Source organism: Lepisosteus oculatus, chromosome 14, assembly GCF_040954835.1.
Source record: "Lepisosteus oculatus isolate fLepOcu1 chromosome 14, fLepOcu1.hap2, whole genome shotgun sequence".
NCBI lineage: Eukaryota > Metazoa > Chordata > Actinopteri > Semionotiformes > Lepisosteidae > Lepisosteus > Lepisosteus oculatus.
The window spans coordinates 51,717,362-51,787,216 of NC_090709.1; the positions used below are offsets into that span (position 1 = coordinate 51,717,362).

At 45.8% G+C, this 69,855-nt stretch overlaps 1 protein-coding gene, 1 long non-coding RNA gene and 16 other non-coding genes across 18 annotated transcripts; 7 read left to right on the forward strand and 11 right to left on the reverse strand.

The window, feature by feature from the left end:
* Positions 1 to 7,090: 7,090 nt before the first annotated feature.
* Positions 7,091 to 7,162, forward strand: trnah-gug (transfer RNA histidin (anticodon GUG)). Its single transcript has one exon. It is a non-coding gene; the product is annotated as a tRNA-His (tRNA).
* Positions 7,163 to 7,737: 575 nt separating this feature from the next.
* trnav-aac (transfer RNA valine (anticodon AAC)) lies at positions 7,738 to 7,810 on the reverse strand. The gene has a single exon. It is a non-coding gene; the product is annotated as a tRNA-Val (tRNA).
* A 1,194-nt stretch (positions 7,811 to 9,004) lies between these two features.
* On the forward strand, positions 9,005 to 9,076 carry trnad-guc (transfer RNA aspartic acid (anticodon GUC)). The gene has a single exon. It is a non-coding gene; the product is annotated as a tRNA-Asp (tRNA).
* Positions 9,077 to 9,697: 621 nt separating this feature from the next.
* trnav-cac (transfer RNA valine (anticodon CAC)) lies at positions 9,698 to 9,770 on the reverse strand. Its single transcript has one exon. It is a non-coding gene; the product is annotated as a tRNA-Val (tRNA).
* Positions 9,771 to 10,464: 694 nt separating this feature from the next.
* On the forward strand, positions 10,465 to 10,536 carry trnah-gug (transfer RNA histidin (anticodon GUG)). Its single transcript has one exon. It is a non-coding gene; the product is annotated as a tRNA-His (tRNA).
* A 757-nt stretch (positions 10,537 to 11,293) lies between these two features.
* trnaf-gaa (transfer RNA phenylalanine (anticodon GAA)) lies at positions 11,294 to 11,366 on the reverse strand. The gene has a single exon. It is a non-coding gene; the product is annotated as a tRNA-Phe (tRNA).
* A 1,009-nt stretch (positions 11,367 to 12,375) lies between these two features.
* trnad-guc (transfer RNA aspartic acid (anticodon GUC)) lies at positions 12,376 to 12,447 on the forward strand. The gene has a single exon. It is a non-coding gene; the product is annotated as a tRNA-Asp (tRNA).
* A 621-nt stretch (positions 12,448 to 13,068) lies between these two features.
* trnav-cac (transfer RNA valine (anticodon CAC)) lies at positions 13,069 to 13,141 on the reverse strand. Its single transcript has one exon. It is a non-coding gene; the product is annotated as a tRNA-Val (tRNA).
* Positions 13,142 to 13,835: 694 nt separating this feature from the next.
* On the forward strand, positions 13,836 to 13,907 carry trnah-gug (transfer RNA histidin (anticodon GUG)). The gene has a single exon. It is a non-coding gene; the product is annotated as a tRNA-His (tRNA).
* A 563-nt stretch (positions 13,908 to 14,470) lies between these two features.
* trnav-aac (transfer RNA valine (anticodon AAC)) lies at positions 14,471 to 14,543 on the reverse strand. Its single transcript has one exon. It is a non-coding gene; the product is annotated as a tRNA-Val (tRNA).
* A 9,236-nt stretch (positions 14,544 to 23,779) lies between these two features.
* On the forward strand, positions 23,780 to 23,853 carry trnat-agu (transfer RNA threonine (anticodon AGU)). Its single transcript has one exon. It is a non-coding gene; the product is annotated as a tRNA-Thr (tRNA).
* A 1,007-nt stretch (positions 23,854 to 24,860) lies between these two features.
* On the reverse strand, positions 24,861 to 24,942 carry trnal-aag (transfer RNA leucine (anticodon AAG)). Its single transcript has one exon. It is a non-coding gene; the product is annotated as a tRNA-Leu (tRNA).
* Positions 24,943 to 46,010: 21,068 nt separating this feature from the next.
* Positions 46,011 to 46,083, reverse strand: trnak-uuu (transfer RNA lysine (anticodon UUU)). Its single transcript has one exon. It is a non-coding gene; the product is annotated as a tRNA-Lys (tRNA).
* A 1,551-nt stretch (positions 46,084 to 47,634) lies between these two features.
* Positions 47,635 to 47,706, forward strand: trnaa-cgc (transfer RNA alanine (anticodon CGC)). The gene has a single exon. It is a non-coding gene; the product is annotated as a tRNA-Ala (tRNA).
* An 8,696-nt stretch (positions 47,707 to 56,402) lies between these two features.
* Positions 56,403 to 56,484, reverse strand: trnas-gcu (transfer RNA serine (anticodon GCU)). Its single transcript has one exon. It is a non-coding gene; the product is annotated as a tRNA-Ser (tRNA).
* A 2,492-nt stretch (positions 56,485 to 58,976) lies between these two features.
* On the reverse strand, positions 58,977 to 59,087 carry trnal-caa (transfer RNA leucine (anticodon CAA)). Its single transcript has 2 exons — positions 59,050 to 59,087; positions 58,977 to 59,022 (listed from the first exon to the last, which is right to left on the reverse strand). It is a non-coding gene; the product is annotated as a tRNA-Leu (tRNA).
* Positions 59,088 to 66,291: 7,204 nt separating this feature from the next.
* Positions 66,292 to 66,632, reverse strand: LOC138242396 (uncharacterized). Its single transcript, XR_011191551.1, has 2 exons — positions 66,459 to 66,632; positions 66,292 to 66,383 (listed from the first exon to the last, which is right to left on the reverse strand). It is a non-coding gene; the product is annotated as an uncharacterized lncRNA (long non-coding RNA).
* A 108-nt stretch (positions 66,633 to 66,740) lies between these two features.
* Positions 66,741 to 68,731, reverse strand: LOC138242654 (zona pellucida sperm-binding protein 3-like). The gene is made up of 7 exons (XM_069198207.1): positions 68,102 to 68,731; positions 67,885 to 68,000; positions 67,706 to 67,812; positions 67,454 to 67,628; positions 67,259 to 67,376; positions 66,960 to 67,060; positions 66,741 to 66,882 (listed from the first exon to the last, which is right to left on the reverse strand). Exons 1-7 carry the CDS (start codon positions 68,657 to 68,659, stop codon positions 66,741 to 66,743), a joined length of 1,317 nt encoding a protein of 438 aa, XP_069054308.1. The 5' UTR covers positions 68,660 to 68,731.
* Between the last annotated feature and the right edge of the window lie 1,124 nt (positions 68,732 to 69,855).

The window sequence follows — 69,855 nt, forward strand, 5'->3', positions numbered from 1 at the left end:
CAGAACTCGCATCTGGCCGAATATGAAAAAGTGAAATTGTACATCCAGGTGTTGCAACGGTATTTGACATTAGTACGCCAGGAGACTTCCGAAAAGGGGACATTAACCGTTGTACTACCGGAAAATGCACCCACCGAACTATCACGTACGTTCGCGCAACCGCCGTCATCGAGCGAGGCTGACTTTGAGTATATTTTGGACAGCGTGTCTCAGAGGTTCCGGAGAAATGCCGAGATATTGTTAAAGACCATGGCCCGCAATGAACCACTAATAGCCTGGAATGAAAAGGGGGAATTTGTGTACAAGGGGGCACCCGTTGAGGGCTCTCACATGATTGATCTTGTCAGGGCTCTCACGCAGCAGCAAGCAGTTGCTGGCGGTAAGAAGCCAAAAGGTTGGGATGTGTTCATGGAGGCTATGGCTGAAATCAACGTGCCGGGCACCAAGGCTGCCCCGCCGGGGTGTGCCGCGTCGGCCAAAACTTTAAAACAACCGGTAGAGTTGTCGACGGTCGACCCGGTCTCTAAGATAACCGCTGAAAGGAGACGATCATTAATACCTAGACCCACATGGCTGTCTTTGTAACATTTTTTTCTCTGGGTCTGTGTGTTTGTGTTAAATGACTTGAAATGTATATTAAAAAGCGTGCGCAATATGTTTAAAAATGGTTTGTCTGTAACATGTATTAAAAAAAGCTTGAGCGCTGTAACAGCGAATGTATAATAAAAATATTGTGTTGATTTTCATCCATGTTTTGTGTTCTTTTTAAATAATAACCACACAGACGTCGAAATGGTTCGATTTCATTTTTATTTTAGACGACCGATTAACATTTATGACATGTTTTAAATTGTCGTAAACACCCGCATAATTGAACATTCGTATTTTCAAAGGGCTTGAAAGGGTACAGGGGTCTCCGTCTCACGACACGACGTCGGTTTTTCAGAAACATTTCCACCATGCGGTCATTCTGGATTGCATCCGTAGAATAAAGTTCTAAAATGTTTCTAAAAGATAAACCTTTACATCTATGGTATAGAAAAAAGACGCAGTGTAGACCGCAGGTCACTGCAAAAGAATCTTGCAATTATCTGTTATTGTAAAATATGGAGTTAGCATTTCTGTTTAAGAAATCATTAATGTTCTTGGGAAAGAAAAAGGCTTGGGGTGAAAATCCGTAGGAGTCGAAAAATTCTGCGCCCTCGTCGTCGGGTAAGTAAATAGCCAGCCAGTGTTCACCGGGGCGGTCGTGTGGGTGAGTATTAACTATTAAACTCAGAGGGCGCCGCGCCAGTCTCTCGCTCGGTAGGGCATCACTGGGGAACACGCCTAGAAAACTGTCTCGGGTATAGCGGTCTCGGGTTAGAATGTCTTCCAGCTGTTTGGTGTTCATCTTTATGTGCAGGTTGTGTGGTCTCCAAGTGCTTTTTAGCTGAAGTCGTAAATGACTTGACGTCTCATATCCAGCTCTATCACGTTGTCGAACAGCGCGTACACAACCATGTTAACTGTAGTGGGTAGCGGGAGCGCGAAGCGTATTTCAGCTCTCAGATTACCCGTTTTGATAAGTGAATAATGTCCTGTGCACTCGTCGTCGGGGCTGAGGTTGAAAGCGAACAATGTGTAACCGCGCGCGTACTCCTCGCGGTCCACCAGAACTGGTTTGTCTTTCAGACGCTTCCCGGCTGTTTCCACCAGATTAAAATATTCACGGACGCAATGTCCATTTTGGAAGTCTGGTTGAAGCGGTTTAGTGGGGATTTGTTCCCCGTCCGCGTAGAGAGCCAGAAAGTTAACGTTGTAGTGTTTAAAATTGAAGGGGTTTTGGGTAAAACTGCCGCTGAATGCCGCGTTGTCCACAAACCCCAAAATGACCACTTTGGGTAACTGCCCGAGAAAGAGGTTTTCTTGGTTACACACACGGCTCCCTGCTGGCAGGCTGAAGACTTTCATCTGTACGCGGTCTATGGGGTATTTAGCGTTGGCCGTCAGGAGTGCTTCGGCGTGTCCCAGTCTGACCCCGGGTGACACTCTGACTCTTTTCACAAACAAAGATGCAGAGAGTACGCTCAGTTTGTGTTCTCCGGCGTTGTTCATTAAGCAGAAAGCATCTCTGTTTCGCGTGAGTTTTATTTTCAGGTCTACGCCATTCAGAAGTAGTTTGTCCTGAAAAAACAGGTCAGCGTGAATGTGACCCAGGAGCTCCAGTTTTCGGCTTTGCGCCGTGTATGATGCTCTTTTTCGGAACCCCTGATTGGGACCATCCAAAATTGTGGACTCGTGTTCCCCGGCTGTGTCTTTGTAAAAGAGACCTGTTGAATACTGCGTCTTCAGCGTCTCTTCACTGTAGTTCAGGACCGACTCTATAAAGGCTCTGTAAGGATAGCAGTTGTTGCTCTGGCTGATCAATCGGTCTCCTACGGTGATGTCAACCTGGCTGAAGATGGCAGCGATGGGGTAGTTCACCAGGCTCACACGGGCTGCCGCATCAATGTCCCGACCGTCTGCTTCCGTTATTTTACAGGTCAAATAGAGCAGCGTGTTGTTTAAATCTAAATAATCTTCACCGTTGCCTGCGACGTAGAACTCCAGAGGTGCGTTTTCCGTGAGGGCCGTGAGGGGTGGAACTTCTATGTAAAAGCTTTTCTCGACGCTTGTTTGGGTAGGTGCTAATTGAAATATGTCCAGCTCCGACTTGGCGCATTCTGCAGACCCGCCGTGAACAAAAGCCATGTTTAAAATATGTCTCGTTTCGTGTCGCGTTGATTGCGGTGTGTCACGCTCTTCTTGGTCGACCTGAAGCTTCTATGAGTTGCCTGTCTGCGCTTAGCCGTTCTTTTATCAGGTTTCGGCGGCCCCCGACGGTGGGATGATGACGTCTGTCTTTTTCTACTGACACCCCTGCGGATGTATGCTAGACCCGAACCTTCCTGCTGATGTGCAGCCACCTTAGACATGACCGCGCTTGTAACGTTGCCGACCACGTCTTTGGCGATGTTTTTAGCTGCCGATGCCATGTGCGGCTTACAGTGCCTTGCGAAAGTATTCGGCCCCCTTGAACTTTTCAACCTTTTGCCACATTTCAGGCTTCAAACATAAAGATATAATTTTTTTTATTTTATGTGAAGAATCACCAACAAGTGGGACACAATTGTGAAGTGGAACGAAATCTATTGGATTTTTGAAACTTTTTTAACTAATAAAAAAATGAAAAGTGGGGCGTGCAAAATTATTCGGCCCCCTTGCGTTAATACTTTGTAGAGCCACCTTTTGCTGCGATTACAGCTGCAAGTCGCTTGGGGTATGTCTCTATCAGTTTTGCACATCGAGAGACTGAAATTCTTGCCCATTCTTCCTTGCAAAACAGCTCGAGCTCAGTGAGGTTGGATGGAGAGCGTTTGTGAACAGCAGTTTTCAGCTCTTTCCACAGATTCTCGATTGGATTCAGGTCTGGACTTTGACTTGGCCATTCAAACACCTGGATACGTTTATTTGTGAACCATTGCTTTGTAGATTTTGCTGTATGTTTGGGATCATTGTCTTGTTGGAAGATAAATCTCCGTCCCAGTTTCAGGTCTTTTGCAGACTCCAACAGGTTTTCATCCAGAATGGTCCTGTATTTGGCTGCATCCATCTTCCCCTCAATTTTAACCATCTTCCCTGTCCCTGCTGAAGAAAAGCAGGCCCAAACCATGATGCTGCCACCACCATGTTTGACAGTGGGGATGGTGTGTTGAGGGTGATGAGCTGTGTTGCTTTTACGCCAAACATATCGTTTTGCATTGTGGCCAAAAAGTTCGATTTTGGTTTCATCTGACCAGAGCACCTTCTTCCACATGTTTGGGGTGTCTCCCAGGTGGCTTGTGGCAAACTTTAGACGAGACTTTTTATGGATATCTTTGAGAAATGGCTTTCTTCTTGCCACTCTTCCATAAAGGCCAGATTTGTGCAGTGTAAGACTGATTGTTGTCCTATGGACAGACTCTCCCACCTCAGCTGTAGTTCTCTGCAGTTCATCCAGAGTGATCATGGGCCTCTTGGCTGCATCTCTGATCAGTCTTCTTCTTGTCTGAGCTGAAAGTTTAGAGGGACGGCCAGGTCTTGGTAGATTTGCAGTGGTCTGATACTCCTTCCATTTCAAGATGATCGCTTGCACAGTGCTCCTTGGGATGTTTGAAGCTTGGGAAATCTTTTTGTATCCAAATCCGGCTTTAAACTTCTCCACAACAGTATTACGGACCTGCCTGGTGTGTTCCTTGGTCTTAATGATGCTCTCTGAGCTTTCAACAGAACCTTGAGACTATCACAGAGCAGGTGCATTTATACAGAGACTTGATTATACACAGGTGGATTCTATTTATCACCATCAGTCATTTAGGACAACATTGGATCATTCAGAAATCCTCGCTGAACTTCTGGAGTGAGTTTGCTGCACTGAAAGTAAAGGGGCCGAATAATTTTGCACGCCCCACTTTTCATTTTTTTATTAGTTAAAAAAGTTTCAAAAATCCAATAGATTTCGTTCCACTTCACAATTGTGTCCCACTTGTTGGTGATTCTTCACATAAAATAAAAAATTTATATCTTTATGTTTGAAGCCTGAAATGAGGCAAAAGGTTGAAAAGTTCAAGGGGGCCGAATACTTTCGCAAGGCACTGTAGCTATTTCAAACCCGCGTTTCAGAAAAGGCACGGCTTTTCTAAATAGCGCTCTGAAAATACCCCCGATACCAGCGCCGTACTGAACCGGTAGCCCTGAAAATCCTGGTAATCCATAACCAGCCTGTTGTTTGTAGTAGTGCGTATACAGAGAAGGATCCCCTAGCTCTTGATGACCGTCATCCTTTTAGATGTTTGACGCTTTCACAGGTCTGAAATGCAGCTTGACGATGACCTTTCCAAATGCAAATGACACGTGTTCGTTTTGATCCGTCTTTATTTCAATAGTGATGTTGTTAAAATGGTCGATGCTCACCGGCACGTAATGGGGTTTGTCGTACAATACTGTGACGAATTCACCATCCACGCCTCTGAAGGGCACACAACGCAAAAGCGGTGCGTAGACGTCGCCTACTAACTGGTGTTCTATGATATCGGTGTATATATACATGGTGTTAAATCCGCCAGTCATATCGACGGGGTGCGGTGATTTTACACCCGCTACACCCGAATTGAAACCCAACATCCGCGCTAGGCGATTACGCAGCTGCATAACAAACCGTTTATCACTAACAATCCTTACCGACCGGCTAATGGGGTTGTATTTAAGACTTACAGCCGATAACTTGGATTTTTCAGCAGCCCGTTTCATTTCATGCAAGAGCTGCTCGATGTTGCCGTAGTACCCTCTCGGTAAGGTACAGGTCCAGATAGTCTTGAGCTCCTCGCTGATGAACAGAAAAACTTCGTCTTCATCAAAAGTGTTTAGTGTATTCGGATAGTGTAGTTCGACCAGGCCCACTTCCCAGCCCCCGTCCAGGTCAATCGCCTTTGCCAGATGCTCTGTGAAGCAGGCGTTAGTGTTCTTTGGAAACATCTTTGAGGATGAATTACTGGCCAGCGTCACATAGAAACCATTGGGGTTCATTTTTCACCACCTCTATATGTCTCGGACCTCAGAAGCCTTCACCCAACTATTGAATTTATCGCTCCAGCCACGCCACTTTACCAAAAGCTGTTTGTTTTTGCCACGACCCCTGGTTGCTAAAATCGTTTGGATGCGGTAGACGTTCTCAACATCCGGGTTTATCTTCTGTAGCTCTTCGGCATAGAAGGAACCCTTAATATTGTCGCCTGCGTAGTCCTGCAGTTTGTAATAGGGTCTCAGAGCCGCGGACCGCTCTTTGACAATGAAAATTTCATCTGTGAAGGTCTGTTCATATCCCTTCTCAAACACTCCCTTTATTTTGGACACCCGCACGCGATCACCCACATTAAATGAAAACTTTGACGGTTTTCTCTTAAAGTGCGCGTCATAGACCGTTCTCCACACCTCAAGGGAGTTGTCCGGCGTAACAGAAGCCGGGGTTCGTTTAATAGTCGTGTGGTAACTATGGTTATAAGCGTAAATAAGATCTGAAAGGACGTCGATATAACGAAAGGTGTTTTTGTGTGTCGGGTACCTCCACATTTTTGTTTTAATAGTTCTGTTAAACCTCTCGACCACACTAGCCTTCACATCGCTGGCCGTATTGAAATGTTCAATATTCTCACGTTTGAGAAAATTTTGGAAGGTCCTGTTAAGAAATTCTTTACCCTAGTCCGTTTGTAGCTTTTAAGGAGCACGCCCCTCTTGCAGTATATTTCGGAAAGCGCCTGTCACGGCCCCACCAGTCTTGGTTTTCAGCGGCACGGCCCAAGCGTATTTAGACAGCATGTCTATACACATTAAGATGTAACAGAAACCGTCGTTGAACGCGTGGTGTTCTCTCATGTCCACCAAGTCGGCCTGCCACTGCCAGTCCATTTCGGACACCAGCGTCCTGTTTCTCTTAAAACGTACGCGCGCCGGCTTGTGCAGCGTATAAGCAGCCTGGCCGGACAGCCACTCGACCACCCGGCCACAGCTGGCACCGCGCACACCCCGGGATCTCGCGGCCCGCAACAGACCCCCTGCGCCGCCGTAACTGCCCAATTTCCTAGGGTTATAATAGAGCGCACTCAACCCCGCGGCAGACATGCTCCCCATTCCGAACCAATACACACTCGCACACACCCAGGGATGCGCCGGCTGGGGGCTTTGGGACCCCGAGGTGCCGGGGTGACCGGCCGGTGGGGGTTCCGAACCACACCATTGGCTCCTGAGGGGGCGGGACATGCACAAATAACAACACGCCATTGGATGGCTGGGGGGCGGGACAACCAAACACCGCGGACGACCATTGGATGGAAAAGGGGGCGTGGTACCTGTCAAAAGTTTGACGAAAGGTGTCGCTTTATACTACTAACACGCAAGAGAGTTGTCACTCAGAGTGTCGAAGGGTCGATGTATACTGGGGCTCAGTTGAAATGCAACGTCAGGACTTTTCCGAATTATGTCACACGAAGAGAGCACAGCCCTTTCCGCCCTGCTGCGTGTGTCTCGGTAACTCGCTGTGATCGTATAGTGGTCAGTACTTTGCGTTGTGGCCGCAACAACCCCGGTTCGAATCCGGGTCACGGCAGAATAGGGGCGTCTGCTTTTACTACTCGCACGAATGAAGGCAAAAAAAAAGCCAATCGATGTGAACGAACGGCGCTTTACAGAGGAGTACTGCCTGACTGGATCGTTGATGAACGACAGAGGCCACTCCGACCTCTTCTCGGTTTTCTTCAATGACTTACTAAGGATCTTCTTCACATTCGCCCATGCAGGGGAAGCCAGTTACACCAAAGCAAACGCAGGAAAGTGCATTTCAAGCAGAGACCAGGAGGGACTTGTTTACACCGAGAGTGGGCGGAGAATGGAACAATGCGCCCAGCCCTGTTGCTGGAGCCGATTCTTGATGAGCTCTTGGGCTCACTAAGAGGCCCCCGCTGGATCCTAATCTTTCTGTTGTTCTTGCAGGTCCTGCGCTGCTTTTGAGCTGACAGAGCTCGTCCTGGTCTGTCGACACAGCCCAATTGCAAATGATCGGCTCCGCGTACAAAAGGAACGTGCGTTTGGTACAAGAGTGCACGAAGGCACCGGAAATACATTGGGAACAAATGAGCTGTCGCTCAAGACCTCTGTGAAGTACAGGAGCGTGCAAAACGAGGCTGTTTCCGCCCGGTCTCGGACCGGGGACCTTTCGCGTGTTAGGCGAACGTGATAGCCGCTACACTACGGAAACCTGCAGGGACCGCTGCTGGTGTCTCGCTTGCGTTTCGGGCTGAGAAAGGGACGCGTCACTTTAGGTAGGGGGCGCTGGAGAGAGGAACAAAGGGCACGATGAAACAAAATACCGAAACCCGGGATCTTTAGATCTTCAGTCTAACGCTCTCCCAGCTGAGCTATTTCAGCAGTGCGCAAAGCCCACAGCCACCTGCTCCAGCCTTCCTGTGTTGTGGCATGAGCGCACCAAGAGTAGCGGGAGAGTGTTGCAGGAACGTCACTCAGAAGGAAAGCCACCCAGCTGCGCCTTCTGAGCTCTGTCCAGCGCATCTTCCTCGCATGGACTCCTGCCTGCGACGGGCAGGAAACAATTAGCAAGAACAGAACGACACCCCATGGGTGTCTCATGACCGCACCTTAGGTTGTGACAAGTGCAGGTGTGAGGGGTTGCAGGGCTACTTTGGAGCAGAGTTTGGGCGGAGGGGGGGCGGGAAAGCAGACAAAGAGGTGACACCTCAAGGTCTGCACGATCACAGCTCTCCGCCGCCCCAGGCTTCCGCTCGATAAGCTACTGGACACACCCGCCCCTCCTCACACAGACCGTGGAAAAGCCCCCGAGTGGGAGGGCTCTCTCTTCCTCCCAGGAGCTCTTGGACAGGACGCACAGACAGGGCGCGGGGAGCTGCCGCCTGCAAACACGGCTCCAGGCGGGACTCCACTCCGCAGGAGCCGCAGAGCAGAGGAGATGAGGGCAGCTTAGCTCCTGTGCAGAGACCTGAGCTGTTGTTGCTGTGGATGCTGTCTTTTCTGCACTCGGGGTAGGAGTGAATTGAGTTGCCCTTAGAAATGAAGCAGAGCACTTCAACGGCACGGGTGTGTGTGTGTGTGTGCGCCCTGGTGATTCTGGGAGACAGATCGAACCTGGGCTAAAAGAGAGGGGGCTTAGCCCTCTTCCATTTGCTAGTTCAAAGTTGTACAACCCATTTGTATCTGCTAGGCGGCGCAGTCGTCGTGCACAAAGAACACTTTGAAAAGCGTCAAAGGCAAGTAATTCCGAGTTGGTCGTTTGTGTTTTCCGTTCAGACGCGAAATGCTGAAATGATCTCTCGGCTCCTCGGTTGTCATTTCTGCTCCGTAAAGGGATCACAGCACGCGTCGGCTTCCAGCATGCTGGGTCGGGACACGATGCCGGGGGTTGGAGAGAGTGATGTCTTCCTCGTTAGTATAGTGGCAAGTATCCCCGCCTGTCACGCGGGAGACCGGGGTTCGATTCCCCGACGGGGAGTAGCTTTTCTTTCACCTCCTTAGAGAAATGACTGCCTTTCACTTCTCTGTTTTCTTTCACAGCGTCGTGCACCTTTTCATTGCTCCCCCTTTCAGAGCCTCCGCACGGCACACGACTCGACATCAGGAAGCACATTGAAGTGAAAGCAGGAAGCGCTGCGAAATGCACTGTGCAGATCCCGCCACACTAAGAGGTGAGTGGGTCTGTTCGATGCACAAAGAACGCTTTGAGAAGCGTCAAAAGCAAGTCATTCCGAGTTGGTCGTTTGTGTTTTCCGTTCAGACGCGAAATGCTGAAATGATCTCTCGGCTCCTCGGTTGTCATTTCTGCTCCGTAAAGGAATCACAGCACGCGTCGGCTTCCAGCACGGTGGGTCGGGACACGATGCCGGGGGTCGGAGAGAGCGATGTCTTCCTCGTTAGTATAGGACCTGTCACCTGTCCCCACCTGTCACGCGGGAGACTGGGGTACATCAGGACGCGCCTTGAAGTGAAAGCAGGATGCGCTGTGACATGCACTGTGCAGATCCCGCCACACTAAGAGGTGGGTCCAGTGGGTCTGTTCGATCACAGCGCTAGGCGAATCCCCAATCCCCTTTTCTGCCTGGCGACAAAAGATGTCTGTTTCCGCCCGGTTTCGAACCGGGGACCTTTCGCGTGTGAGGCGAACGTGATAACCACTACACTACGGAAAAGGTGGTAAGACGTGCCCAGCGGCCCAGCGCTGAGCTTCGCCAATGCGATTCAGCTGCTTCCAGTGCCTTTATTGGAGTGCGCTGATGGACCGTGCTCTCTCTCCAGAGACCAGCACGCCTGTCATGGACGGAGCAGGAAAGGCGGCGCCACATTCTACAGCCCTCTCCACGCAATCGACGAAATCGGGCTACTGAAGTGGAGAAAATCGCCTCTCCAGAAAGTGCAAATATCATCTTGGAGACTATAAATCCTATTGCCGAAGGTCAGCCCTGTCTACCAGAGTAACCCTCCCACAGCGATGATCAGCTCGTCTCACACGCGAGAAGTTTCAGTTGGAAACAAGCGCCCCCTCTTCTCGCACGTTTTGCACGTTCGAGTAGTTTTAATGCGGCTCTTTCGTACACGGTGCTGATCTTTTGGAAAGCAGGAGGCAAAACCGAGTCGAACCGCCTGGGTGAAAACCAGGAACCCTAACAGCTAGACTATATGGCAGCGAACAACCATGCTGTTCCCGGCATCATGCAAGCAAACTACATAAATATGAGAAAACACGCAAGAGAGTTGTCACTCAGAGTGTCGAAAGGTCGATGTATACTGGGCCTCAGTTGAAATGCAACGTCAGGACTTTTCCGAATTATGTCACACGAAGAGAGCACAGCCCTTTCCGCCCTGCCGCGTGTGTCTCGGTAACTCGCTGTGATCGTATAGTGGTCAGTACTTTGCGTTGTGGCCGCAACAACCCCGGTTCGAATCCGGGTCACGGCAGAATAGGGGCGTCTGCTTTTACTACTCGCACGAATGAAGGCAAAAAAAAAGCCAATCGATGTGAACGAACGGCGCTTTACAGAGGAGTACTGCCTGACTGGATCGTTGATGAACGACAGAGGCCACTCCGACCTCTTCTCGGTTTTCTTTAATGACTTACTAAGGATCTTCTTCACATTCGCCCATGCAGGGGAAGCCAGTTACACCAAAGCAAATGCAGGAAAGTGCATTTCAAGCAGAGACCAGGAGGGACTTGTTTACACCGAGAGTGGGCGGAGAATGGAACAATGCGCCCAGCCCTGTTGCTGGAGCCGATTCTTGATGAGCTCTTGGGCTCACTAAGAGGCCCCCGCTGGATGCTAATCTTTCTGTTGTTCTTGCAGGTCCTGCGCTGCTTTTGAGCCGACAGAGCTCGTCCTGGTCTGTCGGCACAGCCCAATTGCAAATGATCGGCTCCGCGTACAGAAGGAACGTGCGTTTGGTACAAGAGTGCACGAAGGCACCGGAAATACATTGGGAACAAATGAGCGGTCGCTCAAGACCTCTGTGAAGTACAGGAGCGTGCAAAACGAGGCTGTTTCCACCCGGTCTCGAACCGGGGACCTTGCCCGTGTTAGGCGCACGTGATAGCCGCTACACTACGGAAACCTGCAGGGATCACTGCTGGTGTCTCGCTTGCGTTTCGGGCTGAGAAAGGGACGCGTCACTTTAGGCAGGTGGCGCCGGAGAGAGGAACAAAGGGCGCGATGAAACAAAATGCCGAAACCCGGGATCGAACCAGGAACCTTTAGATCTTCAGTCTAACGCTCTCCCAACTGAGCTATTTCGGCAGTGCGCAAACCCCACAGCCACCTGCTCCAGCCTTCCTGTGTTGTGACATGAGCGCACCAAGAGTAGCGGGAGAGTGTTGCAGGAACGTCACTCAGAAGGAAAGCCACCCAGCTGCGCCCTCTGAGCTCTGTCCAGCGCATCTTCCTCGCATGGACTCCTGCCTGCGACGGGCAGGAAACAATTAGCAAGAACAGAACGACACCCCATGGGTGTCTCATGACCGCACCTTAGGTTGTGACACGTGCAGGTGTGAGGGGTTGCCGGGCTACTTTGGAGCAGAGCTTGGGGGGAGGGGGGCAGACAAAGAGGTGACACCTCAAGGTCTGCACGATCACAGCTCTCCGCCGCCCCAGGCTTCCGCTCGATAAGCTACTGGACACACCCGCCCCTCCTCACACAGACCGTGGAAAAGCCCCCGAGTGGGAGGGCTCTCTCTTCCTCCCAGGAGCTCTTGGACAGGACGCACAGACAGGGCGCGGGGAGCCGCCGCCTGCAAACACGGCTCCAGGCGGGACTCCACTCCGCAGGAGCCGCAGAGCAGAGGAGATGAGGGCAGCTTAGCTCCTGTGCAGAGACCTGAGCTGTTGTTGCTGTGGATGCTGTCTTTTCTGCACTCGGGGTAGGAGTGAATGTTGAGTTGCCCTTAGAAATGAAGCAGAGCACTTCAACGGCACGGGTGTCTGTGCGCGCCCTGGTGATTCTGGGAGACAGATCGAACCTGGGCTAAAAGAGAGGGGGCTTAGCCCTCTTCCATTTGCAAGTTCAAAGTTGTACAACCCATTTGTATCTGCTAGGCGGCGCAGTCGTCGTGCACAAAACGCTTTGAAAAGCGTCAAAGGCAAGTCATTCCGAGTTGGTCGTTTGTGTTTTCCGTTCAGACGCGAAATGCTGAAATGATCTCTCGGCTCCTCGGTTGTCATTTCTGCTCCGTAAAGGGATCACAGCACGCGTCGGCTTCCAGCATGCTGGTTGGGGACACGATGCCGGGGGTTGGAGAGCGTGATATCTTCCTCGTTAGTATAGTGGCAAGTATCCCCGCCTGTCACGCGGGAGACCGGGGTTCGATTCCCCGACGGGGAGTAGCTTTTCTTTCACCTCCTTAGAGAAATGACTGCCTTTCACTTCTCTGTTTTCTTTCACAGCGTCGTGCACCTTTTCATTGCTCTACCTTTCAGAGCCTCCGCACGGCACACGACTCGACATCAGGAAGCACATTGAAGTGAAAGCAGGAAGCGCTGTGACATGCACTGTGCAGATCCCGCCACACTAAGAGGTGAGTGGGTCTGTTCGATGCACAAAGAACGCTTTGAGAAGCGTCAAAGGCAAGTCATTCCGAGTTGGTCGTTTGTGTTTTCCGTTCAGACGCGAAATGCTGAAATGATCTCTCGGCTCCTCGGTTGTCATTTCTGCTCCGTAAAGGAATCACAGCACGCGTCGGCTTCCAGCACGGTGGGTCGGGACACGATGCCGGGGGTCGGAGAGAGCGATGTCTTCCTCGTTAGTATAGGACCTGTCACCTGTCCCCACCTGTCACGCGGGAGACTGGGGTACATCAGGACGCGCCTTGAAGTGAAAGCAGGATGCGCTGTGACATGCACTGTGCAGATCCCGCCACACTAAGAGGTGGGTCCAGTTGGTCTGTTCGATCACAGCGCTAGGCGAATCCCCAATCCCCTTTTGTGCCTGGCGACAAAAGATATCTGTTTCTGCCCGGTTTCGAACCGGGGACCTTTCGCGTGTGAGGCGAACGTGATAACCACTACACTACGGAAACGGTGGTAAGACGTGCCCAGCGGCCCAGTGCTGAGCTTCGCCAATGCGATTCAGCTGCTTCCAGTGCCTTTATTGGAGTGCGCTGATGGACCGTGCTCTCTCTCCAGAGACCAGCACGCCTGTCATGGACGGAGCAGGAAAGGTGGCGCCACATTCTACAGCCCTCTCCACGCAATCGACGAAATCGGGCTACTGAAGTGGAGAAAATCGCCTCTCCAGAAAGTGCAAATATCATCTAGGAGACTATAAATCCTATTGCCGAAGGTCAGCCCTGTCTACCAGAGTAACCCTCCCACAGCGATGATCAGCTCGTCTCACACGCGAGAAGTTTCGGTTTGAAACAAGCGCCCCCTCTTCTCGCACGTTTTGCACGTTCGAGTAGTTTTAATGCGGCTCTTTCATACACGGTGCTGATCTTTTGGAAAGCAGGAGGCAAAACCTAGTGGAACCGCCTGGGTGAAAACCAGGAACCCTAACAGCTAGACTATATGGCAGCGAACAACCATGCTGTTCCCGGCATCATGCAAGCAAACTACATAAATATGAGAAAACACGCAAGAGAGTTGTCACTCAGAGTGTCGAAGGGTCGATGTATACTGGGGCTCAGTTGAAATGCAACGTCAGGACTTTTCCGAATTATGTCACACGAAGAGAGCACAGCCCTTTCCACCCTGCCACGTGTGTCTCGGTAACTCGCTGTGATCGTATAGTGGTCAGTACTTTGCGTTGTGGCCGCAACAACCCCGGTTCGAATCCGGGTCACGGCAGAATAGGGGCGTCTGCTTTTACTACTCGCACGAATGAAGGCAAAAAAAAAGCCAATCGATGTGAACGAACGGCGCTTTACAGAGGAGTACTGCCCGACTGGATCGTCGATGAACGACAGAGGCCACTCCGACCTCTTCTCGGTTTTCTTTAATGACTTACTAAGGATCTTCTTCACATTCGCCCATGCAGGGGAAGCCAGTTACACCAAAGCAAACGCAGGAAAGTGCATTTCAAGCAGAGACCAGGAGGGACTTGTTTACACCGAGAGTGGGCGGAGAATGGAACAATGCGCCCAGCCCTGTTGCTGGAGCCGATTCTTGATGAGCTCTTGGGCTCACTAAGAGGCCCCCGCTGGATGCTAATCTTTCTGTTGTTCTTGCAGGTCCTGCGCTGCTTTTGAGCCGACAGAGCTCGTCCTGGTCTGTCGGCACAGCCCAATTGCAAATGATCGGCTCCGCGTACAGAAGGAACGTGCGTTTGGTAGAAGAGTGCACGAAGGCACCGGAACAAATGACCGGTCGCTCAAGACCTCTGTGAAGTACAGGAGCGTGCAAAACGAGGCTGTTTCCACCCGGTCTCGAACCGGGGACTTTTCGCGTGTTAGGCGAACGTGATAGCCGCTACACTACGGAAACCTGAACGGACCGCTGCTGGTGTCTCGCTTGCGTTTCGGGCTGAGAAAGGGACGCGTCACTTTAGGCAGGGGGCGCTGGAGAGAGGAACAAAGGGCGCGATGAAACAAAATACCGAAACCCGGGATCTTTAGATCTTCAGTCTAACGCTCTCCCAACTGAGCTATTTCAGCGGTGCGCAAAGCCCACAGCCACCTGCTCCAGCCTTCCTGTGTTGTGGCATGAGCGCACCAAGAGTAGCGGGAGAGTGTTGCAGGAACGTCACTCAGAAGGAAAGCCACCCAGCTGCGCCCTCTGAGCTCTGTCCAGCGCATCTTCCTCGCATGGACTCCTGCCTGCGACGGGCAGGAAACAATTAGCAAGAACAGAACGACACCCCATGGGTGTCTCATGACCGCACCTTAGGTTGTGACAAGTGCAGGTGTGAGGGGTTGCCGGGCTACTTTGGAGCAGAGTTTGGGCGGAGGGGGGGCGGGAAAGCAGACAAAGAGGTGACACCTCAAGGTCTGCACGATCACAGCTCTCCGCCGCCCCAGGCTTCCGCTCGATAAGCTACTGGACACACCCGCCCCTCCTCACACAGACCGTGGAAAAGCCCCCGAGTGGGAGGGCTCTCTCTTCCTCCCAGGAGCTCTTGGACACGACGCACAGACAGGGCGCGGGGAGCCGCAGCCTGCAAACACGGCTCCAGGCAGGACTCCACTCCGCAGGAGCCGCAGAGCAGAGGAGATGAGGGCAGCTTAGCTCCTGTGCAGAGACCTGAGCTGTTGTTGCTGTGGATGCTGTCTTTTCTGCACTCGGGGTAGGACATCAGGAAGCACATTGAAGCGCTGCGACATGCACTGTACAGATCCCGCCACTACTGGGCCCGATTTCCCCGGATCGAAACCGGGCGGAAACAGGCCCGTTTCGTTTGTTGCCACGCACACTGTTTAGGGATTCGCCTAGCGCTGTGATCGAACAGACCCACTCACCTCTTAGTGTGGCGGGTCTGCACAGTGGATGTCGCAGCGCATCCTGCTTTCACTTCAATGCATGTCCTGATGAACCCTGGTCTCCCGGGTGACAGGTGGGGATACTTGCCACTATACTAACGAGGAAGACATCGCTCTCTGCTTAGTGTGCAAAACACTTACTTGCAGCATTGTGGGTGCTGTGGTTTAAATGCTATTGGTTTGTGAACAGAATACCCACCCCTATCCCAGTACATTGTGCCACATTAAATAAACACACGAGAAAAAGAGATTCAGAACGCAAAGCTGTGTCAGTGTTCTGTGTAAAAAATCGGTTTGAACATCATGGGAGCTGTGTTTAATAAGCTGCTGAGTAAAGAATATTTTAATCTTCTTGCTCTCAGTAGTATTTTGCATATAGTTGACTCTTACCTGAATGAAAACAGGACGTAAAGGAAGGGTTTCAGAATTCAGACAAAGCTTTATTCCCGTGCTTACAGTCTGGGTAATTGGAGACTGCACAGTTATGCTTCCTATGGTCATATACGGGTTTTTCGCATGAAGCCGTATTGAACAGTATTTCTCGCGTTGTGAACTTGTGTATACAGCGGTCCCCCGGGTTCCAGTTAGTGCGTAATTACTCATCGATGAAAAACCGGAGGTTTAAAAAAAGATAATTAGCTCACTGATACTTTGATGTAGAGGCTGTGGAAATATCCACGTCGTGGTCTTTAAAATGCATTTGGTTTGAAGGCGTTCTGTGCTTCCGTTGCGAAGATATGGACAAAAGAATATTCGTGCTTGGTCCAAAAAAATGTAATATAAACGAAAAAGTAAAGGCTGAGAAAGCATTCACAATGTATTTTATGCACAAAGCAAGTATTCTCGCGATTCTAAGAGGTTTCGTGTAAACGCTACAGGCGTGCCAAAATCGTTTTCGAACTTCAAGCTAACTTTACCCCGGTCTGGTACCATAGGTCACGTACAGTAGCTTAAAATCCCAATCATGTTTTTTTTCCTATCTTGTGGTACATAACGTACCATTTCGGACTATCACAAAGGGCTTGATTTCATTAAATGCATGTATTCATTTCCTTTCTGGAAAACTTGTATTTCAAGAAATTCACACAGCTTGCGAGAAATTAAATTCAATTCTTGATTATTAGTGCAGAAGAAATATTGCCAGCTGGCAAAAAAATATTTTTTTTAACCGGAAAGTTGTGATGTGAGACACGAATCCACCATTCCGTCTGTGTGGCGCATTCGGTTGTTAACTGAAAAGTCGGTGGTTTGAGTCCACCAAAGGACGGGTTTCTGTTGCGATGTAAACATTGTCTTCGCAAAGGTCGATTGGATTTCTCAGCGAAACCTTTACCATTTTAATATTTGCAGGAAATGCGAGTGCTTAACATGTGTCAGAATCACCGGGAAATGTCCAGTTACTGTATGCCCAACATCGCAACTCCCCAGAAAACCATATTCACCCAAGAAAAGAGTTGAAGGATCTGATGAGGTTAGTTATGAAAGTTATGAAAGGAAGTTGATGTGGAGCTGTTAGCCGTAAAAACTCCTTAATGTCCTTAATGTCTTTGATGTCATCAGCGATAAACTGCATTCAGCAAAGATAAAAAGAAAATTATCTTTGCTTACTGCCCTGTCTTTCGGACACCTGAAGAAGGCTCCACAGCCGAAACATTGTGATTCTTTTCTTCTCTTTTCAGCTGGAATAGTCCTTTACTTGTTCCTTTGCAGCCTACGCATGCTGACGCAGCTACCCACCCGATATCTAACATTCTATAATCACAACTATGAATGTCCACTTTGGGTATTTTTTCCATGATTATTTATTATTATTATTTATTCTGTCATTGAAGCATATTTTATGTCATACTGAAGTGTCATAATCACTGAAAAATATTTTTTTTTCATTTAGAAAGTAAGAAAATGATAAATCACTAGGAATTGCATTTAGCCTGTTCTGATCTAGATTTTCTATATACTTTAACATGCCATGTTCACAATGTCACAACTCATAAATGAAACAGTGAAGTGTTGTAATTACAAATGTACATAGTGCCGGGACATTGAGATGTTTTGGTAATGAGTAAGGAGGGACATGCAATGTTCACAGGGTCAAATTTATAAAACGCTACAGTAAAATTTCTTGTATTTCGGGATTATGAGAGCCTGTTACATTGTGTCTCACACCTCAGTGTCAGAATTTTGAGATATTTTTATAACCAGGGGTAGGTTCATAGCAATAAGCAGAAAGTGCGATCATCCTTTGCTCATCCTCGGTTAACCATATATTCTCATATGCCATGTTCTGAATGTCCCATTTAAAACTGCTATATTAAAATTAAGACTTTTTATGATCAGAAGGCAAGGTTGTGGTAAATATGCATAAAGTGAAAGTGAACTTATGTTTTGCCTTTGTCTTGTTATTGTGAGTTTTGAAAATTGGTTTTCGATTTTCTGAAATGTGTTTCACACAAAAATGCAATTTGGATAGTCACTACTTATATATTCCCCTTTACTGAGGATATGTACAGTAATCCATCCCGATTAGTACTTTTAAAAATTACTTTAGAGAGCCATCAGAAAGGGAATGAAAACTTGCATTAAACAAAATCAAGCTGCATGTAATCATCCATAGTGATACATTTTGTAAGACAAGACAGGAAGAAAGACACTGCTGGGATTTGAGCGCAGAATCTCCTGTTTAATAGGAAAACACTTTAACCAAATCAGCCAAGATGCTGTCAGAGTATTAACATCATGTCTGCATCAGTGATTACAGCTGACTATCGCTGGAGGACAGTGAAGTCAGCCTGCATAATGAGGGGGAAGAGACTGACCTCTGTGATGCACTATAGAGTTACACTAACCTTCTATCCAACTGTTCTATGCTGCATTCTATCCTAGTGGTAAATATTGGTTTCCGTGCGTGTAATATTGTGAGAATGTGTAGAATGTTGTGATCCTTTTCCCCCAGTGTCACCCAAATTGATACACTGTGCTTTGGCAATTCTTCAGGCGATATTGTTTAGAGGAGCTCAGTTGAATTAGTTTGCGTATATAAAGTATTTATTTTCCCTTTAATCCTTTAAAACATATTACATTTTCAAAACATTGTATCTTTCTTTCTACTAATTGTAGCGGCAATGCTTGTTAATAAGACAGAATTAAGTGTTGCTGTGCTTTCCCAAATGAGGCCCCATCTCTCTCTTCATCTCTGTGGTGCAGCCACAGAGAAGCTATTCAGGCAGGCTGATTTAAAGATGTTTTCTTTTGATAAGGGACAGCTCCCAAATGGGGATGCATTTAGCTTAGCCTGGCTATCATGATCAATGGGCATCCATTGGCGCCTATCTGTCTAGGGAGTGCCAGATGGACATCTGGACTGCATTCCTAAGTGTCAGGAGTAAGTGACTCATATCTCACCTTGATCAACCAATCAGGGACTGGTAGGGCAGAGTAACCCACGTGGGTCTCTGATGCCCATGAAACTTTCATCCAATGAACGAGCTGAAGTTCCTCCAGGTAAAAACAGGCAACACAGAGCTCCAAGACTATTCTAAAGGGAATTCAAAGGAGAATTCCAGGGCTGTGAGATAATTCCAGGGCGGGACGGCCCAGGAGCAGAAAGGCTCCCAAGGGCAGAACATTCTCGCAGCGCGCCTCCTGACCATCCTGAGACTCAGCCTGGACCACCACGGAACGGCCAGTGTGTCCAAGTGCCAGAACTTTCCTTTGTTCTAAGAGTCGAGAGCGGAGGTTGCCAGAGAGTAACCAGAGGATCCACCCGAGGTTAGCACCAGCAGCAGGCCTGGTGAAAAGGTCAGAACTGTGGACAGCTGAATTACTATTCAGAACTAGCGCTTCATCAGGAACGAACTGGTCTTCTTCCTGACCTGCTGGGACTCACAGTCATCTTTTCTCCTGTGCACAAACTTCGCTAGTTTCAGCCAAAACTAACTAGCCAGTATTCAGAGAGCATCAGCAGCGCACCGTCACAAGCCGCACAGCAAAGCCTGGCACGGAGCCAGAGAGTGTGGATTGGACAGCAACAAGCCTGCAACTGTTTCTTTGTGCCCGCAGGAGATCTGAATCCCCAGAGATCGGAAGAGTATTCAACTTCACTGCATTACTGCTCCAGAATTCTATTGTTATCCCAACCAGTTGATATCAATGTAATTCCTAAGAGTTATGTACTTGTTTTGAGTATCTAATGCAGAAGTTGTAACCAAGTTAAATTACGAAACGGTCTAAATGAATGATATACCGAACGTATGTCCTCTTGATATGTGTAACTCTTTGTAACTGAATGAATATATATCTTTTGTATTCTGATAACCCTTACGATAAGATCTGTTTGGTTTACATGCATATTATATATATTAATGAATGTATCCTCGTGTATTAGTACCTGTGTGTGCGTTGTTTGAGTTATCTCGCATGGTTGGATTCTGAGACCATTAAAAGAATCAATTTTGTGATTAACTGCCACAATTAATAATTGTCCCAGTAAATGCACAAACCCCTACAGAACTGGTGCCTCGTGAGAGCACACTACAACAGTGTGTGATCTCCTGTCCCAGCCTGAGGAGCAGACACCGAACCTGTCTCTCAATAATAATAATACAGTGTGTGATCTCCTCTCCCAGCATGAGGGACAGACACCGAGCCTGTCACTCAATTATAATAATACAGTGCGTGATCTCCTATCCCAGCCTGAAGAACAGACAGTGACCCTGTCTCTCAATAATAATAATACAGTGTGTGATCTCCTGTCCCAGCCTGAGGAGCAAACAGCGAGCCTGTTTCTCAATAATAATAGAACAGTGTGTGATCTCCAGTCCCAGCCTGAGGAACAAACAGTGAGCCTGTCTCTCAATAATAATAATAAAGTGTGTGATCTCCTGTCCCAGCCTGGGGAACACTGAGCCTGTCTCTCAATAATAATAGTACAGTGTGTGATCTCCTGTCCCAGCCTGAGGAACAGACAGCGAGCCTGTCTCTCAATAATAATAATAATACAGTGTGTGACCTCCTGTCCCAGCCTGAGGAACAGTGAGCTTGTCTCTCAATAATAATAATACAGTGTGTGATCTCCTGTCCCAGCCTGAGGAACAGACAGTGAACCTGTCTCTCAATAATAATAATACAGTGTGTGATCTCCTGTCCCAGCCTGGGGAACAGACAGTAAACCTATCTCTCAATAATAATAATCCAGTGTGGAATGTCCTGTCCCAGTCTGGGGAACAAACAGTGAGCATGTCTCTCACTAATAATAGAACAGTGTGTGATCTCCAGTCCCAGCCTGAGGAAAAGTGAGCTTGTCTCTCAATAATAAAAATACAGTGTGTGATCTCGTGTCCCAGTCTGAGGAACAGACAGTGAGCCTGTATCTCAGTAATAATAATAATAATACAGTGTGTTACCTCCTGTCCCAGCCTGAGGAAGAGACAGTGAGCCTGCCTCTCAATATTAATAATACAGTGTGTGATCTCCTGTCCCAGCCTGGGGAACAGAGAGTAAACCTATCTCTCAATAATAATAATCCAGTGCGTGAGCTCCTTTCTTAGCCTGAGGAACAGACAGTGATCCTGTCTCTCAATAATAATAATCCAGTGTGGGATGTCCTGTCCCAGTCTGAGGAACAAAAAGTGTGCTTGTCTCTCAATAATAATAGATCAGTGTGTGATCTCCTGACCCAGCCTGGGGGGCACTGAGGCTGTCTCTCAATAATAATAATACAGTGTGTCATCTCCTGTTCCAGCCTGAGGAACAGTGAGCTTGTCTCTCAAAAATAATAATACAATGAGATTTCCTGCCCCAGCCTGAAGAACAGACAGTGAGCCTGTCTCTCAGAAATAATAATACAGTGTGTGATCTCCTGTCCCAGCCTGAGGAACAGACGGTGAACCTGTCTCTCAATAATAATAATAATACAGCGTGAGACCTCCTTTCCCAGCCTTAGGAAGAGACAGTGAGCCTGTCTCTCAATAATAATGATACAGTGTGGGATCTCCTGCCCCAGCCTGGGGAACAGACAGTGATCCTGTCTCTCAATAATAATACTCCAGTGTGGAATGTCCTATCCCAGTGTAGCGGCAATGCTTGTTAATAAGACAGAATTAAGTGTTTCAGTGCTTTCCCAAATGAGGCCTCATCTCTCTGTTCATCTCTGTGGTGCAGCCACAGAGAAACTATTCATGCAGGCTGATTTAAAGATGTTTTCTTTTGATAAGGGACAGCTCCCAAAGGGGGGTGCACTTAGCTAAGCCTGGCTATCATGATCAATAGGCATCCATTGGCGCCTATCTGTCTAGGGAGTGCCAGATGGACATCTGGATTGCATTCCTAAGTGTCAGGAGTAAGTGACTCATATCTCACCTTGATCAACCAATCAGGGACTGGTAGGGCCGAGTAACCCACGTGGGACTCTGATGCCCATGGAACTTTCAGCCAATCAACGAGCTGAAGTTCTTCCAGGTAAAAACAGGCAACACAGAGAGCCTTAAGTGTAGAATTCTGTGGACTTTTCTAAAGGGAATTCAAAGGAGAATTCCAGGGCAGGACGGCCCAGGAGCAGAAGGCTCCCAAGGGCAGGACATTCTCGCAGCGCGCCTCCTGACCATCCTGAGACTCAGCCCGGACAACCACGGAACGGCCAGTGTGTCCGAGTGCCAGAACTTTCCTTTGTTCTAAGAGTCGAGAGCGGAGGTTGCCAGAGAGTAACCAGAGGATCCACCCGAGGTTAGCACCAGCAGCAGGCCTGGTGAAAAGGTCAGAACTGTGGACAGCTGAATTACTATTCAGAACTAGCGCTTCATCAGGAACGAACTGGTCTTCTTCCTGACCTGCTGGGACTCACAGTCATCTTTTCTCCTGTGCACAAACTTCGCTAGTTTCAGCCAAAACTAACTAGCCAGTATTCAGAGAGCATCAGCAGCGCACCGTCACAAGCCGCACAGCACAGCCTGGCACCGAGCCAGAGAGCGCAGATTGGACAGCAACAGCCTGCAACTGTTTCTTTGTGCCCACAGGAGATCTGAATCCCCAGAGATTGGATGAGTATTCAACTTCACTGCATTACTGCTCGAGAATTCAATTGTTATCCCAAGAAGAGTTATGTACTTGTTTTGAGTATCTAATGTAGAAGTTATAACCAAGTTCAATTACGAAACGGTCTAAATGAATGATATACTGAATGTATGTCCTCTTGATATATGTAACTCTTTGTAACTCACTGAATATATATCTTTTGTATTCTGATAACCCTCTCGATAAGATCTGTTTATATGCATATTCTATGTATTAATAAATGTATCCTCGTGTATTAGTACCTGTGTGTGTGCGTTGTTTGAGTTATATTGCATGGTTGGATTCTAAAGCCATCAAAAGAATCAATTTTGTGATTTACTGCTACAATTAATAATTGTCCAAGTAAATGCCCAAACCCTACAGAAGCATGCAAGAAAATGTGATCATTACCTATGGAATTTCCCGCCAGCGTGGAGCTTGAATTCACAACCTTGAGACTCAGTGTTCAAGAGTCACAGAAGAGGTCAGCCTGGTCTTCAGTTTGCCAACGATAAGCTCCGGCAGTGCTCCTCTGTAAAGCAGATTGTTCGGATCGGTTATGTGGGACGGCACTTCGATACTAAGATCGTTTGCAGCACACGCATGGTTTCCCCCTTCACGCAAAAAACATAGACGAAGGAAACTCTCTTGTCTTGGGCTGCTGACTCCCGGATTTAAAGCGCTCTGGGTGCCAGCTATGTCTCTAACAAGCACACTATAAAGACAGGAATTACACTTTGCTCACGTCACGCATGGAATGGCGAGGCTACTTGTTCCAATATTATCTAGTCTCACCTCATATGGTGCCGATTCCTGGTTTTCATTTAAGAAAGAGCACTGCAAACACCGTAAACAGTGCAAAACGTGTGATGAAAGAAGTCTTTTCCCCCCTTTGTCTAAAGCAGAACACAGCGGAGTCATGCCGAGGGTTGTGAGATCAAGATTTCAGTGGAGCACTGTCGTCTACGTCTTTAGCTACATGAGTTGGACATCCTCTTGTACAGGGAAAGCAGATTGAGATCCTCTGACATGAAAAGTGACAGATAAAAGCCATTTCTCATCCTTTCTCTTAGTGGTGGAACTATCGCATGTAAATGAGGCAACTTGCAAGGCGAGCAGGCTCGGTGCACACCGAACGCAGATGTCTCAGAGCAGTTGAGACGTGTCCAAGTGGCTGTCAAAGGACAGCACTTTGCCGGCGCCGTGGCTTAGTTGGCTAAAGCGCCTGTCTAGTAAACAGGAGATCCTGGGTCCGATTCCCAGCGGTGCCTTTCTTCCTGTCTTACTGTACAGAATTTATCCTTATGGGCAAATCCCATGCCTTTTAATTCAGGTGAATGCAAGTGTTCGTTTCCTTTCTGGAACAACTTGTTTTGAAAGAAATCTATACAGCTTGCGAAAGATGAAACACAAATCTTGCTTATCAGTGAAGAAGAGGTACTCCCAGCAGGCCAACTAATACCACCAAAGTTTTTTTTCACCCTAACCCAGAGAATGGAGAAAAGCGAGGCGCCTGTGGCTCTGCAGTGTAATCAGTTCGCGAGTTCGGCGGTTAGCTGAAAGAGTGGTAAATGGAGCTCGCCCCAACCCGTCCTTATTCTTTTAAAGAGGATAAAAAATTAACTTCGCCGCCATTACTACCAGCTTTAAAAGACTGCCATGGGCACGGAAAAAAACACACTACAGATGACTTTTCTGGAACCGAAGCAGAGATTCCTTTACGAACCAACTGATAAAGCTCAGCCAGTGAATACTGTTAACAGAATGTGAAAGCACGATCAACTTTGTAACTGCAACCACAGGAAAAACAGCAAGAAGCAGGCTCCATTCCCCATTTAAATCTGTCGTGCGAGGCATGCTTTTTGCACGCATGAAGTAAATCCCACGATTGCTTTTGAACTTGGACAAAGTACTTCCAAAGGAGCGCTATGCTCAAAGATTTAACAAGCTCAATCCCCGCCGACGATTTGGTGTGAAGAAGCAGAACATTCAAGTTTCACAGACAGAAGCAGCACGCCAGCACAGCCAAAATTAAAACGCAGGGCACACTACGATTTGCATTGACACAAAAGTGATCTGGGCAGACATCGTTCCCTGCATAACGCAAAAAGTGGCAAAGCGCTTTTGGGTTGAGAGGACGCAAGAAGGTTTTTGTTTTGTGCCTTGATGTCAAGCTGAGAAAGTATCTTTAAACACTTTGCTTAGTTTCTCGAGAGACTGCCAAAAAGCAGCTCCCTTCGTCTGAAGCCAGCTGAAAGGGGGTCTCGACAGAAGCACCTGGCAGCGGTGGGATTTGAACCCACGCCCCCGAAGAGATTGGAGCCTTAATCCAGCGCCTTAGACCGCTCGGCCACGCTACCCACTGTGCGCTGTCTCTTTGTCTCATTACTTGCCCGGAGGAAGCCGGGTGGGTTTTGCTCTTGTCGCCCGACTTAGTGGCGTTATGACCGTGGAACCGACTGCACCTGCTTTTTCTGAGATGCTTCCCCTCTCATGGCGAGATCTCGACTTCTTTAACACCTCTGGATAAAGATCTTCTGTGGAGCAGGTTTCAGACCTCTGCGGACAGCACCCTTGATGTCATTTTATTTTTACAGCAGCCTCATCCGGAAAGTTGTGTCTTTTACGTTTTATTTGAACAACAAAACTACATACAATACAAACAAGAGCACATATAACGTATCAAGAAAATCATTAAGGGCACATGCTATAATACAATTACACTTTATGAAAAACGATTACACAAAGGTATTCGGGTTTGCTTGAACCTTTAAAAAAAAGTGATCTGAAACTACCCAGCTTACAATCTCTGAGGTTGTTGTCACTAAACTCGGATGTGATGTGCCACACATGTGCCATGTGCCTTTACTTTTGTAAAAAACTGGTATCGGGAAAATTAAAGTCGAAACCCAAAACAGTAACATATTTAAGAGTAAATGCCTCCTAATAGCTAGCAAGCGCTCCTAGTTAGTAAAGTTGTTTGTGTCCCAGCCTGTCACGCGGGAAACCGGGGTTTGATTACCGACGGGGAGACAGCTAGTTTTTTTATGATCAGATTCCAGTCTTTAATGCTCTGTGTGAGAGTTTACGTAACTTTTCTTTTTCTCACATTTTCTGACGACTATTCCGAAGGAGCGCCCTATCAACTCCTAATACTTTTCAAAAATCTGCCTGCATGTTTGATTAGTTTTGTTTTACTTAGAAAAAGTTCAATATTGATCATAACTAAAGAAAATTATGATCAGAAACAAAAACAAAATGTTGAAGATGCAACTCGATCTTGAATCAGAGCTGGGTGACATGGGCTTCTGTTCTGATATGGTTGTACGAGAAACAGGAGGAATCTCTTCTCTCCTATGGAACATGAGCTGAATCAGGAATGAGACATGTCATATATCAACGCATGACCTACATCGTAAAACTAAAATAAAAACTAACATTAAGTTATCAGAGACATCCATTTATATACAAACAAGAGACAGACAAAGCAATAATTCTACATTAACTTGTCCTGCACTGACCAGACTAATTGAAATGGTCTGATTCAGAGCCTGTGCAGCTCGTGGTAATACAACAACGACAGTATTGAACCCTCAGCACCATACTGACTACTGAGCACAAGTTCAGCTGCTCTCCAGCTTTGTTACGCACGTTTTTTTATTGCAAATGGAGCTGATCTCCAGACAGTACAGTGTTAGTCAGCAGCCTCTACTAGTAATACATCGCCCCTGTCCAAAATCTGTAGGTAAAAAAAAACACATTTTATACATTTGTCTGTTTAAAGATATAATCTCTTTAAAAAAGACAAAGGGTTTGTGTGTCAATTGTTTCGAATTAATTTCGAACGCAAAGAAAAGTAGTTTTCTTCCAAGAAATCACACATTTGTCGCATCCTCCATACTATACTTCTCTCTTGTAGTAATTAAGCATTTTGATTTAAACTGAACAATATATTAAATGTTTCATCTATACACTTACGATTAACATAGGCAGCCTTGAACGGATTGCGGAAATCAAATATACAGATGGATTCAGAGTGTGCTTTCCAACTTTTGTGTAACATTTTCCTTTGATAGGTCGGAGTTGTTTTTAAAATCTGGATTAAATAAAAAGGAGTGACGTCAGTGTAAAACAGCTTTCCTTCATGGGGAACAACGGTTGTGTTCCATATTTCTAATTATTTTGGTTTCAAGATAGCAATTTAGTATGAAACATAAAAGCCAGCTGGATAAATCTGTTACACGTCATTTACAATGGTCTTTCAACTAATAGCCCGTGCAGGGATCAAACCCCAACTGTTGGTATGAGTTGCGTAAGGCTCTGCAACATGCAGATGAGAAACTAACCTCCGCTTCTTCATTATATACACAGTGAGCTATATATGCGGGCTTACTGCCCCCTACGGGCTCTGTATTTGATTGCGGTACAAGACCGGCCATGGAGAAATGAAGTGAAGAGGGTGTGTTCATTAAAAGGCTCATAGCGTCCCAGGGAGGTCTCAAACCACCACCCTTTTGGTTAACAACCGAGCCACAAAGACTCATGTACTGCTAACACTTCTCGGTCTCAGTGAAAGTGATACACTCCATCTTAAAGGAAAATCGCCAACAGTGGCCGATATCTATTGGAGTTTTTTTCATTCTATACTGCAAAGGGCTGGACATATAAGGTCAGCAGGCTTGGGGAATTGGACCTTATGGTGAAGGCTGCGGGCTCAGCATCAGCAGAACCTGATCAGTATCGGTTGACTCCGATATACTTTGACAACTTAACTTCTGGATTTAGAGACATTTACCTTAGTGTCGGTATACTAAGATGTTTTGGTAACGAGGAAGGAGGGACAAAGCAAATTCGCAGAATGTGTGCTATTTTTAGTCCTCACATGCCAGAGGGTCAATATTAAAAAAAATGTAACAGTATAATCTCTTGTACTTCACAATTTAATAGTGTCTGTTACATTGTGTCTCACACCTCAGTGTCAGAATTGTGAGACGAGTTTGTAATCAGGAGGGAGGGCCATAGCAATTCAGCAGAAATTGCATTCATCTTTTCCCAATGCATTCTCACATGCCATTTTCTCACATGCCATGCTCAGAGGGTCATATTTTTAAAATGGTATCATAAAATGTCCTGAAGTTCAGGATTTTGACAGTCTGTTATATTGTGTCTCACACCTTGATGTCAGAAATATGAGACGATTTTAAAATCAGGAGGGAGGGCCCTAGAAATATAGCAAACATTGCATTTACCATTTGACAATGTATTCTCTCATGCCATGTTCAGAGGGTTGTATTTAAAAAACGGTACAGTACAATGTCCTGAAGTTCAGGATTTTGATAGTCTTTTCCATTGTCTCTCACACATCTGTGTCAGAATTTTTAGACATTTTTATAACCAGGAGGTAGGTTCGATCACCCTCTGCTCATCCTCAGTTAACCATATAGTCTCATATACCATGTTCTAAATGTCCCATTTAAAACTGCTATATTAAAATTTCTTGTAAAATGCAAGAGTTTGAGTCTTTTTATGATCAGAAGGCAAGGCCGTGGAAAATATGCAGAAAGTGCAAGTGAATTTACGTTTTGCCTTTGTCTTATTTACTCGTGGTATAACATGCCAGTTTGTTTTATTGTGAGTTGTGTTTCTGAAATGTGTTTCATACAAAAATGCAATTTGGACAGTCTCTCCTTACATATTCCCCTTTAATGAGGAAATATACAGTAATACATCCGGATAAGTATTTTTAAAAATGACTGTAGAGAGCCATCTACAGGCGAAAGACGACATAACATCACAGCAGCAGCATTTAATATGGAACGAAAAAAGCAAAGCAGCAGCTGGCGAATAAGAAGCCAACTTCAGCCTCGTTAATGCAATAGCATTAGGTGAGGTGGAAAAATATTTCTTGCTCTGAATCTTAACATTTTTATAGGAGGTGTTCTAGGACTTCTTGCCTCAGAAAAAAAAAACTGCCAGATATTTCTACTCCATCAATAGCAGCAGAGTTATCAGTACTGAGCCCTAAATGTAGGTCCTATCATCATATAAAAAGTCGAAAGTATCGACTGCATTCAACTGATAAAATGTATCTTCTATGAGAGTTATATCTTTATCCAAAATACATCGGAAACAAATTTGCACGTTTTTTGGGGGATCCTGAAGACTGAGAATCAAAACCTTTTTTTTCCTTCTTTCCAGGAGGAAGGATTATTCAGATGCAAACATTGTCCCAAAATCAATGTACTCTCCATTGATATTCAAATCCTCAAAATCTTCATCTGAACGTCGATATTGAAATATGATATCGTAAAAATTGTGGTTTTCTTTTTAAAGCAAATTTTATGCTTTAAATTAAATTTTATTTATTATGAAAGTGCCGGAAATTTTTCAGTACTTTAGAGGGTTTTGCCATTTTAGATGTTATGCAGTTCCTGTCTGATTTATCAAATGTGTCATTTAAATCTCCAGTCATTTCTATATCAGTCTGAAGGCCTTGCAGTAAAGATTGCAATTCATCCAAAAATGCCAAGTTTCCCACTGGTGATACATACAAGGAAATGAATGTATATTTTCCCCCCAAATCAACAAATTTGAAATCAAATACCTCCCTCATCTGCAGGTGGAGAGAATAATGTCAGAATAAATACAGGTTTAAAAGTCAGGAGCATTGATCGTCCTATTTTAAAATGACACTAAAATGCTCACAATATATTAAAAAGCATGCAAAAATAATAAAAAAATATTAAAACAAGGTAAAAAGAAATAATACACAGTTATAAAGCTCAGGAATTATCAATGTGAAGTTACAATGGGTTGATTGTGTTTCATGTGATTTAAAAAATAAAATGTTTGCAAAAAATCCACTTACAATATGCTAAAAATGGCAAGAATACTTAACCTTTTACTACCAGTGACATATTTAGCCAATGTCTGCCTGCCCCCTTAAACATTTGTTATATCTCTGCAGCAGAACATAGCAGGAGCCTGGTTCAGGTCTTAAATTGAAGCTAACCCCCATGGCTTTGAGTGGCTTTGAGTGTGAATAGTCAAATGTCTTGTATTTCTTAATGTGTCCACTCAGCAGACAAACATATGAAAAAAAAAAAGCTGGCGAACATTTTTTTTTTTGGTCTTCAGATGTCAGATTTTTCAACGATATGCATGTCAAGGGCCTGGGAATGATTTGAAAACCTTGTTCTAGGTGGCTACTAGCTTGGATAAAATTTGGGACAAATTGATCAATTAGAAAAAATTCTACATCATGTTTTGTGAAGACTGGACCTGGAATGAAATTTCACGCCTATAATAAAAAATCATAAAAATATAGAAAATAATAAGAATAAAAACCATTGCAATTGCTATAAAAACCTTAAGACACTGCTAGAGAGCCTTTATCTGCTGTTATGCAATGAAAAAAAACCTCAGAGTTGCCTTCTGGTGTGAAAAAAAGGAGCACTGATAAGAAACTGATAAAAAACTGATTGATTATCCCTTCTGAGTCAATGATTGACAGCTAAAAATGCAGCCTGAAGCTTCTAGAGGAAGTCTCACCCCCTAAGGGCTCTGAATGGCTGAAAATACAAAGAATGACAGCGGTTTTTACCAATCAAATCGCCTTATTTCTGGCGCTCGTTCTTCAAACATTTACTACGTAATCAGTAACGTTTACTAGTCTCTAGCTCTTGAGATAAACTAGTCTGGGTTATTTTGGATATATATCATGCTCCAGAATAAGGTAAAAACATGGGATATATATATATATATTGTAGCGTTTGCAGGTTCTTTTCAGAACTAAAGAACAGTGGAGACGCGATTAACCAACCAAGCACTAGCTTTATTTAACAACCACACAAAACCAAACACAGGGTCTACACACACATGAGGAGATTGACGGAACACGTACACATAATTAGGGTGGTAATTACCTAACAACACACGGTAATTACTGCGGAGCGGTGGCTCTGTGTCTAAGGATCTGCGCCTGTGACCTGAAGGTTGCCGGTTCAAATCCCGCGGCCGGCAGAGGAATCCTACTCCGTTGGGCCCCTGAGCAAGGCCCTTAACCCCAACTGCTCCAGGGGCGCCGTACAATGGCAGACCCTGCGCTCTGACCCCAAGCTTCTCTCCCTGTCTCTGTCTCTGTGTCTGTGCAAAAGCTGGGGTATGCGAAAAGACGCATTCCTAATGCAAGAAATTGAATAGGGCTAATAAAGAAACATTATTATACTTTTACAGGACTACACAGGGCACTAGAATTACTAGGACATTATTTACACAGGTAGGGTCAGCCGCTGGTCATCGTGCTGACCCTCAGACTCTCCCCGGCTACCACTCCCAGCATGCCCAGCGGTACTACGAGCGCCTAGGGGCGCTTCCTCCTCACCACCAGGCGAGGGCGTTACACTGCCCCCCCCTGAAGCGTCTGGCGTCTCGCCGACGTCGAACACCCCCCTCAGGCTGTACTCATATTCGGCCAACTGCTGCGGAACCCTGCGTGAGCGGCCGCTGCGCCGCGGTGATGGCTGGCGACTCACGGACGCCCCACTATCGGTCGGCTCCAGTCCCGGCTGCTCCTCTAGAGCCTCCCCACACGGCTCCTCCTCCCGGGGCCAGGCGGTCTCGGTGCAGGACCACCACTCTCCCCCGCGTTCGCAACCGGACACGGTAGCAGACCTCGCCCACCACCCTAGTACCTCAGCGGGCCCCTCCCATGACGGCGCGAGCTTAGGGCTGAGGCCTTTGCGGCGGCGCGGGTTGTACACCCAAACCCAGTCCCCGGGCTGGAAGGCAGGCCCCCTGCAGCGCAGGTCGTAGTACCGCTTCTGCCGGACCCCCGCCTGTGTCAGGTGGGTCCGTGCAAAGCTGTGCACCCGCTGCATCCGCTGCCGCAGGTCCCATTCGTACTCCAGTCCAGCCGGCGGTGCCGACCCGTCTCCGGGCGGCGGGCCGAAGACCAGGTCCACCGGGGTTCGCATTTCCCGGCCCACCATGAGCGAGGCCGGGGTGCACCCGGTGGATTCCTGGACCGCGGTCCTGTACGCCCAGAGCGCAAGGGGGAGGTGGCGGTCCCAGTCCATAGGAGCCCCCACCTGGTGTTGTTGGAGGGGGGCCCGGGAGCGCTCGGGGGGACCCTTCTGCGGCACGCACACCGCACACGTTCGGTAGTACCGCTGCACGTCCCGGTGGCAAAGACCCCAATAAAAACGGCCTCGGAGACGCTGCAGGGTTTTTTTACCACCGAAGTGCCCCACGCCCGGCTGGCCGTGCACCGCTCGGAGCACCGCCCCCCGGAGCGACCGAGGCACCACCAGCTGCCACCGTACCTCGCCACTGGAGGGTACCCGCCACCCCCGGCGCAGCACCCCGTCCTTTACCTCCAAGGCCTCCCACAGGGCGCAGAGGGCCTTGACGGACTTCGGGTGCGGGGCGAGCTCCTCTCGCGTAGGCCGCACTCCTGCTGCCCTCCAGCGGAGCACCGGCCCCACGTCAGGATCAGCTGCCTGACGCTGCGCCCTCCCGGGCCGTGGCCGCGGTGCTCACCCCTGCCGCGGTGCGGACAGCCTCCTCACGCTGCTCCCGCCGGGCGCAGTGGTGGCAGTCCGCGGCCTCGCAGGGGCGCCACGAGAGAGCGTCGGCATTGAGATGGCGAGACCCCGCACGGTGCACGACAGTTAAGTCGTACTCCTGCAGGATCTCTATCCATCGCGCCATCTGCCCCTCTGGCTCCTTAAAGTGGAGCAGCCAGGTGAGGGACGCATGGTCGGTCCTCAACCGGAACCGGGTCCCGAACAGGTACGGCCTGAAGTGGTGGACCGCCGCCATCACCGCCAGCAGCTCGCGACGGGTCACGCAGTAGTTCCGTTCAGCCCTAGTCAAAGCCCGACTATAGTAGGCCACTACGCGCTCCCAATCCAGCCCCTCCTGCGTCAACACCGCACCCACCCCCGAGTCACTCGCGTCGGTGTCGAGAACATACGGCAACCGCGGGTGGGGGTAGGCCAGCACGGGGGCCCCCACCAGAGCTTCACGCAACCGGCCGAAGGCAGTCTCACAGCCCGAGTCCCAGTCAAAACGGCGGCCCTTGTCGGTGAGGCGGTGCAGCGGGGCAGCGATGCTGGCAAAGTCCCAGACGAACCTCCGGTAGTACGAGGCCAACCCCAGAAAGCTGCGGAGCTCCGCGACGGTGTGTGGAGTCGGCCAGTCCCTCACTGCGGCGACCTTACCTGGGTCCGTAGCCACCCCTCGCGGTCCAACAACATGTCCCAGGAAGCTCACCTCCCGCCGCAGGAGCTCGCACTTGCGGGGGTTGAGCCTCAGGCCAGCACAGCGGATGCAGGCCAGCACCGCCTGGAGGTTCGTCAAGGCCTGGTCGAAGCCCCGGGCATGAACCAGCAGATCGTCCAGATACAGCACACACTGGTTCTGCGGGACAGATGCCAGCACCCTCTCCATCAGCCTCTCGAACGTCGCCGGGGCATTGCACAGGCCAAAAGGCATGACAGTAAACTGCCAGAGGCCCTGGCCGATAGAAAAGGCCGTCTTCGGGCGAGCATCGGGAGCAAGCGGTACCTGCCAGTAGCCGCAGCGGAGGTCCAGGGAGCTGAACCAGGTCGACCCGGTGATGTAGTCTAGGGCGTCATCTATCCTTGGCAGGGGGTACGAATCTTTCCGGGTGACCTCGTTCAGCTTGCGGTAGTTGCCGCAGAACCTCCACGAGCCGTCTTTTTTTTTACCAGTACAGCTGGCGCCGACCACGGGCTCGCGGAGGGCTCAATCACCCCTGCTGCGGCCATCTCCCGGATCTTTTCCTCGGCGGCGGTCCGCTTGGCGTGAACCATGCGTCCCGGTGGGATGCGGATGGGCCGAGCGTCGCCAGTGTTGATCTCGTGTTGGACCAGGGCAGTGCGGGTGCAGTCCTCATCTATTGCCGCAAAGAGATCCTCGTTCTGGGCGAGTAGCGCCTGGAGCCGCTGCCGCTGGTCCTGATCGAGGCCCTCGCAGCTCCGCTGGTAGAGATCCTCAACGGCGTGCCTCGCTTCCACGCAACGCTCGGCTCCCGCCGCCGCCGCCTTGTCTGGCCCCCCGGCTGACTCGGGAGCAGGATCCAGCACGCTCGCTCCCCGGCTCACAGGCCTGGTCTGCCCCGGCGACTGCCGCCACCGCCGCCGCCACTGCCTCTTTTTCTCCCGGCTCCGGCAAGCCCGCGTCCCTCGGCCTTCGCCGGGCCTGCCCTCCACCAGGTGAAGTCACTCCCCCTGCCACACCAACTCCTGCCGGCTCAAGTCCAAACTGGCCCCCACTCGCTGCAGTACGTCCAGCCCCAGAATGCAGTCCTCCTGGATGGGTGCGAGGTAGCAGGGGTGGCACACCATCGCTGCACCTAGACGGAAGGCAAGCACCTGTTTCCCCCGGACTGCAGCGAGCTGGCCCGTCACGGTCCTTAGCCGCAGGCTGGAGGCCTCCCATCCTGGGGGGTTGGTGCCCTTGGTGTCAGGGAGGACGCCCGGCCGGAGTAGGGTTACCGATGAACCGGTGTCGAGCAGGGCCAGGCAGGGTTGGTCCTCGATTTTGCAGTGGAGGTACAGGCCCCGGCTACAGCCGACTCGCCCCACGGTGGCGTGAGGGGCGCCGGTCTTAACAGCGCTCTCCGGAGCGGGGGTTGAGGTGTTCGAGGGGCGGCCTTCCCCACGCGGTGTCGCCCCATTCCCGTTTCCCTACGCCGATCGAGGAGTGCGAGGTTCGGGTGCCCGGCAGAACCGGGCTCGGTGTCCTCTCTTCCCGCAGCGGTTGCAAATCAGCGTGCGGGGCTGTTCCGCGGGGGTCGCTGCCCGGGCTGGCTCCTCTTCCCCCTCGCTGGATTCCTCCGTCGCCGTCTCGGTCAGCCGGCAGGGCGCACTGCGTCTGCTGGCACTTCCAGTCACCCCGAACACGGCCTCAGCCCATGTAGCAAGGGCCAAGGCCTGCTCCAGCGATGTTGGCGCGGCCAGCTGCACGTGGCGCCGCAGCTCCTCGGGTGAGAGGGCCTTGAGAAAAGCCTGGAGAGCCATCTCCCGCTGCGCCTCCCGGGGGAAAGTTGGGTATCCTCAGCGGGCAAGGAACGCGACATCAGCGGCAACCGGGCCCAGTCGCTCTCCTGGTCGGCGCCGCCGCAGGGCCAGCCTCTCCCGTATCAAGTCCGGCGCCTCCTCTACACCGAAACGCAGCTGGAGAGCCGCCGCCAGCGCCGTGTATTCGCCTCTGTCCTCCTCCGGGACGTCCAGGAGCACCTGGCAGGCCACTCCTTCCATCTCCGCCCGGCTCCAGCCATTCGTCCAGGCCGCGAGCTGGAACTGCGCCTCGTAGATTTCCCACGGCGCTTCCCCATTGTAGCGACCTGGTCACACCCGCGCTGATGGGTATGGGAATCGCTGATCGGCTCCGGCAGGGAGAGTATCCTCTATCTGGGGTGCTCGCTGACCAGGAGTAGCGGCCAGTCGCCCCAATTCTACCGGCAGAACCACTATTGAATAGCCATGGTAAGGGCTGTGGCCACCTGTCGCACCCAGGAGTTGCTCAGGCTCCCTATGTGCGCTGCCGATGGGTTCTGTTTCTTCCAGCGTCAGCCGGCGCTTAACAGAATCGGGTAGTGTCTGCCATGAGTTGTCCATTCTGCCCAATGTAGCGTTTGCAGGTTCTTTTCAGAACAAGGACGAGTGGAGACGCGATTAACAAACAAACATTAGCTTTATTCATTTACAACCACACAAAACCAAACACAGGATCTACACACACATGAGGAGACTGACGGAACACGTACACATATTTAGGGTGGTAATTACCTAACAACACACTATACTTTTACAGGACTACACAGGGCACTAGAATTACTAGGACATTATTTACACAGGTAGGGTCAGCCGCTGGTCATCGTGCTGACCCTCAGACTCTCCCCGGCTACCACTCCCAGCATGCCCAGCGGTACTACGAGCGCCTAGGGGCGCTTCCTCCTCACCACCAGGCGAGGGCGTTACAATATGGACTCCCAGGGGGCTCCCATACTTCGGATTCTTGCGTTCTTATCAGAACATACTGATACGCAAACATATTCATTACCATATTTCAAAGCATTGGAATAATATGTCGTACAGCAACACAAAAACAGGAAGACAAGTATCACAGCTACTATAATTGGTGTTAGTAACTTAAAGAAAAACATTCCCCCTGGCCCAAACAGTGATTCTAACCAGGAGAGAAATGGGTGAAGCTGTAGAATGAGGCATTAAAGCACATACATAACAAGATGCATTAAATTTCTTTAACTTTACAGTATGATTTATAAGTTTATACCACAAATTACTCATATCCCCCTCATTATCAGTTTCATTCAGCCAGTTTGTATACAAAGAGGCTTCGCATTTAGATTCTTCCTCTTTCTGGGTGGTGACAGGCTTCCACATAAAAAGGAAAAAGGCTGGGCACATCAGTCCCAAGCATGTGATCCCCATCTATCCCTGTGGAGACATCACTCCTGCGCTTTGCTCAGTTCGTTTGTGACCCTTTTACAGTGGGAGGCATGAATTCAGGGCACCCTTTCCGTGACTTTCACAGCAGTCGCAGTGGTCAGCAGCCTTGGTACGGCCCCCTCCACCTGAGTGAACACCACTTCTTTTTCCTGAAGTCTTTCACCAGAAGAGTAATAACTCTTAGAAAAATCTACACATTGTTCCACTGCCTCAGCTGTGCCATTTTGCAGAACAATTGTAGCTGAAGTTGTAAAATTTCTCATTGGCCCGTTCCTGCAAAACATCTTATTATGAACAAACAAATCATAATAATAATGTGCATCTAGGGGAATCACTCCCAAGGGTAACCCCCCCTTAAAACTATATTGTTCTACCCATCAGGTTCTGCCACTAGATAAGAGAACCTTTCCCATGAAATCATTTTTTGACCTTCATGATCCCTTCAGGGCGTACAATTAGCACAGAAGCAGCAGCTTTAGTCCACATGTTTTTCCAGCAGGATATTAACAGTATGATTATAACGAATAATACCAGACACACAAATATGTATTGAACCAGAGACCCTCTCCAGGATCCTAGCACAGACTGTAGCCATGCACCAATGCCCCAATCATCTGGATTATAATTATGATATATATTTTTCTTCATCATAGATGTGCTTTGCTAAGTCATTAATTTGCTAATAATTGTCTAGAATACAAGTACTGTTTAGTCTTTGCTCACCTAAACTGTGATTATAGCGAGGAGCATACAGTTATTTCCATTCTAATACATCTGAGTTACACTCAGACTAAAAGCAGGGCTATTTACCCATGCCAATTAACCTAAATAATCACCTCTACCAAAGGGGATTACTCCCATGAGCATCTTTTATAGCAATACAATCCCAACATGAGCTCTGATTATTATTTGTGGCTGACTGATAAAGTATTGGAACACAACGTTTCGGCCGTGGAGCCTTCTTCAGGTGTGAGAGAGACAGGGCAGTAGGCAAAGGTAAAGTAGCGGGAGAACAAAGGTTGGGAGGGAGGAGGAGTGAGAGGCGGGAGCAGGGGACAGAAAGAGAGGCCAATCAAGAGGTGTGAAGTCAGAATGGGTGCAGAGAGGTGTGAAATGAAACTTCCAATGAATGGAGAAAATTTAAAAGAACAGTAATCTGTCGTTAAGGGAAGGGAGAATGTGTGATCCTAACTGCAGAATAATTTTAGTTTCGGTGGTCTTTCTGATGTATGAGTTCGGAAAACCGTCTTTGAGAACACAGACGGAGAGATTAGTGTGGTCGTGGCCGTCAGAGGTGAAATGAGAAACAATGGGCTTGGAGAGATCTTTAATCTTCACAGCCCTGACGTGTTCTCTGAAGCGGTCTCCGAGTCTCCTTCCTGTTTCTCCAATGTAGATGGCTGGGCATTTACTGCAAGAGATACAGTAAATAAGGTTGCTGGAGGTACAAGATGCTGTCTGGGTGATCCGGAATTGTCCTGAGGGGCCTTGAATGAGTGTGGTGGTGGCTGTGTACTTGCAGGTGATACAGCGAGCTCTGTTGCAAGGGAAAGTGCCTGGTGTGGATGGTTGTTGAGGGCGGTCAAGGGAGCTGTGAACAAGGAGGTTACGCAGATTAGGTGGTCGGCGATATGAGATGATAGGGCGATCAGAAAAGAGGGCCCCAATGGAGGGATCATCCTGTAGGATGGAAAAATTCTGGTTAATGGTCCTGGGGATAGGAAGTGTGTTAGGGTGGTAAGGAAGCACCAAGGGAATGCGGTTGTTACGGCGGGAGTTCCTGATCGGGTTGATGGTCCGGGGGGTGTTTTTGGCTCGGGCAAGGGCCCTGTCAATCACACTGCTGGGATATCCTCTGTTGATAAAAAATGAGTACATTTCGAGGGCTTGGTTCTCGAAGTCGATGTCGTCGCTGCATAGTCTTCGTAACCTAAGGAACTGTGAAAAAGGAAGAGAGTTTTTAGTGTGGTTGGGGTGAAATGAGCTGTACAGGAGGTAGCTGTGTGAATCCGTGGGTTTGTAATAAACTGAAGTGGAAAGTCGGGGGTAGTTGATAGACAAGTGGATGTCTAGAAACAGAAGAGTGGTGGAAGATATGTGAACTGTATATTTGAGGGCCGGGTGGAAGTTGGTGAAATGTTGCAGGAAGAACTCGAGCTGATCGTTGGAGCATGTGGCGGCACCGACGCAATCATCAATATATCGTTTGTAGAGGTCAGGGACATAGCCAGTGTAGGAGGCGAAGAAGCGTTCTTCTACCCAGCCGACAAAAATGTTTGCATAGCTGGGTCCCATTCTGGTGCCCATGGCAACTCCACTGACCTGTTGGTAAAAAAGATTATTGAAAGAGAATGCGTTCAGTGTGAGGACCAATTCTGCAAGGCGTACCAGGGTGTGGGTGGGTGGATCAAGCACTGTGCGTTTGTCCAGCGTGTGCTTGAGTGCTTTAAGGCCGTCATTATGGGGAATGACGGTGTACAGAGATGTGATGTCCATGGTAAAAATGTGGCATTCGGTACCCTGAAATTGGAAATCATTGAAAAGTTGGAGCGCGTGGTTGGTGTCTTTGATGTATGAGGGAAGATCTTCAACCAGCGGTCTCATGAGGCTGTCGAGAAAGGCTGAGATGTAAGTAGTTGGACAGTTACATGCTGATACGATGGGGCGTCCAGGGGTGTCCGGTTTGTGGATTTTGGGGAGGAGGTAAAATTGAGATACCTGTGGATGTTCCATGATGAGCCGGTTCGCCTCCTGGGGGAGCTCGTTACTGCTGATAAGAAGGGAAATGGTGGATACCACTTCCTTTTGGTAGTCAGTGGTAGGGTCCTGTTGGAGAGGGAGGTAGGCAGAAGTGTCAGTTAGTTGTCTAGAGGCTTCAAAGATATATAGATCCTTACGCCACACCACAACAGCACCTCCTTTGTCCTCTGGTTTGATGACGATATCATCCCTGTTGCGGAGAGACTGGAGCGCCTGATTTTCTCCTTGGGTGAGGTTAGACCTATGTTTACTGGGTATAGAGAGTGCCATGGGAGCTTGATTAGTGCATTGGTTGATGAAATAATCAACTGGTGGAAAACGGCCAGAGGAGGGAGTCCATTTGGGATTAATGTTGTTAATGACATCAATAACCGGGTTGTCATCAGCTGCCTGTGAAGAGGAATTGTCGGCAAAATGTGCTCTGAGACGGATCCTGCGGTAAAAGCGGTTAAGGTCGACATTGGTCTGGGGGATGTCCAGCTTCCTGGGAACTGGTACAAAACTCAGCCCTTTGCTGAGGAGGGATCGCTCATCCTGTGAAAGGGAAAGGTCAGAAGGTATGGTGACAACAAGGTTAGGGTTGGTGAGGGTGTCCTGGGTGTTGATGGTTTTCTTCTGTAGAAGATGACTGAGTTTTTTGTCCTTCTCTGTAGTGAGAAACTGGTAGAGTTTAGAGTTGAGAGATCTAATGAGGTTAGTTATGAAGGGAAGATGATGTGGAGCTGTCAGCCGTAGAAATTCCTTAGCCTCTTTGATGTTGTTATCGGAAAGGATAATCTGTTTTACTTCTTTTGTCATACTTCTTTTCTAGTTTTTTATGTGGCTTTGACTGTCAGAAATCCTCAGTGAAAAGGTATGCAGATCCTATGCAGATGCAGGAGCAAGTAGTTATTGAGACAGGCGAACAATCCAGAACGTCAGGCAAGATTGTTAGGTGAAAGGTAGATCGAAATACTTGAAGTACAGAGAGAAGCAAACAATTCAAAACAGAAGGTAAGGTCCAAGGTCGAGAGGCAAAAGGGAGTTCAGTAACCAGTAAGCGAGATTCAGAGTAAACGCGAGGTAGAGCTCTCAAAGAGAAGACTCAATACCGAGTAGCGGGAAGCGGGTTTGAATGGTTAAAACAATGCTGCTTGCCGCACAGTAGAGCATGTACTGGTGGATTAACACATGTTATTATTAACCCGCTGCTGGTACTGGTTAGTTCTTTTGTGAGTTGATCTCCCCGGTCTGGTGGTTGTGACATTGACAGAATGCTGTTTTGTGATTGATGCTATATCAAAATATAGGGTCCCTCAAAAATTAAACACAGAAATAAAAACATTTAATGGACTTGTACATCTGTTGCACTCCTACACTCTTAACATCCATTGGGAGTTGAATTTCAATTATGTTTCCACTTCATTCAGATGTGTTCCCTATTTTTCAGATTGTTGGCAATGCCACATGTTAAAGGAGGACAGAGGAGTAGGATGCCAGAACTGTGGTCAAGGGCTGGTGGAGTAGGGAGTGAGATCAAAGAATTTCTGAAGTTTTCTAAGATAGAAAAAAAAAATAGGTGGCATGACAATACAGTATGTGGTCAACACTGTCAAACAGAGTCCTTGGAGAGGATTACTCCAGCAACAGGAAATGGTTATCAGTGATTTGGCATGAAGATAGAAAAAAAGTAAGAATCCAAGTGCTTAGGGTGCAGAAGGAGGTGAGTATTGGTAAGGATTCCAAACCAGATGACAGTACACAATCTATAGTCCATATTTCAAGTCAAAGTGAGGGACATAGTTTGGAAGGCAACACAGAGCTCAGAAGTTCATCAGAAGATACAGAAGATGCATGGGCAGCACACGGCAGCACAGACAGTGGTGACATGTTTGAAGGAGAAAAAATCTGTGTAGAATCAGAAAAAAAGCCTGAAGAGCACAGTGAATATTCCCAGGGGGCAAGCTCGTCTGGGACGTCACCTCAGGATAAAAGGGGATTAAGAAAGATTATATCTGTGCCTAAAACTTTCCAAGTATGTCTGAAGACTGAACAATGGAGAATAATACCACCTTTAAAAGGTACATCTAAACTAAGATGATCATGGACCCATATCTTATATAGAGAGTTCAGGAAGATAAATCCTTGCTGCCCAATAGCCTTCAAATACCAATACATCAGGAAAGAGAACAGCAGAAAAAAAAATCCTTATAATTAAAGCAGTCTGTACTTTCAGTTCCTACCTTCAGTACCTTCAGTTCAGTACTTTCAATTCCTGTAATGTAAAATACACAATGACAACAAGACAAACCAATGGGCAATGATGACATCACAATTGATGTTGTACAGGTAGGGCAAATACAACACAGTGAAAGGGAAACACAATTTCGACAGGCACGTCAGCCTTATCGTTGAAAGATTGCCCGTGCCCTCACAAAAGGAATCAGCAATTTGTACTACAGGCAGCTGAGCAGAACTCCGCTTGCTGAAATTGCAGCAGCCAATTTATCTAGGGCTCACAAGCAAGTATTAAACTTGCTTGGCAAGTTCGGCATTTAATTTATTCTGCGGAAACATCGTATCGGAATGAACTGCCCGAGATAAAAGAGTAATTGCGGCTTCAGATCGTTTTTACAGAGCATTGCGTTGTTCTGTTCATGCTGACTACACGCTTTAGATTTGTCATTTACTGCAAGCGTTGCTTTTCCAGGTTTTTCTGAAATTCCTCGCATTTGAGCCAGCACTAAAATATTTCATTCCCGATGCTGAATACATCGTGGAAACGGTATTTGCAACGGAATGCTGTCACACATGAAACCTCTTTGTTATTCGGTTCTGAAGTTTGAAAATGAAAATAAAACGGGGGTCACTTCATAGGCTTGAAAGAAGTCCAAGCAGCATAAAAACCCGCGAATTCTCACAAATTGCATTGTGCTGCACCTTTCTTCTGCTGCTGTTATAAATAAGCCTTAAACATTTGAATGCATACCTTACTGCTGCTAATCACATTCACGTGTTTACAAAGCTTTTTTCTGTCTGTTATGTTTTTGCTAAGCAGTTTCTCCGTTTCCCTCGTACTGTGATTGTCAGTGAGCACAACAAGACAACAAGACTGAAACAGTGTAAAGGCAGGTAAAAAAGACAGGGTAAAACGCCTGACTGTCGGGAGTGGGATTTGAACCCGTGCCTCTATTTGGAGAGTGAACACAAAGCTTAAAAGACACGAAGATGTGAATTTGCTGTTTTAAACCGCTCGACTATCCTGAAAAAATGGGTGCTGATTGCACCAGTCGCATCCGATTTTTCGTAACTTTAGGACGATAGATACGACTGGACTAACACAATTTGTGGCGTTTAGCATGACATGGAAAACGGTACCGGAGCATTCGGGTCCGGACTACCAGACTCAGAAACAGTTTTTATCCCCGCACTATCAAACTATTAAACTCCCAGCCTCTCTCACTCTCTCCTCACCTCTCACCTATGATCTGAACCTCACAGTGCCTTCTTTCTTACCAAAAACCCAAACACACATTGAAAATCTACCTCTCCCATACATGTCAAAAGCTCACTCCCCATCATTTCTATCCCTTTATTTCATTCTTTTGATGCATGTTTTTGCACATAACCTGTTACCTTTTTGTTGTTTTGCACACTGCCTGTTGCTGTTTTTTGCACATCAGCTGTTGTCTCTGCCTTTCTTTTGTTATACAATTGTATTGTTGTTGTGTTTTTTTCTTTGTACTACTTATGTCCGAGAGCTAGCTAAATAGCATTTCGTTATACCATATACCTGCGTATGAGTATAATGACAATAAACTTGAACTTGAACTTGACTTAGTCTTGCAGGCAGTATATTATTTTATATTATTTTATTTACTTGTTTAAAAAAACACGGTCTTCTCGTTCCTAAGTCAGATTCTTAGTGCTTTAGTTACTTCCAACCTGGACTGACAGCTCACCAGATCTATTTGTGATCAGACAATGGAGTGGGGGGGCTGTACCAAGCGCACGTTCCTTCCCAATGCTGAAGCGATCATTCGGAAGATGGGTGTGAAGAGAGACAAGCTTTGTCGACTAAAAAACAAGGCAGGATATGCAAGAATACTAATTACTGGCGACAGTTATGTTCTCTTACTATTGAGACTCTTACATTGCGAGTTTTTTGAAGACTTTGAAACTAAAGGAAAGCGGAGACAAATGAAACAGCAACTTGGCCACTGCGCCTTAAAGTAAACATGGGAATAACGTTGTTCAAATTATTTTTTTCTGAATCTGGTTTACACCGCCTGGAGGCAGCAACAACAAAAAAAGGGATACTTAACAAGGAGATACGCTGTAGCAGTGCGACTCCAACAGATGCTCTTGAAGACACTGGAGGTTTAAGCCAGCTCCTTAGAGCCCTCGGCCGCGTTACTCTCAACAGCGGCACTTCAGCTCTTGTTGTTTGACCTAGTGGTTTTATAACGCGTGGAAACGACCACAACTGCGTTTTCTGAGATGCTTTCTCTCTCGTGGTGAAATCTCGACCTCTTTGGCATCTCTGGCTATAGTGCTTCTGTAGAGCAGGCTTTCACACCTCTGCTTATAGTGCCCTTGAAGTCATTTTATTTTTACAGGAAGACGCATTCCCTAACGAGCTCTCCTGTTTTAGAAATGCTTCATAAGGCGTGTTTGATTCAGGACAAACAGTATACTAATTGGACAATGCAGATTTATGCGGCATTCGTACTGGATTTGAGTGGGATTCTGAAATACTTCTTGCAAAGGTATTCAGACTTTCTTGAACCTATAATAAAAACACAGACCTGAAACACCCTAGCTTCCAATCTCTGATGTTGCTGTCCTTAAACTCGGACGTGATGTTCTGTAGACGTGTGCATAATGTCCTGTTTTCTTACAGTGTAGACATCTTGGTGTTCACGCTCCGCATTCATCTGCTTTGTGCATTGTTAGTCCGCACCTGTAACATGTAATGTCAGCCGTCCCCTGTTCTTCTATTTCTCTAGCATGACTGCGTCCTGCTGCTCGGCTTTTGTTTGTAAAGTTTGAGCGAGCGCCCCGTTCAGTGTCACTTTGTCACTGTGGTCAGAAAGCATTCTTGATTCTGCTTGAGCTGCTTCATGAATTCTAGCGACTGTAAGAGCTCTTTCTAAAGTCAGCCCTTCCTCCTGCAGCAATTTATAGTCTCTTATGTGCACATTTTTCCACAAGTTGATATCTTAACATGTCAGTTTCCAATACTCCAAAGTCACAAGATTTAGCCAGTTCTCTTAGTGCAGTCACAAAAGCAACAACAGATTCGTCCTGAGACTAAGTTCTCTGCCTAAATTTATGCCGTTCCAAAACCACTTTTCTCCGCGGTGTAAAGTAAGCGTCTAAGGCAGCTACAGTCTGTTCATATGTACCTTTTTCTCCAGGGAGGTTGGCGAAAATCCGCTGCACGGGAGCCCCGATACAGTGCAGTAATGTAGCATGTCTCACGGCATCCTCAGCTTCTGTAGATCCACTGGCTATTTTAAAAAAAAAACTGTACGGCTCCATCCATATCTTGTATTCCTTATACAAATCCGGTGCTCCGAGGTTCAGTAGAAGCGGTGGAACAAGCTGGGCATAAGCAAAGCTTCTAGGCACGGCTGCCATATCTTCCATGGCGCAAGCTAAACGAAAAGTCCGAAAATTCAGAAGTTCGTTTCTACCAGCAAGAGAACTAAAATCTGCAGTGTTCTACTAGCTTTGAATCCGTCAAGCACTCATCTCTCTTCGCCATAAATGTTGTGTATCTTAATAAAGAGACGTTTTTATATTATTTTAACTATTATATTAACTACACAGATCACACCCTTACACCATATATACCTGCCTTCTACTCTCGTTCTGTTGTCTCGCGATGTCTACTCACTATACTACATTTAGCAGGACTTCTTGTTGCAGTTGAGCTCAAAGCTGGAGATGATCTCCATATTCTACCGCAGTAACTAGTCCGAAACGTAGGACACAGTACACACTTTTTAAGTGAACTCAGGTTGTTAAAAAATTAAACAAGCGATCTGTCACAGAAACGTACCCCGGTCTCCCGCGCAACAAGCGAGAGTACTCAGCACTATACTAAAGAGGAGCGCTTGTCTGCAGCTGAGCGTCAGCTCTGTTTACTGTCAGCAGTCATTTCCTCATTTCCAAAGACTTTTTCACCTGCCCTCAGCTTTTAAAGACGGTCATAAACGCTCAAAAAGTAATTCATGTCAGTTGGAAGTCTGTTTCTGTTGTCTCAGCTCTTGATAAAGAAAAGCCGTGCGTGGGAGACTCCCTCTCTGAAGAAGTGTGCCATCACCCTGCGAGGGAGAAGAGCCATCAATCACCGAGGCAACCACTGAGACAGTTAACATTAAACACGTGAAATGCGAGATGTTGTGATTTTTTTCCCGCTTAAGGCTTCTATCGTTTCTACTCTAACGAGAAAGACCTCTTTATTAGAAGTGAGATTTTAACAAACGTCTCCAGGGTTAACTGCGACCTGAACGCAACGCCTAAGACCACCAGCCATCTTGCCTGTGGTATTTAGAGCAGCGCTCAATAAAAATGATCAGAAACCGAAAGCGCTTCTTATCCGGATCAGTATATTCCGATACCACTGGTTCTACCGAAGAAATAAGAAAAGCCGAACTCAAAGCACTGTGTTGCCATTACGGGTACTCTGTCTGCAGCTGTTTTAAGATCTACTCACACCGTGTTGCCATTAAGGCTACCTAGTTAAAAAAAAACTTATCGTCACCTTTTTGAACGTGATTATTGGACACCCGTTAAATCTCCACCGAGGTTTCTTGAGAGATCGTTCAGCGAGCGAGTAATAAAAAACTACGTCGCTTCCAACCTCTGCTCTCACTGTAAACTCGGACGTGATGTTCTGCAGATGTGCAGTGTGCCTTTCCTCTTGTCGTATTCAAGAGTACTCACTGTGTGAGCTCCTCACTGCGTGTTCTGTACTCTACTGTGATTTAATTTAGATGATTACGTGGAGTAGAGTGACAAGATCTACTTGAACATTTTCGGTTTGTGAAATGAAACACTAAATACACTACTGTAATGACGAGTAATGGACATTTAAAATAACCACAGTAAAGCTAGAAGAGTGAAAGATAAAAGACTATTTAGAATGACATTCACAATAGAATTAAAAACGGCACAGCCGCCCGAACAGGGACTTGAACCCTGGGCCCTCAGATTAAAAGTCTGATGCTCTACCGACTGAACTATCCGGGCTCTGCAAGAAAGCCAACACTGTCGGGATCCTCGGAAGTCACGTGTCTCTTGTGCCGAAGAGCAGTCATACCTGACCCGTCTGGAATGACCACTGACAGACTTTATCCAGAAGCGACGGCACCACTCCCAGTAGAATGAGTGAGAAATCCAGCACGACATGGGTAGTTAAGGGGCTCCCACAATCCATCTTTCCTCACATTACTGATTTTTTTCAATAGCATTTTGACCTTTTTTCACATTCAGATTTTTTTCACATTTAACAAAATCTTTTAATCAACAACATTAAAAAGAAAACAAATGGAACATTTTTTGGAACAATAATTAAAAAAAAGCTTTCAATGCCTTGGTTGTATATGTGTGCACACGCTTTATAAAGGGAGTTGCAACAGTGCTGAAATGTAAAGAGCATTTCTGTAGAGAAAACAGCATTTTTTCTGCCTCGATGTTAAGCTTAGGGAGCCTGTCTTTTAGAAATTCTATTTCTTGACACCTTGCACAGCCTCCCGGCAGACTAACAAATATTTTTTTGGAGAAATTGGCTCACACACCGGAAGACACTAACGTTTATTTACGTTAGAGTATGTAAAACTCAGGCTTTATCAGATGTTCATGATGTTTCACACGGGGTGTTACCTGTTGTAGTGTTTCAAAAGATGTGTTAGCGGACCACAAGTTATCTTGAAAAGATTTGGGTTTGTACAGGCTGGGATTCAAACCCGACTCAATTATTTGGAAGGCGCCTGTACCACCAACGCAGTTCCGAGAAGCACCTGCAAATTATCACAATCCTCTCTCTCACCTATAAAGTTATGGAGACACAGACGTCCAATGAAATCTAATTTTATTCACTCAAGGCTCCACTCTTTTGTTGTGATGTCATTTTAATTAATATTAGCTTTGATAAGGTGTCGTTTTTGCCTCTTAAAGTTAAAGTCTGCTCCTTTCTTCCTGGTATAGAAATAACATGTTCCATCTTTGTTTAAAAACACCACTAAAAGTAAATTATTCAGCTCTAACGCCTGTGTGCATTGACAAGACATCTCAAAAGGACTTATCAAATAAGAACACGATCCTTCCTGTTACCATTCCTGTGGTTGGGGCGTTGTTTCACCCTTTTATGTTCTTTTACAATATTTGCAGAAAGGGCTTTATCACTCGAGTTGTACAGAACAAGTGTGCATCGGTCCATGAAAATAATCAGTAGTGCTGTTTTTCTATGCATAGTTTAATCAAGAGCACTTAAAAGATGCAAAAAGCTTTCAAATAAAACAGAATTGAAAGACAGTCGAGTAATGAGGTAGAAAAAAGCACTCCCCCGTCTGGGAATTAACCACCGTCGCACGTGTGACTGGATACAAAAATCATAGATTAATTTGTGCCCAGTCTCTTGAAGCTTCAATGCGATTATTTTTCCTTTCTTATTTCTTCATTCCCATGCATTTACTCTGTAGTAGAGGAAACGCGAAAGTGGGAAACTGCAGGCATTCTTCGTGAGTGGTGGATTGTGATCAGTGAGCATCTGGACAAGTCTGTTCCCTTGCGTTTTTCATCGGGGATGTAGCTCAGTGGTAGAGCGCATGCTTCGCACGTATGAGGTCCCTGGTTCAATCCCTGGCATCTCCAGGTGCTTTATATTACAGTACTCACATCGCAATCTTCTGTTGAGTGAGAACTCTTTGCTTGTGTTCAGAGAGAGCCAGGTTTACACAACTAAATGCAGGCACACTCGACGTGCTGCAGAATTGCGCTGCTGTTTTAAATGTACCTCATTTAGTTCTGTTAAATCCTAAATTATTTGAACTAATCATTTAGTTCAAATTCAGGAAATCCAGGGATTACTTCACACTTGCCGTGGCTGTTGCAGAAAACACCTCTAGGATTCAGCGAGCGAATCCTCCTTCTGAACTCCGCACTAAACTGAAAGCTTCACGAACTCCTCACTGCGTGTCCTGTACTGTTACGAGTGCTCTCGTGTAGATGTGAAGCACAGCCATAAACACACTTTGAACTTTGAACTCCGTTTGTTAATGAAAATACAAAAGAGCATGACAAGTATTGATCGTATAAAATATCCATGGCACAACTCGAGAAAGTACTGAAGGACTACACATCGACTTTTGATGATTACAAGAGATTCAATAAACACAACCGTCCGCACCTGGGTTTGGATCCTGAACGCTAGAGTTAAAAGAACATAAGCGACGTTTATGACCTATAAACTCTCTAATTTGTCTTATAGTTTATGAAATAAAACAATTTCTTAATAATTACTTACTGATGATAGACGATTTATTGAATTTTAACAAAATCACAATTACAGACTTTTTTGGTTAAACTGTTATTCACATACTCTAACGTAAATAAACGTTAGTGTCTTCCGGTGTGTGAGCCAATTTCTCCCAAAAATATTCGTTAGTCTGTCGGGAGGCTGTGCAGGGTGTTAAGAAATAGAATTTCTAAAAGACAGGCTCCCTAAGCTTAACATCAAGGCTGTTTTCTCTACAGAAATGCTCTTTAAATTTCAGCACTGTTGCAACTCCCTTTATAAAGGGTGTGCACACGTATACAACCAAGGCATTGAAAGATTGTTTTAATTATTGTTCCAAAAAATGTTCCATTTGTTTTCTTTTTAATGTTGTTGATTAAAAGATTTTATTAACTGTGAAAAAAATCTGAATGTGAAAAAAGGTCCAAATGCTATTGAAAAAAATCAGTAATGTGAGGAAAGATGGATTGTGGGAGCCCCTTTACTACCCATGTCATGCTGTATTTCTCACTCATTCTACTGGGAGTGGTGCCGTCGCTTCATGATAAAGTCTGTCAGTGGTCATTCCAGACAGGTAAAGTATGACTACTCTTCGGAACAAGAGACACGTGCGAGGATCCCGACAGTGTTGACTTTCTTTCAGAGCCCAGATAGCTCAGTCGGTAGCGCATCAGTCTTTTAATCTGAGGGCCCAGGATTCAAGTCCCTGTACGGGCGGTTGTGCTGTTCTTAAGTCTATGAATGTCATTGTGAATGTCATTCTAAATAGTATTTTATCTTTCACTCTTCTAGGTGTACTGTGGTTATTTTAAATGTCCATTACTTGTATTTACAGTAGTGTATTTAGTGTTTCATTTCACAAACCGAAAATGTTCAAGTAGATCTTGTCACTCTACTCCACGTAATCATCTAAATTAAATCACAGTAGAGTACAGAACACGCAGTGAGGAGCTCACACAGTGAGTACTCTTGAATACGACAAGAGGAAAGGCACACTGTACATCTGCAGAACATCACGTCTGAGTTTACAGTGAGAGCAGAGGTTGGAAGCGACGTAGTTTTTTAATACTCGCTCGCTGAACGATCTCTCAAGAAACCTCGGTTGAGATTTAACGGATGTCTAATAATCACGTTCAAAAAGATGACGATAAGTTTTTTTTTTAACTAGGTAGCCTTAATGGCAACACGGTGTGAGTAGATCTTAAAGCAGCTGCAGAGTACCCGTAATGGCAACACAGTGCTTTGAGTTCGGCTTTTCTTATTTCTTCTGCAGAACCAGTGGTATCGGAATATACTGATCCGCATAAGAAGCGCTTTCGGTTTTTGATCATTTTTATTGAGCACTGCTCTAAGTACCACAGGCCAGATGGCTGGTGGTCTAAGGCGTTGCGTTCAGGTCGCAGTTAACCCTGGAGACGTTTGTTAAAATCTCACTTCTAATAAAGAAGTCTTTCTCGTTAGAGTAGAAATGATAGAAGCCTTAAGCGGAAAAAAAATCACAACATCTCGCATTTCACGTGTTTAATGTTAACTGTCTCAGTAGTTGCCTCGGTGATTGATGGCTCTTCTCCCTCGCAGGGTGACGGCAAACTTCTTCAGAGAGGGAGTCTCCCACGCACGGCTTTTCTTTATCAAGAGCTGAGACAACAGAAACAGACTTCCAACTGACATTCATTACTTCTTGAGCGTTTATGACCGTCTTTTAAAGCTGAAAGCAGGTGAAAAAGTATTTGGAAATGAGGAAATGACTGCTGACAGTAAACAGAGCTGACGCTCAGCTGCAGACAAGCGCTCCTCTTTAGTATAGTGCTGAGTACCCCCGCTTGTTGCGCGGGAGACTGGGGTACGTTTCTGTGACAGGGCGCTGGTTTAATTTTTTATCAACCTGAGTTCACTTAAAAAGTGTGTACTGTGTACTACGTTTCGGACTAGTTACGGCGGTAGAATATGGAGATCATCTCCAGCTTTGAGCTCAACTGCAACAAGAAGTCATGCTAAATGTAGTATAGTGAGTAGACATCGCGAGACAACAGAACGAGAGAGTAGAAGGCGGGAATATATGGTGTAAGGGCGTGATCTGTGTAGTTAATAAAATAGTTAAAATAATATGAAAACGTCTCTTTATTAAGATACACAACATTTATGGCGACGAGAGATGAGTGGTTAACGGACTCAAAGCGAGCAGAACACTGCTGATTTTAGTTCTCTTGCTGGTAGAAACGAACTTCTGAATTTTCGGACTTTTCGTATAGCTTTCGATATGGAAGATATGGTAGCCGCGCCGAGAAGCTTTGCTTATGCTCAGCTTTTTCCACCATTTCTACTGAACCTCGAAGCTCCGTATTTGTATACGGAATACAAGATATGGATGGAGTCGTACAGATTTTTTTAAATAGCCAGTGGATCTACAGAAGCTCAGGATGCCGTGAGACGGGCTACACTACTGCACTGTATCGGGGCTCCCGTGCAGCGGATTTTCGCCAACCTCCCTGGAGAAAAAGGTACATATGAACAGACTGTAGCTGCCTTAGACGCTTACTTTACACCGCGGAGAAAAGTGGTTTTGGAACGGCATAAATCTAGGCAGAGAACTTAGTCTCAGGACGAATCTGTTGTTGCTTTTGTGACTGCACTAAGAGAACTGGCTAAATCTTGTGACTTTGGAGTATTGGAAACTGACATGTTAAGATATCAACTTGTGGAAAAATGTGCACATAAGAGACTATAAATTGCTGCAGGAGGAAGGGCTGACTTTAGAAAGAGCTCTTACAGTCGCTAGAATTCATGAAGCAGCTCAGGCAGAATCAAGAATGCTTTCTGACCACAGTGACAAAGTGACACTGAACGGGGCGCTCGCTCAAACTTTACAAACAAAAGCCGAGCAGCCGGACGAGAAGAACAGGGGACGGCTGACATTACATGTTACAGTTGCGGACTAACAATGCACAAAGCAGATGAATGCGGAGCGTGAACAGCAAAATGTCTACACTGTAAGAAAACAGGACATTATGCACACGTCTGCAGAACATCACGTCCGAGTTTAAGGACAGCAACATCAGAGATTGGAAGTTAGGGAGTTTCAGGTCTGTTTTTTTATTATAGGTTCAAGAAAGTCTGAATACCTTTGCAAGAAGTATTTCAGAATCCCACTCAAATCCAGTACGAATGCCGCATAAATCTGCATTGTACAATTAGTATACTGTTTGTCCGTTGAATCAAACACGCCTTATGAAGCATTTCTAAAACAAGAGAGATCGTTAGGGAATGCGTCTTCCTGTAAAAATAAAATGACTTCAAGGGCACTAAAAGCAGAGGTGTGAAAGCCTGCTCTACAGAAGAACTATAGCCAGAGATGCCAAAGAGGTCGAGATTTCACCACGTGAGAGAAAGCATCTCAGAAAACGAAGCTGCGGTCAATTCCACGCGTTATAAAAACACTAGGTCAAACAACAAGAGCTGAAGAGCCGCTGTTGAGAGTAACGTGGCCGAGTGCTCTAAGGAGCTGGCTTAAACCTCCAGCCTCTTCAGAAGCATCTGTTGGAGTCGCACTGCTACAGCGTATCTCCTTGTTAAGTATCCCTTTTATTGTTGTTGCTGCCTCCAGGCGATGTAAACCAGATTCAGAAAAAAAAAATTTGAACAACATTATTCCCATGTTTCTTCGAAGGTGCGGTGGCCAAGTGGTAAGGCGTCGGTTTTGTAAACCGAAGATCGTGGGTTCACCCCACCCGTGCCTGTTTCATTTGTCTCCACTTTCCTTTAGATTCAAAGTCTTCAAAAAAACTCGCAACTCAATAGTAAGAGCGCATAACTGTCGCCAGTGATTTGTATTCTTGCATATCCTGCCTTGTTTTTTAGTCGACAAAGCTTGTCTCTCTTCACAACCATCTTCCGAATGATCGCCTCAGCATTGGGAAGGAACGTGCGCTTGGTACAGCCCCCCACTCCATCGTCTGATCACAAACAGATCGGGTGAGCTGTCAGTCCACGTTGGAAGTAACGTTCGAAAGCACTAAAAATCTGACTTAGGAACGAGAAGACCATGCTTTTTTTTTAAACAAGTAAACGATAAAATAATATACTGCCTGCAAGACTATGTCAAGTTCAAGTTCAAGTTTATTGTCATTATACTCATACACAGGTATATGGTATAACGAAATGCTATTTAGCTAGCTCTCGGACGTAAGTAGTACAAAGAAAAAAACACAACAACAATACAATTGTATAACAAAAGAAAGACAGAGACAACAGCCGATGTGCAAAAAACAACAACGGGCAGTGTGCCAAACAACAAAAAGGTAACAGGTTATGTGCAAAAACACGCATCAAAAGAATGAAATAAAGGGATAGAAATGATGGGGAGTGAGCTTTTGACATGTATGGTAGAGATAGATTTTCAATGTGTGTTTGGGTTTTTGGTAAGAAAGAAGGCACTGTGAGGTTCAGATCATAGGTGAGAGGTGAGGAGAGAGTGAGAGAGGCTGGGAGTTTAATAGTTTGATAGTGCGGGGGTAAAAACTGTTTCTGAGTCTTGTAGTCCGGACCCGAACGCTCCGGTGCCGTTTTCCATGTCATGCTAAACGCCACAAATTGTTCGTCCAGTTGTATCAATCGTCCTAAATTTACGGAAAATCGGATGTGACTGATACAATCCGCACCCATTTCTTCAGGATAGTTGAGCGGTTTAAAACAGCAAATTCACAACTTCGTGTCTTATAAGCTTTGTGTTTCGCTCTCCAAATAGAGGCACGGGTTCAAATCCCACTCCCGACAATCAGGCGTTTTACCCTGACTTTTTTACCTGCCTTTACACTGTTTCAGTCTTGTTGTGCTCGCTGACAATCACAGTACGAGGAAAACGGAGAAACTGCTTAGCAAAAACATAACGGACAGAAAAAAGCTTCGTAAACACGTGAATGTGGTTAGCAGCAGTAAGGTATGCATTCAAATGTTTAAGGCTTATTTATAACAGCAGCAGAAGAAAGGTGCAGCACAATGCAATTTGTGAGAATTCGCGGGTTTTTATGCTGCTTGGACTTCTTTCAAGCCTATTAAGTGACCCCCGTTTTATTTTCATTTTCAAACTTCAGAACCGAATAACGAAAATGTTTCATGTGTGACAGCATTCCGTTGCAAATACCGTTTCCACGATGTATTCAGCGACGGGAATGAAATGTTTTAGTGCTGGCTCAAATGCGAGGAATTTCAGAAAAACCTGGAAAAGCAACGCTTGCAGTAAATGACATATCTAAAGCGTGTAGTCAGCATGAGCAGAACAACGCAATGCTCTGTAAAAACGATCTGAAGCCGCAATTATTCTTTTATCTCAGGCAGTTCATTCCGATACGATGTTTCCGCAGACTAAATGAAATGCCGAACTCCAAACATGTTGTTGCCATTATTGTACTCCTGCTGAAAGAAGAAAGAAAGAAAGGTGTCGTAAATGAACTTTGTCGCCCGTGGGAGATGTCAAGCGCATTGGACATGAAAAGTGCCGGATAAAACCCATTTCTATACGTTTCTCTTGGTGTCGGGGCTCCTATTGAATGTAAAGGAGGCAACGTGCTCAGCCAGCCGACTCAGCGCTTACTGAACGCAGGTGTCTCAGAGCGGTGTGTCCAAGTCGCAGTAAAAGAGGAGGATTCTGCCGGCGCCGTGGCTTAGTTGGTTAAAGCGCCCGTCTAATAAACAGGAGATCCTGGGTTCAAATCCTAGCGTTGCCTTTCTTCCTGTCTTCTCGCACCGTTTATTGTTAAAGAGAACATGCTTCTGCATTACCTCAGTCAATATCACCGGGAATGTGAATAGAAATGTAAACATCAATATTTCTGCTGTCCCCTGAGAAACACAAGTATAGAGTCAAAACACAATAAATAATGCTAAAGAATTATTCAGTTAACACCCAGATGTGAAAAAACACATTTAAGACTTACATCCCCTTTAAATATGTATTTCCTTAATATCAGTTCTCTTCCCTCCCCAGGACACCTGCAAATTCACTAGAGCATATTAAAAGCTGTGTGTAAGTCTTACATGTGTTCTGTCACGTCTGGGTGTTAAATTAATAGATGTGTTGTGTCATTTAATATGATTTGACTCCACGCTTGTGTTTCTCGGGAGACAGCAGACATATTGGGGATTTGCGGCTACAGAAAATAATGTGAACTTTACAGGCAAAAGTAAGGTTAAGTTAAAGAAACAAAAACGTATTGTCACCTTTTTCAACGTGATTTTTTAAGACATTTGTTCGGAATAGTATATCTTCTCGTGTCTGTGGCTGTTATCCTACAATAACGGTGGTGAAATAGCAGGAATGTGCGGAAAGAATCGGAGATTGAACAGGAGACTCATCCAGTCGATCGTAAGGTTGTGTAGGACCGCACACCCTACGATGTCAGTGTTGAGTAGTGAGGTTTTAAAGCTTCTTCACGAACCAGGAAGGAGTACAAACCTAAAGTCTTCTGATCCGTAATCAGACACGTTATCCATTGCGCCATTGGCGTTTGTATTGCCTTCAGAGCCGCTACTATTCATGTGTCTTGTATGTGTGTCTAGTTACTACGTCTTTCATTATGTCTGGTTTAAAATAATGTATCTTTAAAACAGACAAAGGGTTTATGAGTCTCCCTGAAATTCAAATATCGCGTTTAAAAAGAATACAGAGATGCCGGCGATAGAAAACGGAGCGTCTTAAGTGCGCGCTATCACTGAACTAAACTCCCGATCGATAAGTTTGTCGGCGGCTTTTTAATTGTGTTAGGAAGAGCAAACAGTCCACAGTGTACATTTTAAAGGTCTAAGCAAAACAATCAGACGTGAGGATTAGGATTAGGATCCAGAACAGGAGCCTTTACTTCTTTATATACTGAGCTTTCGGGTGAACGTCAAAGTGAAAGACAAATTCACAATTTTCACTTTTTGATTAAGGAACAAGAAAACACCATCCTTCGAGCTGGATTCAAACCAGGGACATAAGAAATGCCCACTGTTTTTGTCTATAGTCTTAAGATCTAGCAATTGAGCTATCGAGAGGTCGGAAAGCAAACGCTTTGTCACACGTGTAGCCCAATGTAGTGTAGTGTTCCTCTATTTAAATCCCAGTTCGACATCAAAATACTCACTCCCATAGTCTCGTTCAGAAGAAGAAATGGACCAGGCTTCCACTGTATAAACGTCCAGAGTTCTTATAAAACGTTTGAAGGGACATCAGTGCAGGCTGAAATTGACCCTTTTTCTAGTGGGATCAGGATCATATAAAACCTTTCTTTTGGATTGAGAAGAGGATCATGGAGACACTCAAAATATCCCTGTCTTTGCTTCTTTCAAGGATGAATGGAGTATTGAGCTGCAAGCATCGGTTTAAATCAAAACTCTCTGCTACTGCAGTTGCTTGTTTGAGAGTTTCTTCAAATCTTTCAACTGAACGTTGATATCAAGAGATATTGACGGTAATATCATAGGGACTTTGGTTTTCTTTTGATCGAAAATTGTATTAAAATACAAGCCTCTTTCCCTTGCATCCTCAGATAAAATTTCTAAATACCACAAAGATACAACATATGGAATAGCATTTATTTTAAAATGTATTTTAAAATTTGCATTTATTTAGAGCTATATTTAGAGCTTAGTAAAGATAGCATTGCTAATATTGATGGAGTAGAAATGTAAGATGAATTGGTAGCTTTTTCTGAACTAAAAAAGTCCTACGACGCCTCCTGTAACAGGTAAGGACTCATAGCAAGACATTGCTATTGCATTGCGCATTTTGCAGATACGACTAGTTTCTGCTTCTGGTGAGTGCATCTTTTCCAAACTGAAATTAACAAGAACATTTTCAAGATGCGCCATGTCCCTAAATCGTTCATCAGGACTACTATTAATATCAGGTGAAAGCAGTACAAAGCATAAATTTAACCTAAATATTAAGAGACTATATCTGTCAGCTACTGCTGTAAGCCATGTTCAGCCAACGCTAGAAATATTACTGCTCTACTACAGTAGCTAAAGAAAGCAAGTCCGACTTAGAAACGGATCACAAGTCGAAAACATAAACCGACGAGGATGGGATTCGAACCCACGCGTGCAAAGCACAATGGATTAGCAGTCCATCGCCTTAACCACTCGGCCACCTCGTCACAAGAGCCACCCCCCTTGGGCATGATTTTGCTCGGCGACCAGGCTCAGCGCACATCGACCTCAGATGTCTCAGAGCGGTGTGTCCAAGAGGCTGTATAAGAATAGGTAATAGGTTTATTCCATGCTGAAAAATAGAAGAACGAGAACACAACGTTTCGCCCGTGGAGCCTTCTTCACGTGTGAGAGAGACAGGGCAGTAGGCAAAGGTAAAATAGCGAGAGAACAAAGGTTTGAGGGTGGGTACCCACCTATATAAGAATAGTATTCTGCCAGTGCTGTGGTAAAGCTGGTTAAAAGACCTGTTTCATAAAGAGGAAATCCTGGATCCGAATTCCAGCGGTACCTTTTTTTTCCTGTCTTGTTTTACAGAACATGTAATTTGGGACACTCAAAGAGGTCTTGATTTGGTTTAATGCGTTTATTAATTTCCTTTGCAGAACAACTTGTTTTTTTAAAATCATACAGCTTGCGAAAGATGAAATGCGAGCGAATTTTTTTGTTCACCAAAAGTATGTAAATGAAAAAAAGCAAAGTGTAAGCATTTCTGTGGTGCAATCGGTTAGCGTTTTCGGCTATTAATCCCCAGGTGGGTTTTTTGATCCCACCCAGGGACGCACTTCTTCCTATAGCAAACATCATCACCGCAAAAATTTAATTGTTCTGCAAAACCTGAACTATTTTGATATTTGCAGTAGTAAACAATTGAGTACCAGAGTCAACATTACCGGGAATTTCCAATAATTACCGACATTGGCAACTTGCAAGCAGTTAGTATTCACCCATAGAATTATATGTTCCAGTGAGTGAGGGAGAATTCACTTATGCTCCCGTTGCATCTTCAGCTAAAGTAATTTAAAAAACAATGCAAAATTGTTCGAGAACTTGTCAAGCAAAAACAACAGATCGCCGGAGTTCTATTTTAATATTTTCGTATATTTACCTTAATTTGAATATAAATGTTAACATAAACGCTGTTCAATATAATGTAATGTTGTGGCATTTTAATAAAACTGGCAATCAAAAGAAAGTTACAATTTGTATGGTATTATGCTCAATATTCCTCGATATTGAAGGTCAGATGAGGAATTTGAAGAAACTATCAAAGAAACAACGGCAATAGCAGAGGGTGTTGATTTTGAACCAGTGTTTGCACCTCAATAATCCATCAGGCTTCCTCAAGATATTCGGTGTTCTATACAAAAAATCGACAATTAAGCGCAAATGTGACAAGAGGCAAAGACTGCGGTAGAGGAGGAATAAACTCCACACGATGACTGTATGTATACGTCTGTCTAATATTCGGCCCCTGCAGGGGCATCATATTCGCTGAACTGCCTGCCAGCGTGTGTACGGTCTTATAATTCAAGAATATCAATGGTCAGACGCTTACAACGGGAGTTTGTGTTTGTATTATTAAGAGAATTGAAAAAACATTTTCAAAACTACAGCTAGAATGAAATTAAAAAAAAGTTTATTTGTCTCTTTGCTGTAACAACTGTGCCAAAACTATTCAGATACATCAGAATAGCATCAGAATGTAACTAGATTTTATTGGATTTTAGGAAATGTATTTTTGCGCATTTCTCTATACGATCAGAATACCTTCCTGTTTTCACCGTGTTTATTGTTTCTGCCTATGATATCTCGGAAAGAAAGACCCAGTATCTGTTCACCGAAATATTTCAGGAGTTTGATATGGTTTGAGAGGAGTGTATGAAGGTAATGAAGGAGGGAGGACACGCGCATTCCGCACGGGGAGCACAGAGCAATGAGCTGCGCCTGCTGCTCTCCGAGTCTTTTCTTATACAACCTCTGAGTCTGGACACACAGCGTCTCCAGCCAGAGATTTACAGTTCAGAAAACGGCTGTCTCGAGCAGAAACTGATCTTCCTGCTTTAGTTAAGGTTTGGTTATTGTGGGGGTTTAGCGCTTGTATCTTTCTTCTCTTACTAAACACTATCTACTGTAAAGTATATAAATAGAAGCTAAAATGCAGCTAAAATACTTCAGTAAGGCCGAGCAGATAGGAAAGTTTAATAAAAATGTTCTATGATCTATGTTCTAGTTGCCCATATTTTTTTAACTCTCTGTTCGAGCTCTGATTTAATCCTCTCGGCTCCTGCCGCTGTCACCGGGAGAGTGGCTGCATTCCGTAGGGCTACAGGCTGATTTCACAATGCCACATTTAATGAAATACAGGGGAAACCGCAAGGAAAACAATATGTTTTAATACATCTTCTTCTGGATTTATATTTCGGTCTTTCACCTTTGAATGCATACCTTGACCGTAAATCTTTACTCGATTACAGGCACCCCAAACAGTTCTTAAGGGAGAAATCGAAGCCTATTTGACTTTCTGCTAATCACATTGAAGTGTTCACGAAGCATTTCCCTGCCCCTCATGTGCCCGCAAGCCGATTTCTCCGTTTTCTTCTTTCTGTCGTTGTCAGCGAGCACAAGAAGACAGGAAAAATGCAAGAGAGGGAAAAGCTGTGAGGAGTGGGATTTGAACCCACGCCTCTATTCAGAGACCAGAACACCCAAGCAATAGAAAGACAGGAGTCCTTGAGTCTGGCGCCTTAGACCACTCGGCCATCCTGACGAGGTGCGGAAGTTGGTGTGTTAAAAGCACCAGTAGTTCACAAAACTGAGACATACTTTGCTGGAGAAGCGCCACGTTGCCTAATGTTGCCTAAACGGATCGCGGAAATCAAATATTCGGATCGATTTAGAGTGTGCTTTACAGCCTTTGTGTAATATTTTAAATTGTTTTTAAAAAGTGTGTACTGTGTACTACGTTTAGGACTAGTTAGTGTGGTAGAATATGGAGATCATCTCCAGCTCTGAGCTCAACTGCAACAACAAGTCGTGCTGAACAAAGTCAGAGTTCAGCTGAACCTTTGCTCAGTGTGGTGCTCAGGACTCAGGAGTATTGTTGTGGTTCTAATTAGCACGAACTGCAGGGGCTCTGAATCAGAACATTTCAATTTATCTGTTCAGTAAGTTAAAATGCAGGACATGTTAAAATCAGATTATCACTGTGTCTCTGTCCCGTTTGTATATAACCGAATGTTTAAAAGATACCAGTAAGGACACACAACTACTAAGGCGGTACTTATTGGAAATAGTCCCAAAACAAGTACGTCCGGCAGCTGGTAGACCCCTGTAATAATTTTGCAGTGACACTTTGAAGATTTACGCTCTATTTAAATATTAATTTACTAAATTTCAGTTCTCTTTTCTCACACTCCCTGGCATAACTGAACTCTCACTTTCGCATACTAAAGGCTTTACATTCATTAGCTGTAATACAGATTCTAATAAAGACAGAATGAAACTGTTTGTTTTGTGTCTCATGGTGATCCTCTTCTCGATCCAAATGAAATGTTTAATATGATCCCTCGAGAAAGAAAAGGAGTCAATTTCCGCCTGGAAAGATTGATGCTCCATCAAACATTTTGTAATATCTCCGGAAGTTTATACAGTAGAATCCTGGTATGTGGCTTAAATTCAAGGTAAACAAGACTAAGGAAACGAGTTGGAAACGATGTCGATCTGGGATTTAAATCATCCGGAACATTTCACTACATCGGACAGTATGTGCCAGAGAGCATCTCCTGACATCAGTTGGTAGAGCGGAGGACTGTAGTGGAAACAAGAGGGAATCCTTAGGTTGCTGGTTTGACACTGGTTCGAAGGAAGGTGCCCTTTGTGTATTTCATTCAAAGAGTTAAAATAGCCAATCTTTTTCCACTCAGACTTTGATCACAAGCTCAATAAACGACGAAGCAGAGGCTCTTGTTCTGAATTCAGCTCACGTCTGATTGTCTTGTTTTGGCCAAGATCTGATCTTTGAATTCAGGGAATACTCTGTCTGCTTTGTACAGTAATTCAAAAGTAGATACAAATGTCACTTTTTTATTGTAGATATAAAGGTGTTCTCTGTTTTCAAAGGATAGGTACTTAATTGGCTTTATGATTTGGTTTTGATTTTGTATCGTTGTATTATTAAGTTTGTGCTTTTTGTGTTTTTAACATATTGTGAACTTATTTTTGAAACAAATGCTTACAAAAGCAGACATGGCACACATCTGTTTATACCAGCGGTGAATTGTATATTTTTATTAAGTAGAAGCTACTGCGCACTTCTGGGAGTATAACAGGTTCGATATAAAGTGGCAAAAATATAAAAGGGGAAAATACCCCAGACTGGGTGTAAAGGCCTCGTTGTGACTGTTGTTTTATTGTTGAATACGGCATACTGTGCACGAAATGTTGCAGAAACACAATCTGATAGTTAAATAATTAGTATGAGGCCACGGATCCAAATATTAATTGCTGATTTTTTTAAGTGATATCTTCCTATCCTCTGGTAGAAGTAACACGATGTGAGCAATTGTTTTTTGTTCTTTTTTTTCACGTTGCGATCCAAAAAGCCTCAGATGCACAGTCTGACGGCAACCAAACCAGAATGGATTCTGCTGGGAGCCGGACTGAGCTCATTCTTGCTCCCTGTGCTGAAAACAGAATTAGCTCTTCCTCGAACATCGTCTACAGCTGCTGGATGGTGCTCTACGTCCTGCTGCTCCAGCAATTATTTGGACGAAAGACAGATCACTTGTGCGCTTTTAACCTTCTCGCAGCTACAGGCGAGACTGAAGCTGGCGATATAAAGGCACGCGCTGGTACACCTTCTCGAACTTTCACAATCGCGATAAACATTTTTTTAAGACCTTTGAAAAACTAGATATAGATATAGATATAGATAAAACTAGATAAAAAACATGAGCTTTATCGGTTTTTACATTAATCGATTTTGAATCAAATTTGATCTTTTTACATTGCATTTTACGTTGAAATGTAGCATGCATACCTAATCCACCAACGGACAGAGCAATATTTTACGTTGCCTTCCAGAGCTTCCAGCGTTTGATGGATTTGGATGGGAGTCTGTATGATACCACTACAGCACTGGCGCAGGTGCAAAATCCACTTTCACAAGACTTTTTCAGTCTTCTCTCTCAAATGGACCGAAGCACAGGAGCCAATATAAGAGAAAAAGACAGGTGTTTAAACAGAGTATGTCCCAATGTCTGCGACAACGCATTGTGATTTTGTATAAACGCAAATGGTTTATCATTTAAAAGACAACATCATTCTTTTTATCCCTGGCGCTAATACGCTACCATACATGCGAGCTGTTGTGTGAAAGAAAATTCATATGTGCGTAGGAAGTCAGAATAAAATCCAGAACTGTGTTGGCTCATGTTCACAACAAAACTTTACTGTATAAAAAGTTAAAATTCGTAAATATATTTTTTTAATTATGCAAGGTGTCTGTTAAACCATTCATGAAGGATTTTTAGAATAAAAAAAACACACCATTATATAAGAACATATATTTACTATATCTGCATTTAACTCACTTTTTAACAATATCAATTTCAAGGCCGATATAAATTGCTGCCCTGCTTTTTTGTCATAAATACACAAGCTTGTTATGTCTTGTGTCAGAAATAAACTGCATGAAATTTGCTAAAGCAACAAAAAGTAAGCGCCACAAAGAAGACAGACATTTGCGTTTATAGTGCAATATTATCTCGAGCCTTTAAAATTACTTTAAATGCAATTTGTTTTTCTCTGTGGCTCTAAGGCTTTGTCATTTACTGTAGTTATTCAGGAGAACATTATGTTAATCGTATGGATGAAACGTTTAATATATTCAGGTGGGTAGCTACGTCAGCATGCGTATCTGCAAAGGAACAAGTACTACTGTAGGTTTATTCCATGCTGAAAAGAGAAGAGAGAAAACAAACCTGAAGAAGGTTTCACAGCTGAAACGTTGTGTTTTCTCTCTTCTCTTTTCAGCATGGAATAAACCTATTACTTGTTCCTTTAATATATTGTTCGGTTTGACTCAAAATGCTTTACTACTACAAGAGAGAATTATAGTATGGAGGATGAGACAAATTTATGATTTCTTGGAAGAAAATGTTTTTTCTTTGCATTCGAAATGAATCGAAACTTTAGCGCGACACACAAACCCTTTGTCTTTTTTAAAGATATAATATTTTTAAACAGACAGTATAGAAAACGTTTTTTTTTACTAAGCAATTTTGGCCGGGGGCGATGTATTACTAGTAGTGGCGCTGAGGTCACTATGGTGCAGTTGAGCACCGTAAGATTAGGGCCAGTGACGTAATGTATAACACATCTGACTTCGAAACAGAAGATTGTAGGTTTGACTCCTGCCTGGCTCATGTTGCTTTTTTAACACGGTACTGTCTGAAGATCAGCTCCTGCTCTGAGCTCAATAGCAATGCAAAACTGTGCGTAACAAAGCTGGCGAGCAGCTGAACTTGTGCTCAGTAGTCAGTACGGTGCTGAGGGTTCAGTACTGGCGTTGTTCTAATTAGCACGAACTGCAATGGCTCTGAATCTGACCATTTCTATGGAAGCCCGTTTCCGCCAGGGAGTAAAAATAAAAACGCGCTATGGTATCTCAGAATTCCGACTTAGTAACTGAGAATTGCGACTTAAAAACTCAGAACTTTCCGACTTTATATCTCACATTTGGGACTTCAAAATAACCCATATTTCATTGTCTGTCCTTTTGTTATTGTAACGGATTCGGGTTCCAGGGCTTGTGCCCTCGCCGCTCCCACCCTAGTTCGTGCCTCACTGCATTGGCTCGAACCCAGGCCTTACCAGCTGAGCTAAAGAAGAGTTTTTTTTTTTAAGTAAAAAAGGACATACAATGGAAATATTTAAAAAGTTTCAGCTTTTATAATTGTGAATTCTCCTGGATGTGAAGTGTCTATTTATGTATCTTGTTTCATATTGTCTTCGTTTTTGTATTTCTGGTGTTTAAATAAAAAAAAAATTAAAAGCCCACCGTCCACTATTCCATCCGTGTACTATGGAAGCCTCACTACCGGAAATGGGATTCCATAAAAATTAGTGTAATTAATTTGATTTTTATCAGGTCACTGTACAAGACAAGTCTTCAGGCTTATAGATCCTATGATCTTGTACGATTCATCAATATAGTGTAACAGAACGGCCAACATACAATTTGTAGTTCAGGTGGGTAGCTGTGTCAGCATGCGTGGGCTGCAAAGGAACAAGTAATAGGTTTATTCCATCCTGAAAAAAAGAAGAAAGAAAATATGTTTTGGCCGAAACGTACCAGTAAACGTTACATTAATAATACCAGCCAACGATACATTATCATTTCACACCGGTTCTACAGGAATCTACAGCAGAGCCCTGAGTTGACTCCCGGAGTCCCACTGAGCCCATAGAATTCCACATCACCCATCACTCCTGCACACAGTCCGCTGAGAGCGCCTGTCCATAAACTACTGGATTGAGAACGGGATCAGATAATTCCCCATTTTCTTAATTCTACATCAAAGGACTGTTAAAGGTCTATTTGAAGGCATCGATTCGTATTCTTAAACCAGATGAACGCCTGGAATAAGTTAATATTACTTATAAATAGTTGTGCTACAATACTCCAGTTGAAGGCACGCTTCTAGCTTTGTGGTACTCTGGTGCGTCACAAATTTATGTTTGAATTTCTGTGGATGAACTACTATACAGTAGGTGTACCCTCGCTCACTTTCTTTAGCGACAGTCGTTGCTCCTCATCTGAGTGATGTATTTGCCTGTTTTTCAGTTCACTTCCCTGCAAGGAATATTTACCTCAGAGCTCTCTTTCACAGACTGCAGGCGCTATGTTTGTTAACAGGTGTTATAGTGATGACATCTTTCTGTATGATCAGGACAGGAGCTGCAAGTCCACTGTGTTGTGGCTGCAGTACAATTTTAGCTTATTATTATAATACTTTTTAACAGCGACAGATTCTTAAGATCACGAGGTGTTTACGATATTATTTCAGTATTAAGATGCTACTACATTCGGAACTGTCCCATAGGATTCAGTGTTCCATTAGTTTGGCACTAAACTGCTTAGTCTATTGCAGAAATTGTACTTAGTCCTGTCCTGTAGTGTCCTCTAGAGAGCAGCAGCTGTTTCCTTGGGCTCATTGCAATTGGGAACATTGTGATTACTGAGCAGGGGACTAAAGTCAGCAGACGAGCGAGTTGCAAATCGGTATTAATCTGGCGTACAGAGCTGCATGCTAATCTCTGGATCATCTCCAGTTAATGCGATGCTGTTCTTACCTTGCAATTGACCCAATCTGACTACTGGCACCAACAACCCTGTTATTACAAATAAACTTCTTGTGTACCTACCGTGATACATAAGTTTGCTGGAGAGGTTTGGCAGCCCATATTCAGTCAAAGGTGTGTGTGCAGATCACTGTGATACACAGGCATCAACAAACTGACATACAATATTTAATGTTTAACCGATAAAACCCAAATGAACCAAACCTGAATAAATTAGTGGTGGAAAGGAGTCTTTTTATATAGCAAAACGTCTCTGAGCCTTTGGTAATAACGATGGGTATATAACCCATTGTCCTCAATATTAGAAATGAATCCTTGAGCACTGCTGTTGTACCAACAGTCCTCAAAAGTGCTGCCATTACCCCCGTCCCATAAAAGCCTAACATTACCCTTTCTTGCATAAACTGTAGAACGTGCCTTCACATTTCAGTTGCAGTTTAATCTATTATCACCCTACTCCCCACTTCATAACCTTCACTCTAATTCTGGTCTCCTAACTGTCCCCCAAGCCCGTCTACACTGTATTGGTGACAGGGCCTTCTCCTGTTATGCCCCCAGGCTCTGGAACTCTCTGCCCAAGAATAGCAGAGTCAGCTTCCCTAAACTCCTTCAAATTCAGACTCAACACCTTCTTCTGTAGAAGAGCCTTTACTGAACTGGTTCCATTCTTTACCCCTCTGCTTCTACTTTCCTTAGTACCACCATCCATGGTCTCCTCTGTCTATTGGAATTGTTTTATCCTGTGTATTCTTATTGTAATTCTGTCAAGTGCTTTGAGAAGCTACCTTCAGAACCATTATATAAAATAGTTTATCCTAAATCCTTGAAGCTTTAATAGGGCACTGCAGTAGGGCTAAGAATTGACAGTGTTAGTGGGCCAGCAGGATTTGTGCAAATTATAGGTAGGCACAAAGGAAGACTAGGATTCACTTGAAATTCATGACACGGGACACTGAAACAGTGGAGAGGCTTTGTGTAGTAAGCATTCAGTCTCAATCTACACAGTTTGTGCTGCTGGTAGAGGTGGTTGTGAACACCCGCCTTCCCAGTCAAGTACTGGGTTCTCCAGTCTCAATCCTAATACTTCCCCATGACTGTCCAATACCACTACTGTGAAACCAACACCCATAAGACAAGACCTCCAAGATTCTAACTGCGCAATTATTCACTGATGTTTGTGCACCAGTATTGTTCCTCTGCTAAGGATGGGAAGGCCTACTTTACACCAAGCCCCTGTTGACAATCCCTTCCTTGTGTTTCTTTTAGTCAGTTTGTGCAGCCTAGAATAGGACATCAGATCTCACTCTTACCGGGCACTACAGTAGCAACTGACACTCCATAAGCACTACCCCTCTAGGAAACAGGAGGACTGCCAGTATATTGAACACCTCTGTCTCTCCCCCAGTAAAAAAGTCACTATGACCTGCCCAAGGAATAGTGCGGCTATCTTCCCCCAGTACAACGCTTTATTACTCCAGCCATTTTCAGTCCTCATTGGCAGCAATACGGGAAGCATTCTTGAAAGGGGAACACCCACAAATACTTCCCTTGAATTCCTCCACCCCATTCAAACCTATAAACCATAAAGAAACAAGGGTAGACAGAAGGGTCTTTCACAGCTTTATTGAGATGTTGCCATTACAAGGCAAGTGGAGGCAGGAGAGTCACAAGGGCCAGGCTGGAGCCTTCATTCAGGCACCTGGGGAGGAAGGAGAACAATCCAGCTACACTGCAGGACACCACCCCTACAGGAGCTCCTCCTGCCAGACCCTACCTGTCCACTGGCCAACATCTCCAAAGTCATCTGCTCCCTCCACATCCTCACTGGTGCTCTCTGCATCTTCACTGGAGGTCTGAGGGTCTCCTTCCTCATCCTCAGTCCAGTCAGCTCCCACATCCAGAGGAGCTTCTACTGGTGCCACAGCCACCCGACTACTGGTCACCAGGCTCCTGGTACCGGTGGACAAGCAGCACCCAGGAGTGAGGGATCCGTTATACCCAGAGACCCACAGTCTACTCATCTAAACAGTCCCTTTGTCCAGCACAGGATCATTCCTCAGTTGTCCAAGCATGGTTGTCTCTTGGGCAGAGATGCATCCACAAGGGATAGAGAACCAGACCCACCTTCATTCCAACTGCCAGCACACCTGGACTCACAGCAGGCACAGACCTCATGGTCACCATACAGCTCCTCCCACCTGGAGGAGAGGAGGACAGGTGAGACCTCCACCTGGCATGTCCCAGAGCACCCTCAGCAGGCTCCTTGCAGAAGTACCTCTTAGCCTCCCTGTTGTAGGTGCAGGACTTGGTCCCTGGTGTTGCTTTAGCAGGAGCCACAGCCATGACACAGTGCATGTACAGCTCAGTCACTTCATCCTGCAAGAGGGAAAGTCACAGCATTAAGGGATCAAGGCCAATAGAGGGACAGAGAAGGACCTTCTGCCATCAGTGAAGGCAAGCTGGCAGCTCTAGGCACTACAGCTGCCACAGTCTGGTTCACATCTAGATCATGGATGAAAAAGCAGACAATGGATCAGTAGAGCAAGAAGGCTGAGCAGCCTTTGAGAGCAGTACCTTCCTGGACAGCTTCTTCTGGAAGAGGAAGGCATCAATTGTGAAGCGGAGCACATCCTTCTGCTTGGAGGGGACAAACCTGGACAGGCAGCCATCTGCCTTGCTGTCCACCATGCACCTGGGGACAAGGACAAGGATGAACCCCTGCAGGCTCTCAGGGCTCCTGCCCACCTCCCCTCCCAGAAGGGGCCGTACCCCAAGTTGTCGATCACGGGGAAACGGGGCTGGGAGTGTTGGTCTGGTTTCTCCGTTACGTAACACGAGTGGATGTACAGCCTCTGCTCCGCTGTGGCAAAGTAGGCAGTGGCCTGGAAGTACATGGGCTGACCCAGGAAGTACTCATCCTTGGGAGAGAGCCGGACCCAGTGGGCTGGAGAGAGAGGCAGCATTACACCTGCACACAGCACCCCCTGCAGGCAGGTGGAGCCACTCGCTCAAGGAGCTTACAGGTGGTGGTGAGCAGGACAAAGCTGCGCTTGTTCTTCAGGTCCTTGAAGAAGGTCCTTCTCCTGGCCCACGTGGGGACATAGCCAACCTTGTAGGAGTAGTGGAACCTGCAGGACAGAGGGGATGAGGGGCTTCTGGACACTTTCCTAGCGGCTTCTCAGCAGCAGAGCCCTGCCTACCTGTTGTAGGAGCACTTGACAGGCACAGAGAAGGGAATGAAGCGATGCACAGGTGCACTGGAAGAGGGCGGGGCATAGCGGAGAGTGTTGGAGTACACCAGGCGGCCCTGGACAACCTGCAGGGTCACAGAGGAAGGGATATTCCCAGGAAAGGCAACCCCGACACTGGCCCTACAGCTCACATCGATACACTGCCTGTAGATGAAGACCCGTTTACCGATCGCTCGGTGCCGCACTCGTGAAGCCCGTAGATGAAGTAGAAGTAACTGCGTGTGGTTCGGCTGACGCTGCAGTTGCCCAAGGTCACCTCCGATGGCCGACAGCTGAAGCCGAACAGGAGCCGACTGACCCTCACGTACATCCTGCTGGAGTCGCACCACACAGCCACTCCTCGGGTGCCCCCGATGGCCGGGCGAGCCGGCTGCCGCCCTCGCTGGGGAGGAAACAGGACGCTCTTGATGTAGGCGGGTAAGGGGCGGCTGCCGGCTTCGGGCTTCATCTTCTCCTTGTCGAAGTAGGGCGAGTACGCGTCTCTGGACACGGGAAGGCGGCGAAAGTCGGGAGCCAAGGACTGCGAGTCGTTCTCGCTTGCAGACAGGTCTTCGGAGGGCGCATCTGCCAGGTTCAAATCCTCCGACTGGGCTGCGTCTTCAGGAGCCGGGAGGTCGGCCTGGAGCGCTAATTCCCGAGAGTCCCAGCCAGCCTGCCCGGCGGAGATCAGTGCGGGGAGCCCGGCCCCTGCGCACAGGCACAGCACAAAGAGAAACGAGCGCATTGCCAAATTGACGTCCCGCTAAACTGCTACAGAAGTAAGACACATAAACCACCAAACTGTGTTGAAGCAAGAGAGCATAAAGTGTGAACGCGGTGACTAGGTTTTTATACTAGCAGGACTATGCTACCACACACATGGTCGCACTACCGCTCAATCAACACAATCAATTACACACAGAGACCCGAATTGTTCTCAGCGTCTAATTAGAACCTGCTTCCAGTCTGAGGCGGGACTCCGTGAAGCCGCCTGAACACTTTCCCGTGTGTATCTGACCTCAGCAGAGGAGTTCCACGTAATTTCGACAGAATGAAATCACCCACACGTGTAAAATTTGCTCAGATTAATTTATTGTTCAATTCGTTTCTAATTTCCAAGGACAGTGTATTAAACTCGCTGTCAGACAGAGTACGGAACATGCGACACGTCCGTCCACACTTTCCTTTATCGTGGGGGCTGTTCTATCAACACGTACCGCAATGAAAATAATTTTACTAATTTTCATGTGTAAATGCATGTCATATTAAAATGTGTAATACAAGCATTTATTTGCTTCCCAGTAAAGAAATACTGATCAGCTTTTGACATGTTCTGATAATAATTTGTCTGATTTCTCAGAGATTGCTTTTGCTTCGCAGCACTGAGAACCAATGGAAGCCCGTTTCCGCCAGGGAGTAAAAAAAACGTACTATGGTATCTCAGAATTGTGACTTAGAATCTCAGAATTGCGACCTAAAAACTCAGAATTTTGACTTTATATCTCACATTTGCGACTTCGAAATAGCCCATATTTCATTGTCTGTCTTTTTGTTATTGTAACGGATTCGGGTTCTAGGGCTTGTGCCCTCGCCGCTCCCACCCTCGTGCCTCAATGTATTGGCTTGAATCCAGGCCTTGCTAGCTGAGCTAAAGAACATTTTAGATATAAAGTCGGAGTTCTGAGTTACCAAGTCGCAATTTTGAGTTACTTAGTCGGAATTCTGCGATACCATAGTGCGTTTTTTAACTCCCTGGCAGAAACGGGCTTTCATACATTTCAATTAGTCTGATCAGTGTAGGACAAGTTAATGTAGAACCATTGCTATGTCTGTCTCTTGTTCGTATATAAATGAATGTCTTTGACAACTTAATGTTAGTTTTTAATTTAGTTTTACGATGAAGGTCATGCGTTAACATATGCACGAGCATACGAAATGTCT

Coding starts and splice junctions, on each gene's coding strand:
- LOC138242654 (XM_069198207.1), bottom strand. CDS start 68,659: ATGCGCTCGTTTCTCTTTGTGCTGTGCCTGTGCGCAGGGGCCGGGCTC. Junction 68,001..68,101: donor AGTGCGGCACCGAGCGATCG/GTAAACGGGTCT, acceptor GTGACCCTGCAG/GTTGTCCAGGGCCGCCTGGT. Junction 67,813..67,884: donor GTCAAGTGCTCCTACAACAG/GTAGGCAGGGCT, acceptor TCTGTCCTGCAG/GTTCCACTACTCCTACAAGG.